The sequence below is a fragment of the Arachis ipaensis genome, chromosome B6 (assembly GCF_059453495.1).
Source record: "Arachis ipaensis isolate K30076 ecotype BB chromosome B6, ASM5945349v1, whole genome shotgun sequence".
In the NCBI taxonomy this organism is placed as follows: domain Eukaryota; kingdom Viridiplantae; phylum Streptophyta; class Magnoliopsida; order Fabales; family Fabaceae; genus Arachis; species Arachis ipaensis.
The window spans coordinates 141,165,911-141,237,999 of NC_142441.1; the positions used below are offsets into that span (position 1 = coordinate 141,165,911).

General features: G+C 34.0%; 6 protein-coding genes across 6 annotated transcripts in view; 3 read left to right on the forward strand and 3 right to left on the reverse strand.

Annotated features, from left to right (window-relative positions):
• Positions 1-9,589: 9,589 nt before the first annotated feature.
• On the forward strand, positions 9,590-10,250 carry LOC110264171 (uncharacterized; the record flags this gene model as incomplete). The annotated part of the gene is made up of 3 exons (XM_088491099.1): positions 9,590-9,778; positions 9,853-10,067; positions 10,160-10,250. Coding segments are annotated over exons 1-3 (495 nt in total), but the record flags the coding sequence as incomplete, so codon positions are not given.
• A 2-nt stretch (positions 10,251-10,252) lies between these two features.
• Positions 10,253-11,321, forward strand: LOC110264172 (uncharacterized). The gene is made up of 3 exons (XM_088489595.1): positions 10,253-10,264; positions 10,365-10,466; positions 10,950-11,321. The coding sequence occupies exons 1-3, from the start codon at positions 10,253-10,255 to the stop codon at positions 11,319-11,321; spliced, it is 486 nt and encodes a 161-aa protein (XP_088345721.1).
• Positions 11,322-29,452: 18,131 nt separating this feature from the next.
• UNE10 (basic helix-loop-helix (bHLH) DNA-binding superfamily protein) lies at positions 29,453-37,947 on the reverse strand. Its single transcript, XM_088491403.1, has 6 exons — positions 37,556-37,947; positions 36,703-37,426; positions 35,681-35,782; positions 35,519-35,584; positions 32,499-32,909; positions 29,453-29,906 (listed from the first exon to the last, which is right to left on the reverse strand). The coding sequence occupies exons 1-6, from the start codon at positions 37,657-37,659 to the stop codon at positions 29,814-29,816; spliced, it is 1,500 nt and encodes a 499-aa protein (XP_088347529.1). The 5' UTR covers positions 37,660-37,947; the 3' UTR covers positions 29,453-29,813.
• A 25,050-nt stretch (positions 37,948-62,997) lies between these two features.
• Positions 62,998-65,538, reverse strand: LOC107605271 (stearoyl-[acyl-carrier-protein] 9-desaturase 6, chloroplastic). The gene is made up of 2 exons (XM_016307094.3): positions 64,607-65,538; positions 62,998-63,713 (listed from the first exon to the last, which is right to left on the reverse strand). The coding sequence occupies exons 1-2, from the start codon at positions 65,312-65,314 to the stop codon at positions 63,144-63,146; spliced, it is 1,278 nt and encodes a 425-aa protein (XP_016162580.3). The 5' UTR covers positions 65,315-65,538; the 3' UTR covers positions 62,998-63,143.
• A 2,998-nt stretch (positions 65,539-68,536) lies between these two features.
• On the reverse strand, positions 68,537-69,517 carry LOC110263566 (uncharacterized). The gene has a single exon (XM_021105029.2). The coding sequence runs from the start codon at positions 69,443-69,445 to the stop codon at positions 68,723-68,725; it is 723 nt and encodes a 240-aa protein (XP_020960688.2). The 5' UTR covers positions 69,446-69,517; the 3' UTR covers positions 68,537-68,722.
• A 1,619-nt stretch (positions 69,518-71,136) lies between these two features.
• Positions 71,137-72,089, forward strand: part of PDV1 (plastid division1) — a 3,809-nt gene continuing 2,856 nt past the window's right edge. The window contains exon 1 of the mRNA XM_016307093.3: positions 71,137-71,651. Coding sequence (XP_016162579.1) covers positions 71,316-71,651 — 336 coding nt within the window. The 5' untranslated portion in view covers positions 71,137-71,315. The remainder of the gene's footprint in view (positions 71,652-72,089) is intronic.

Genomic DNA, 72,089 nt, shown 5'->3' on the forward strand with positions numbered 1-72,089 from the left:
CCAAAGTAAGTTCAAAAGCCCATAAATAAATCAGCCAGACTAACCATTGTTTCCAAGTGCTTAGGGAACAAGCAATTTTCCATATCATTGCAGAGGTCCATACAAGCTTTTGGAAGGATTAAGAATCATCAATCAAAGAAACAAATGATGAACCTAAAGGCCAGCAATGATGATGATGAGAAGAAGGAAAGCAAGCGAACTCCAAAAGGTTGTATTGTTAAGTGATTGTTTTACATCAAATATTGCTGTGATTGAAAGTTGGATTGTATCCTGATCTGCCCTGCCTGCCTGCATAGCATAATCTTTCTTTATAATTCAATAAGCAAGGTGTCTGATCATTCACAACATTCTTATCTTCAAAACTTGTTTGCACTCCATTTTCAAGAAATGCATCACATGAAAGTTCTTTGAAAAGAAGGATTGAGGAATTAAACAATTTTGAGGCAAGCAAAAGATTAGGAAAAGTGGTGGTTCTGGTTATATGATTTTGTATTGAGGTTGCATGCTTGTGAAAACTTGCATGGGAGCTCATAGGCAGGACATGAAGTTCAAAGAAGTATTGTGGAGATTCTCAAAAATCAATTGATCCGAGAAGCAGCAAACAAAACAAAAGAAAGTAAAGAAAGTACAAAAACAAAAAGAACATGGCCCAAGGCTCTGAGCATCAATTACTAGGCAGAAAAAGAAAGAAAGAAACAAAAACTCAAAGAGTTGTTATCCTAGTAAATGCTTGTGGTTGAAGTGTGTCAAAGAAAGAGGCTTGAGCAAGTAAATCCTTAGGGGTGCTTCAACACCTAATACCTTAAAACCAACTGGTTTAGGAGTATTGATTGAAAGCTTATCTAAAGAGCCGCTTTGAGACATGACACTTAGAGTCGAGGCCAAAGCACAGAAACTATAAGCTGCTTCAAGGTGATTACATATAAAGAGATCTCCATGATACCATTTGGATGAAAATCCCAAGACCTAAGACTCCCAATATGTGAGGACTAATAAGCACTGAAACCCTTGCAAGAGCACATGATTTAGAGTTCACCCCACTGTACCTGATCACTTCACTCACTGGACTTTACAAGTTATTCATCAATCCATCTTAATTGAAAGAACCTTGGAGTATAAATTTATTTCTTGCTTGAGGACAAGCAAGCTTTAAGTTTGGTGTTGTGATGACAAGTCATCTTAGCCTATTTTAACTAGTCTTTTTCTTTTGTTTTCATTAGAATTATGCACTTTCTTGAGCTACAAGCAAGCCAATTAGGTAGATTTTCATGTTTCCTTTGATTTAATCAACCATGTATGAATTCATGCTATTTCATGAGGTTTTATACTATAATTGTCACATATTATGAAAGAATGAATATCTCATGATTTCAAGCATAGCTTTGATGTGTTTGGTTGATTAATGATAGGTGAAGAAAGTTTGGAGAAAGGTTGAAGCAAGAAGGAATAGCTAGGAGTAAAGAGAAGACAATGGAATAAGTGAAATTGAACCAGGAAGCAAAAAGCTGGACCTAAAGTTAGCATCAAACTTTTGCACAAACTTTTGGTTGAAAAGTTAGCCCCAACGTTAGCCCCTAACTTTTGGGCTAACGTTGGAACTTGAAAATCACTCCCTGGGTACCAAAAGTTTGCGCCAACGTTAGCCCCTAACTTTGAGGCTAACGTTGGCATGAAGAAAACCTCCCTGGGCACCAAAAGTTTGCGCCAACGTTAGCCCCCTAACTTTGAGGCTAACGTTGGCATGAAGAAAACCTCCCTGGGCACCAAAAGTTTGCGCCAACGTTAGCCCCCTAACTTTGAGGCTAACGTTGGCATGAAGAAAACCTCCCTGGGCACCAAAAGTTTGCGCCAACGTTAGCCCCCTAACTTTGAGGCTAACGTTGGCACATGAAAATCACAAGGGGAGGAGCAAAAGTTTGCGCCAACGTTAGCCCCCTAACTTGGTGGCTAACGTTGGCGCCACAAGTGCACAAGGTAAGGCCAACGTTAGGGCCAAAGTTAGACCCCTAACTTTGGCACCAACGTTGGTATCAGCAGATTATGGTAGCTGATATGAAAAGTTGGAGCAAAAGTTAGACCCCTAACTTTTGCTCAAACTTTTGGTCCAACTTTTGCAAAACTCAAACCCGGTTCAATTGGTTCGTTTTGGTTCCTCTTCAAACTCCAAGAGCAATCAACCAAGGCCTCTTTCAACCCAATTCCACCAAGAGCAAAGGCCCAACTCAAGGCTTGAAGATCATTGGAAGAAAGTGTATAAATAGGATAGAATTCAAGTTTTCGGGGAGCTTTCCCTTTGAATTTTCATAATAGTTTTCGGAGAGCTTTTGATATTGAGTGATCTTTAATTTCTTTGTCTTGGGGAAGGAGAATTCACTTCTCTTCCTCTCAGTTTTATTGCTTTCAATTTCTATTACAATTGTCTTGGATCTTGGGTTGAAGAATTGAAGAAATTCTGTTTCAATCTCATCCTTGGATCTCTCTGTTTATTTACTGCTTAATTGAATTTCAGTTTGGGTTAATTGTTCTTCATCTATTTTCTTTGCAATTTACTTTTCCCTTGTAATTGTTCTTGTTGGATCAAGGAAGGTAGTGAGATCTAGACCTGGTTTTCTAGTCTCTGGACCCCTGAGATCTGAAATCCCAATTTACATTCTGTTTACTGTTTTCATGTTCATTTACTTTTCTGCTTCAAGATCCAATCTAACCCAAACCTTCTTCTACTTCTCTGCTTGATGCAATTTACTTTTCCTTGTTTAAATTCTGCAAATCCAATCCCCAATTCCCTTTACAATTCCAGCCGTTTACATTTCTTGCACTTTAAGATTCCGCAATTTACATTTCTTGCATTCTAAGTTTCTGCTATTTAATTTCTTGTTCTTTAAGATTCAGCACTTTAATTCCCTGTTCTCTTTACTTCCATGCAATTTAATTTCTGCAAATCACAAAACACTCAACCAAATCTTGATTCGCTTGACTAAATTAACCACTAAGCTAAAATTGCTCAATCCTTCAATCCCTGTGGGATTGACCTCACTCCCGTGAGTTTTTATTACTTGATATGACCCGGTACACTTGCCGGTTAGATTTGTGTGTTTTGGGAGAAATTTATTTTTCACCAAAATAACTCATCAATGCCTCCAGACGATTAGCCGTGCCGTGACAGGGCATTTGGATCATTTTCCCGAGAGAAGACCGAAAGTAGCCACTGACAATGGTGATGCATTACATAAAGCTAGCCATGGAAAGGAGTAAGACTGATTGGATGAAGATAGCAGGAAAGCAGAGGTTCAGAGGAACGAAAGCATCTCTATTCGCTTATCTGAAATTCTCACCAGTGATTTACATAAGTATTTCTATCCCTATTTTATTAATTACTTTCGAAAACTCCATTATTATTTTATATCCGCCTGACTGAGATTTACAAGGTGACCATAGCTTGCTTCATACCAACAATCTCCGTGGGATTCGACCCTTACTCACGTAAGGTATTACTTGGACGACCCAGTGCACTTGCTGGTTAGTTGTGCGAAGTTGTGAACCATGGTATTGGCATCATGTTTTTGGCGCCATTACCAGGGAAAGAAAGAGCGATGAATTTTACATAATCAAAGTGTAATCACAATTTCTGCGCACCACTTATGAATTTGAAATATCTGAGATACGAGGTTCCCTGGATTAAGTGTCGTGGCTTGCCACCACGTGTACCAGGTTGAAAACTCGATACTCTGTTGACCCTACGACGTAAGTGTGTGACCGGGCACTATATAAATTTCTGGGAATGTTACCCCCATTGAGTAATATTGATTATTTGAGAAAAAGCTATGCATAGACTCTTGGGGATGCACGTCGGGGGACAGTCTAAGTACAATTCAGACTTGTCGGGTTGGCTGGATAACCGACAGATGAGCCTCATCAGCCATAGGACAGGCATGCATCATATGCATTTGTATGTTTTGCTTGAGTTTGAACTTGTTTTGGTTTGCCTAATTGCTAAACTGTTCGTAACTGCTACTTGAACTATTTGCTGTAACTGCTGCCTACTTGTGCTTTTCTTGTCTGCCTTGCCTGTGTTTGCCCTGGCGTGCTACATTTGAGATTGAACTTTGGTGCTGAATTAATGATTGTGTTGTTTGATTGCGTGGTTGGTTTCTGATTGAGATTTTCTTATAAGAAAGGAAATGTTTTGGATTTCCGAAAGATTAAACATTGTTTCTTTGAAAAGGTTTTGAACGATTACCTATTGGTCTTTTAAAAGATTCATAAGGTAATGATAATCACTGAACTTGAAAATAGTTTTCCTATTAAATATCTTCTTATGACAACTTTGAAACTCCATGGTGAGACCGTGTGGTTAGGTTCTCACCGCCCTACAGCTTTACTTTTCAAGAACCGAATGAAGAAGCACTAAGAAGAGTTATACTGCGTTTGGTTTATATGTTGTTGTATTAATTAGATTATTTTCTTCCATTGTCTTTGTTATTACAAGTTTGTAAGAGGGATAGGAGTTGTATGTTTATATGTTTATTATATTACGAGATAATATAGAAAGAGTCTTGTATATGAATCTATGTCTGCTTGTATTTTTCTTAAGATAAAGTATTTATTTTTTGGTTTTTAAAGGAATCAGCGATACAGTGTCGAGTCACAGGCTCCTATTTTAATATTTAGTATGTAAGGTAGTCGTAATACTTCTTGCTATCAAAGTAGCGCAGTCGGAAGCGTGATTTCTGATAGTAAGGGTGTTATATCTTCTACCACTACTCTCTTCTCTCTATCACTCCTCCCTCTGCCACCGCCGTTATCACCACTCTTTGTCACTCATTTAGATCTGTCGCCCACTACTACAACGGTCGCAGTGCCTTTGCCATACAGCTCTCACGAAAACAACAAAATTACAGCGTCGTTGCCATTTAACCCTCACGAGATAGCAAGTCGTCACGCCATCACAGAGTCGTCGTCGTCAACCCTTCGTGACCCAGCAATTCGCAGTGCTGTCGTCGTCCATCCCTTGCGACCCAGTATCTCGCAGCACCGACCCCTCGCAACATAAGAACACTCGCAGCATCGTACCTACTCGCCTTCTGCCTTTTTACAACTGCCATGACTTTCCAGCAACTCGTAGCCGCCATTACCTTCTTCTGCCTTGCTATTGTCATCACCCCATCTGTCTCATTCTCTTGATTTTTTTTTAATTTTGGTTGATTGTTACTATGATTACTGCTTTTGTCTTTTTCTGTCATTTTTTTAGATAGATAAATAGTTATTGTTAAGAAATTTATCAAGATCTTTATGTTAATTATAGATGATGATGGTGATGATGATGAATTTGATAGTGGTAGTGATGATGGTTGTAGATGATGGTAGTGGTGATTGTGGTGTTACTGATGCGGGTAAATTTAGTATTTTGATATGAATATAAATTTAGTATATTGTCTTTTTTTTTTTTTGAACAAGACAGCTCAACACAATAAAGTGGAGCGACAAAGACAAACAGAATAAAATAGAAAAATAAAAAGAATATAAAAATCACATTGTTATTTCCGACATTATCATCAACAACAAAAGGAATCTACTCCACTCTAAAGGAGTTACTAATAGTTTCTTCAATACTTGTTTCCTTGTTCTGAAAAATTCATATGTTCCTTTTCATCCAAACATTTTAGATAATTACAAAAATACACACCAACTATTTCTTGTGCACCTCCTTCCTATTGTGAACACTTGTCCAACTCTCAAAGTATTTTTTTAATGTATAAGTTTATGTCTATGCATGTATGTATGTGTTGTTATATCTTTATGTTTTTGTCCATTACTTTGTGTCTATTGTTATCAAACAAAGCCTTATGAATGATTTTGTCAACGTTCTAAATATTTATAGGTAGAAATATTTTTTTTTGTTTATAAATGCATTAAAATTAAATATTTTTAAAATTTTATATTGTAAAATCTAAAAGATTTTATTTTGGATTAATTTTGAAAAGACCAAAATACCTTTTTGGAATTAATGTGTTGTTTAACGAAATTAGAATGTGAAAATTTTTAAATTTATTTTTAAAAGACTGAGATGCACTTTTAGGTAATTTTAAATGACTAAAATATTCGCTGTAAGGTTATTTTACTGAATTAGAAAAAAGAAATTTAAATTTGGCTTTAATAAATATAAATACACTATTTAATTTGGTATTAATTTTAAATAGTAAGATCTCGTTTAAGTCTTCAAATTGTTTAAGTGAATTTGGATACAAAATTTTAAATCTCAATTAGCTACCGATTTACGAGTATGAACAACTAATCCAATATAACAGTAAAATTTAATACTTAAAAACAATTTTGTTTATTGTTATAATATACGGACACAACACGAGATACGATACAATATAAGATATATCGACATACGAATTTTAAAATCTTATAAAATATAAGATATGCATATATATAAAATATAAAGTATTTTTTAGAAAATTAATAATGATATTTTAATATTAAAATATAAATTAATCTTTTAATCTTTTTAATATCTTATTTGAATTATATAAAATATGTAAAATATTTTTTGTTTTAATAAATAATAATATATATACTATTTCTAAATTTATTTAAGCAATACATGTTAAGAATAAAGTTAGACACGCTGATACGTGATGGTATGTATGTATGTCCAAGCGTGTTTAGTGAAAAAGTTTTTATTTTTTATTAAGACATGATTGAACACGACAGATATACATCTCAAATTAGTATCAATGAGTGTCGTATTTAAAATGTATCTGATACGTAGACACAATAACTCAATGAAATATTTGTGCTTAGAGTTGTTGTAGTAAACCTAAATACAATAGCTCCTTCAGGTTTCATGTCAAACTTAACTTTATGTCGATTGAAAAAAAAAATCAAAATTGTAGTAATAACTAGCTAGTATGAGTTATTAGAGCTTTACCGAATTCGTCACTCTATCATATTTTTAGTGTTGTATTAAGAACCGTAAATTGATTTACCCCTTTCGGTAATTGTTTTAATTTTTTTGTTTTTCACAATATTTTTTAGTTTGACATGCTAAGGATTAATCTGTTGTAGATCTGGATTTTATTTAAAGATTTGTTATTATTAATGGGTTACTGCATATAGAAAAGATAGAATTTAAATTTTCAATATTTACTTAATTACTACGGCAGAGGCGGAGGGTAACGGCGAGTAAATAGCGGCCTTGGCCATAATCGCCGCTCATTCGAAGGATAGCGGCAGAGGCGAGTGGCGGTCTGGCAGAAGCCGCAAAACACCCTTGGATAGCGGCTGGGCAGTGAAAACCGCTGCTCAATTGGGGTATATATCTTCAAGCCCCCTCGTTTTGGCCTGTCTTCTTGGCGCAAAGAGAAGCAGGAGCAGAGGCGCGAAACATGCCCACCCCTCGTACCGCAATATACCTGGCGACTAATTCAAGAAATGCCGCTACGTAAGTTTTAATTCATTGTTTCAATTCCCCCTATTTCGTACTTCCAGCAATTGATTCCCCTTAATTGTGAAGAAACCCGCGAGTTGTTTTTGGTAGCGCGCTAAACGAGCAGGAGCAGAGCCCTGATTCATCAGCGGAAGGACCCACCCAGGTGAGGATTTGATCATAATTCAATTTGTCCATTCCCCCTTGTCATGTTACAACCATTAATCGACTCCCCACCACGATGACTCTCAAATTCTCCCGGACAGTGGTGATAGTGTCCCTCCAACTTCACGCCCTTTCCTTCCGCCGCGCAGTGTACCAAGGTCTGCTCCACAAATGAGCACAAATAACATTCAGGACTCAGAGCCAGGCCACGTAAACTTGCCAGCTGATGCACATGATGTAGATTCTTGATGCATGAGCATCTTTCCTATCTTTTCCTAGTGAATTTGCATTTAATTTGTTGAGTTTAATCAAGAATTAATTATATTTTAGCCACTATGGATGTTACTTTGAGTCGTGTGCAATTCTATTTATTTTAGGTAGCATTCGGATGGATTTGATGGAGTTTCCGTAGAAAAAGAGAAGAAGGCGAATGATGCTGTCAACCCTGACCTCTCTGCACTCAAACCTAAATAACTCGAGCTACAAACGTCCAATGGATGTGATTCTAGTGGCGTTGGAAAGCTAACTTCTAGATCTTTCCAACGATGTATAATAGTCCATACTTCTTCTCCATCAACACTGCCAAGGCTGCGCCTAACTTGAGATTTCTCAAGTTAGGCGCGAAGCATCATAACAACACGCACGTAGCACTCCATTCTTCAAGTTAGGCGCATAATCCCCTCAAGTAAGGTGCCAATGTTCAAGCATTCCATGCCATTCTTTGCTGCCCACCTCAAGTAAGGCGCAGCTCCATGCCAAGTTAGGCGTGGGATTTGCTTCTGAGTTAATGAATCAAGTGGTCCCCACGCCTATGCACAAACTATGCGAGATCTTCTATTTATTCTGATTAGACTTTAATTTTTATTTAAAAATAGGAAAAGATATTATTTAATTTTAGGAAATATAATTTACATTAATTAGGATTAGACATAAAAGGAAAAAAGAATCAGCCCTTCGGGCTCTCTCTTCTCACCTACCTCATTCCACAATTTACAGTTTTCAGAATCCTAGTTTTCTCTCTGAACCATGAGCAACTAAACCTCCACTGTTAAGGTTAGGAGCTCTGTCTATTGTATGGATTGATACTATTATTTTTCTATTTTAATTCATGTACTGATTTATATTTCAAGAATTGTTTTCGTTCTTTATTTTATGAATTTGGGTGGAATAGAAGTATGACCATTTTTCTAATTGAGTTCTTGTATAACTTGTAAAAGCTCTTTACTTGAAAACAAATTCTCCTAAATTTCTAATTATCTGGACTTAATGGGATACGTGACATATAATCCTCTTATATTTGGGTAATTAGGATTTTTGTGGCATATAAACTAGAATTGAACTTCACCCTCTAATTAGAATTAAGTGACCAAGGAATTGGCGGTTGATGAAAGTTAGAGGAGACTAAAAAGGTCTAAGGAATTAGGGTTTAGTCACATATAGTTTTCCATGAATTAAATCTTGCATGATTAAAATAGTTAGTAAGAAAAGTCAATCCGAAAAATAGATAACTCTGAAGCCTTAACTGTTTCTCCATGTATTATTCACAACTTGTTTACTGCTTGCTTTTCGATATTCTGAATTTACTGTTAATGCTTTTGAACCTTCAAACACCATTTTCTGTTTTTCTAACTAAGTAAATCATTTAACCATTATTGCTTAATCCATCAATCCTCATGGGATCGACCCGGTGCATTTGCCAGTTATTTTGTGGTTATAAATTCCGCACCAATTCTCTTGATCAAGAAGCTGAGGACCCCTTTGTTAATCCTAGATCTCAGAGTCACAAAGGACGCAAGACTACAGATTTTTGGGAAGTTAAGATAATCGGTAACGTATTTAATAATTTTTATTTGTTCAACATGATTTAGAATCTATATTATATATTAATTTTCTCGCATTCTGTTCACAATGGATACACATATAAAGTATTATATTTGGCTTATAGATTCCGGCAGCACAATCAAGCCGGCAAGAATAAGCGTGAGGGAGGCTATGAAACGGCCTAACGGAAGAAAGGTCGTGCTCAGGTTCAACAGCGCAAAGCAAGCAATTGGAGATGAAGTTGGAATGTTGAGTGGCGTGCTTGGTCTGTTAGGATCTGACTTTGAAAAATTTTCTATTTGTAAGAAAAGTTGGCATAAGATTACCACTAAAGACAAGGTTTATAACGAATGTGTCAAGGTAAAAGTATATATTCATGTTGAATCAAATCTACTTATCTTTTTAATTATTGACAAACTGTATTATTTGTATAGCAAATTTTCTACTTTGATAAAGATAGTGAAGGAACTATCAAGAAAAATATTTTGAAAAGTATGGGGAAGTCTTGGAAGGAAGCAAGGCTAAGGTTGTATGGTGATTTTTATGAGCCAACATTCATGATGGAACAAAATATTGAGCAGCATCCGCCGGGAATTGATCGAGAGCATTGGAGATGGTTCCTTGAGTATCACGCCAAAGCTGAGATGAAGGTACTCTAATATATCACTGGTACACCACAACACAATTTATTTAGCATTGAGTCTTTTTAAATCATTTTCTAATCGCCCTTTGTCTCTGATGGACCAATAGGAGAAGTGTAGAAAAAAAAACGCGATTAATCGATCAAAATAACTATATACCCACACTGGCGGATCGAAAAGCTTTGCACGGCGGATGGAAGAAGAGGTACTTTACTTTTTTATTCACTCTTTACTGGACTATTTCTATGACTTAAGATACCTTGGTTGTATGGAATACGGTGATGGCTTCAACTTTTTTGATACAGTCGGAACAACAAGGAAGAAGAGTCGGTAGAGGAGAGTTATGGATCACAGTGCACAAAAAAAAGGATGGCTCCTATATATATGAGGAAGCAAGAGCAATTGGTGTAAGTACTACTTATTATAATTGATCAATAAAGTTATGATCTCAAATAGGGTTATAGTCGACTTCTCTATTTTATTTTGTTTTTCATTTCTTTACTGAATGGTTTACTCCCCTATGTCAAGATGGACCAAAAGAACTTTACTATTTCCAATTCACCTTACTTTTAATTATTGTTACAAATTTACCTTGCTATGTTTCTAGACATTTTCAACTTCGATGTAACTTAGAGACAGTTGGGGTAGAATTTAAATGATTCAGTTTCACTTATCCTTTATTTCTTTTTATAGTGGTTGGCATCCTATGAAACAAATGCTCTATTTTAGTTGTTTTACGTTGTTATCTTTTGAGCCCCAATTTTTATCGTAACATTTGTGTGTGTTTTACTGTGATGAAAGTGATATAATTAATGTTCCTATTTGGCGTGTTCTTGACATGAGATGGACCTATCCACAAAATGATTGTATGTGCTAATTTGTGACTGTAGGAAAGAATTGAGGAGATTGAGGAAGAGGATACGTCTGCTAGAGTGTTACCTCAAAATGATTCCATTGCTTTCGGAAAAGAGAAACCGGAAAGAGTGCGTGGTGTGGGTTTCGGACCGACTCCTAGTCAACTTTTCGGTTCGAACTCACATGCGCTAGGTAACGGAGTCCAGCTAGAGGAGACCCAGAGGAAGCTGCTTGAACTGCAGGCAGAGCTGGAAGGCGAGAAGTTGAAGAGGAAGGCGATGGAGGATGAGGCAGCAGCAGATAAAAAAAAGATGCAGGTCATGGAGAGTGCTCTGATTTATCTATTTCAATGGCAAGGTGAGGAGTTGCCACCAGACATCGCTGCAGGGATGAGTTCCGTGGAATGATAGAGTGAAAAATAATTTATTAGGATTTGAGATATTTTAGATTGAAACAAACATTTTGTTGAATTAGACTATGCAATTCTTTGCAAGAGATTTGTTTTTCTTCGTATTTTTATGAATATACTATTTTGTTTTGCAGATAAGTTTTTTGTTTTTGCTGCAAGTTTAGATTCTAAGGTTGAAAATATTAACTCTTAAAATAATAAAAAATTCAAAAAAAAAATAGTTCTATAATATCCAAATAAATTACAGGCTTTTTTTTATAGAATCCTAGATTTTTTTTATATATTTTTATTTGGCGGCGGTTTTAAACCACCGAAAAATGATTTAAAGTTTAAAAAATCTGTTACATAATACGGCGGTTTACAACCGCCGGTAACTGTTATTGAAATCACAGAACCATTTAGCGGCGGTTTTAAAACCACTGCTAAACGTGTGCTAACTTGAAAACATCTTCATAAATAGCGGCGGTTTTGAAGCCGCCGGTAAACATGAAGCAAATGTTATAACTCACATTTGGCAGCGGTTTTCTAATCGTGTGCCGCGAAATATTCATTTAGTACCGGTTATACCAGCGGCTTTCTAAAACCGCCGCCGAATCCAATTCCAACTCCAATAACCATGGTGGTCCGGTGAACCGCCGGCCTTTGATTTTGCGGCGGTTTAAAACCGCCGCCAATCATAAAAAAATCCGCCGCCATGTAACGCCTCCCTTGTATTATAAGTAGAGTAATGAAGTGAGCTAACTATTAGACCAATCTAAATTAGTTCGATAAACTTCAATTAAGTACTAACATTTTGTAATGTATATCGTTGGTACCTCTAATAGACAAACAGTTATATTATTTTCCGATCATCTATCATTAAATTAAACAACAGTTATAATTTTTCGGCTGTTATTATTGCATTGGATTTTCCTAATATAAATTATGGTATTATGATTGTATTAATATTATTCCAATATTTTATTTCTCTTTTGATCTAAACATAATCCTCAAAAATTAAAATGAATGGATGCTGTAGCCTGTATGTGCATATGAACATTCCAAAATTATCACCAAATTGCAGGATTCTTTATTGGCTTGGAATTGAACTTCGATGTTGCGTATATGTGGAACCATCACTTTGGCTGAATTGTGTGGCGAACTCTCTATATCCAAGTATTCACATAACAGTTCAATCATTCGTATGTCGATCTAACCAAAAATTGCATACAGGGCGGAGCTTAGTTAAGACAAGGGGAGCCATGGTTCTCAAATTTTTGGTAAAAAAATTAGTAATACTTCTTTAAAAAATAAAAAAATTAGTTTAATTGGCTTAAATACTTTGCTATGACTTAAAATACCAAAGTTTAATCTTTATCTTTTGTTTTTATTGCACAATAATTTTTAGTTTTAAATATTCAAAACATGTTAGATTTGGACTTAACTAAGTGTATTCGTATTTCGCAGCTCTTCTCTATTCAATAAGCAACACTTTCTCTACCTTTGAGTTTAAATATAAAAAATTAGGTATTTTTTATTTATGTAATTTAGTATTATTTTACATTTTATATTTTACTGTTTATCTAATTTAATTTTTTATATCATAAAAATATTAGAATATTCAATAAGTATTGATATTATCGTATTTGTATAAATTGATAGAAAAAAATTCAATAAATATTATAAATTTTAATATTTATCATTCTAACTTCTTTTTTACATATTTTACAGGATATATATTCAAATTTTTATATAAAATAATCATGAAAAATTAAAGAATTGATGCATTTTTTAAGAGGAAGGCTAATATTTAAGAAGGAGAACATATAACTTTTACAATATTAACACCTGTAGATAGTTTTTCTACTTTAATGAATCACGAAAAAAGTGAAATACAACCTCTAAAAGTTCAAAGAGTTGCATCTGATGAGTTTGACCTTAATTCTTTGGAACAAAACCCTGGAAAACGGCTTTAAATTTGGCAATATCACCCAAATCAGAGAGATGAGGTTAGATGAGCTTATTTTAAATGGAGTCCATATCAAAAGCATCTTGACAATTATCTTCTATCCGGGCCCCCAAAATTTTGTTTCAAACTCCGCCACTGATTGCATGCTTGGTGTCTGTAAATAACAATTTTGTAGTAACATGTCGAGTATTTTATTTGGACAACGTCAATATATCCGAAGGAATAAGTATATGAAATTAATTTTTAATTAGTTAGTAGTAGTCAAAATTTTTTTACTGTAAAAACTTTTATTTTTTTAAAGAAGATTTAGATTTATGATTGAGAATTTAGAATTTAAAGTTAAGAATTTAAAATTTAAAATTTAAAAAAATAAAAAAATAAATTTAAAAAAATAAATAGTATTGAATAAAAAAAATTGACTCCTTATCTAAATTTATAGTGCAACTAAATATCTTTTAAATATTATCTTTTATTCAGTTTTTAGAGGAGAGAAAAAATGAAAAATAAATAATTTTTTTAATTTTTTGAATAATTAATACGTAAAAATAGATATTTAAATTAATTCAATAATAATAAATTTTTAAAAAAATTGATTAAAAACTGAAAATTAAAGGATAAGTAATATTTTTGTTAAATTTATTATAAGTATTGAGGCATTCAATCCAAACTTAATAAATGGACAAACTCATCTCGCCCCATCCGGAGCCTACTTTAGACGGGTTGGGCCGCTCAACCATGTCTAATTAAACAGTCATAGAACACAAGTTCATTTTGTCTAATGTTGACAAGTTGGTGGCTTATATATTTTTTATTTTTATTAAAAAAAAAAACAGTTCACAAGTCTAATTATTTAAAAAAATTTATAATTTTACAAGTCTTGGCAAGTATTTAAAATTCTATCACACAAACATTTTCATAAACTAAGTTGATAATTTTTTTTAAATAGGAATTGAGTTGGAATTTGAAAAAAAAAAAAAACAAGCGCCCAGTGTGCTTATCCACTTTGCCCCGCCAATGCCTGCGACTGTGAGTTAAGCGAAGTGGGTTAGTCGGACTTTTACTCAATTTTCTAGTCGTATCTTTTTTACGGTTAAATGTATTGGTTAACCAAGTTTCGACCTATTTTCCACCCCCTAGTTAATAGATTATAGTTATTTGACAAATTCTTGTAGGCTTTGTCAACATAACCCCATGATAATCACCAATTTATTTCCACTATCTGTTTATACCCTGGGTCGAGCTAGGAGAGCCGGGTTGGATAAAGACAAAAACTACCGACCTCTTATAAACGTTGGTCGACACCGACCTCTTTCCAAAAAGCTCGGCCAAATTGCTATAAGGGCCCAAGTAGGCCCAAAGCAGAAGAAACACAGCCCACCTAAAGGCGGCTGGCCAAAGATAAGGGGACTCACCCACAAAAAGATAAGATAAGATAACTAACTTATCTCAAGGGAGGTCACTCCACACTACTATAAATACACTGGAGCACCCAGGTATAACTCATACTCTGATTCTACACAAAAAACCTGCTCAAAGCCCGTGCTAACTTAAGCATCGAAGTCTCTTGCAGGTACCACCCCCTCCGGTGATCAAGGATTAGCAATATCTCAAGGTTCAGCAAGTCAGACACGACAGCTCCGGCCACAACAGCAGATCTCCTCCGAGATCGACCTTCAGTTTCAAGTAACCCTCGGAACATTGGCGTCGTTGCCGGGAAACCTGGAAGTCATCCCATCATCATGGGGTCAACATTGACAACGATCACAACTCTGGCTTGGAGGACAGAACGCCGAACAAGAACACGAACAATGCATCCAAGGAAACGCCTCAATCCAAGGGAGACAAGCAAACCCCAAACACAGAGATCTTAGATGCAATCCGTGAACAACAGGATCGCCTTAAACAGCTCGAACGGGAAGCTGAACGGCAACGAGTGGTCGAGAGAGACCTCCGGAGAGAAACAAGGCGGTGTCGAGAGCTGAAGGACAAGCTATTAAAGATCGAAACCGATCTTAAAACTAAGACCATACAACCTAGCCACGAAGATAGCCCCCACAAGGACCAAGACCCGTTCACAAAGGAGATCATGAGGGCTAAAGTTCCAAAGGACTTCAAAGCCCCCGACATGACCCTGTACAATGGTGCGTCTGATCCAAGCCACCATCTCAGCAATTTCAGAAGTCGAATGTATCTTACGGATGCCTCAGATGCAATCCGTTGTAAAGCCTTCCCGACCACTTTGACCAAAACGGCAATAAAGTGGTTCGACAGTTTGCTACCAAGATCAATAGCAAACTTTGATGACCTCGCCAATAAATTCTTAGCAAGATTCTCCATTCAGAAAGACAAAGCCAAGCATGCTCCAAGCCTGCTAGGGATTAAGCAAGGAGATCGAAAAAGCCTCCGCAACTACATGGAAAGATTCAACAAAGCATGTATGGACATACAAAGTCTTCCAACAGAAGCAGCCATCATGGGTCTCATCAATGACCTGCGAGAAGGACCCTTTAGCCACTCTATATCCAAAAAGCACCCAACATCTCTGAACGAGGTACAAGAGCGGGCAGAAAAGTACATTAATATGGAGGAGAACTCTCGATTAGGAAAAAACTCAAAATCCGAATTCTCCTACCCACCTCGGGATAAGGATAAAGAGTCCAGGAAAAAAGAAGACCAACCTACTAAAAAACCTAGAAAATACCACAACTACACCCCTCAGGGTATCCCTTGTGGATGTCTATAGAGAGATATGCAACACTGAGAAGATCCCGCCCCCTCGTTCGATTAAGCATAAAAGAGGAGGAAGTCGGACAGAGTACTGCAAATACCATCGGGTCTACGGGCACCCTACTAACAAGTGCTACGACCTAAAAAACGTCATAGAAAAGCTAGTCCTGGAAGGAAGACTAGACATGTTCCTGGCCAACAAAACAGATGAACCAAAGAAGAGAAGAAGGGATGCAGAGGTCGGACGAGCTGAACGTCTCCCTCACACCCCTGAAAGACATGTTCACATGATAAACAGAGGATTCGCAGGAGGAGGAATCTTTAAATCATCCCGCAAAAGACACCTCAAGGATGTGTATCATGTCGGAGAGGGGGACAGGACACCCGACCTCCCCACTATTACCTTTACTCAAGAAGACGCCGCAGGCATCATCCCAGGCCATGATGACCCTGTGGTCATTACCATCATACTCGCCAACACCAATCTCCACCGAACGTTGGTAGACCAAGGAAGCTCTGCAGATATCCTATTCAAATTTGCTTTCGACAAGCTCGGCCTACAAGAGAAAGAGCTCAGAGCTTATCCAAATAGCCTATTCGGGCTAGGAGACGCCCCAATACAGCCATTAGGGTACATCCCACTACACACAACCTTTGGAAAAGGAACTCGGTCTAGGATAATAAGCATCGACTACATCGTAGTCAACGTGAGCTCAGCCTACAACGCTCTGATAGGTCGGACAACGCATGAACCAGCTCGCCGCGGTGGTCTCCACTCCACACCTATGCATGAAGCTCCCAACCACAGAAGGGATAGCTACCATAAAGGGAGACCAAAAACTCGCGCGACGTTATTATAACGAGAGTCTGAACCTTAAAGGTGACCTCAGAGGAAAGGAAACCAATACTATAGAACTCGGGGGGAATTCGAGCTCGCAAAGAACTCCGCCCTCAGCCAGAAGGTGAAACCAAAGAAGTTCAAATTGGAGACACTCAAGACAAAACAACAAGTATAGGGGCGAATCTGAAAGAAGACCTAAAGGAACTGTTAATAAAGCTCCTAAAGGATAACTCCGACCTCTTTGCATGGAAGGCCGCCGACATGCTTGGTATTGATCCCGGACTAATGTGCCATAAATTAGCCGTATATCCAGGGACTCGGCCAGTACAGCAGAAACGTAGAAAACTTGGCCCAGAAAGGTTGCAAGCTGTAGAGGAGCAGGTACAGGCCTTGCTGGAGGCAGGATTCATAAGGGAGGTAAAATATCCATTGTTGCTAGCCAATGTAGTATTGGTCAAAAAGTAAAATGGGAAATGGCAGATGTGCACTGATTACACCGACCTCAACAAAGTCTGCCCAAAAGATCCTTATCCACTCCCGAATATAGACACACTAGTCGATGCTTCGTCAGGCTATCAGTACCTCACCTTCATGGACGTTTACTCGGGATATAATCAAATCCCAATGTATCAACCCGACCAGGATAAAACATCATTCTTAACCCCAAAAGCAAACTATTGCTATATAATTATGCCCATCGGACTTAAGAACGCAGGGGATACCTACCAAAGACTGATGAACAAAGTCTACGCCAATCACATTGGGAAGCTAATGGAAGTTTATGTCGATGACATGTTGGTAAAGACACAAAGCGAGGGAACGTTGCTATCCGACCTTACCGAAGTGTTCGACACCATAAGAAAGCATGGGATGAGACTTAATCCCACAAAATGCACTTTTGCAGTAGAAGCTGGCAAATTCTTGGGCTTCATGCTCACCCAAAGAGGAATTGAAGCAGACCTAGATAAGTGCCAGGCCATACTTCGCATGAAAAGCCCGACCTGTGTCAAAGAGGTCCAGCAGCTCAATGGAAGACTAGCGGCTCTGTTTAGGTTCTTAGCTGGATCAGCCTTAATATCTTTCCCCTTCTATGCAACATTAAGGAAAGGAAAGAGGTTTGAGCGGACTCCAGAATGCGAACAAGCCTTACAAGATTTTAAAAAATTTCTGGGGCAACCACCCATAAGGCGAAGAACTCATACTATACCTCGCCGTAGGAAGTTGGGCAATAGCTTCAGCACTAGTCAGAGAAGACGAAAGTGGGCAACAACTCATCTACTTCCTCAGTAAGGCTCTACAAGGGGCTGAACTAAACTATCAAAAGATAGAAAAGTTTGCCTATGCCCTCATACTCACTTCTCAACGACTTCGCCTATACTTCCATGCTCACACCATCAGAGTACGGACTAACCAGCCCATAAAAGGTATTTTATAGAAAACAGACTTAGCTGGAAGAATCCTACAATGGGCAGTCGAGTTATCCGAATTCGACCTCAAGTATGAAGCTCGGACAGCTATCAAATCTCAGTACCTGGCCGACTTCATCGCAGAATACACTGACACTCCGGGGACCCCACAGAGTGGAGTCTTTATGTGGATGGCTCCTCGAACAAAACCAGGAGTGGCGCAGGCGTCATTTTAGAGAGTGATCAGGGAACCCAAATCGAGCTCTCATTAAAGTTCGAGTTTCCCGCTTCAAATAACCAAGCTGAATACGAAGCACTACTGGCTGCTTTGAAGCTGGCTAGGGAGGTAGGAGCTCAGAAGCTTACCATTTTCAGCGATTCACAGGTAGTCACATCACAAATAGAAGGGAGCTACCAGGCCAAGGATCCCACTATGAAGAAGTACTTCAACAGGACCAGAGAACAGCTCAGATAATTCATGGGATATGAGATCCGGCATATACCCAGAGAACAAAATTCCCGAGCTGATGCACTTTCGAAACTAGCCAGCACCAAACCAGGGGGCAATAATAGAAGTCTCATCCAAGAAATACTGCAAAATCCGTCAACCACGGAAGAGAAAAAGATCCTAAGCATATCAGACCAGGACCAAGGGTGGATGACTCCTATAATCAGCTATCTCAAGTCAGAAATACTTTCCGTAGACAAAAAAGAGGCAAAAAGGCTAGTACGAGAAGCACAGTACTACACCATAGTACACGACGTCCTATATAGGAGAGGAATCTCTACACCCCTCCTAAAATGCGTCCCGATCTCAGCTACAAGGGAAGTTCTCGAAGAAGTCCACAGTGGCATGTGCGGCAACTACCTCGGGGCGCGAGCTCTTCTGAAAAAGGTACTCCGAGCTGGATTCTACTGGCCGACCTTGCAAAAGGAAGCAACAGAGTTTGTCAAAACATGCCCTCCATGTCAGAAGCACGCGAACTTTCACATCGAACCACCCGAAGAACTCATTTGTGTCACTTCACCCTGGCCATTCACAAAATGAGGGCTCGACCTCCTCGGACCTTTCCCTCATGGATTAGGGCAAGTTAAGTTCCTCATTGTAGGAATAGACTATTTCACAAAATGGATTGAGGCAGAACCTTTGGCCACTGTCACCGCCCAAAGAAGTCGGAAGTTCTTATACAGAAACATTGTCACAAGGTTTGGGGTCCCATACTCCATTACCACAAACAAGGGCACTCAATTCACCGACACGGGCTTCAGAAATCTGGTGGCCGATTTGAAAATCAAGCACCAGTTCACCTCTGTAGAGCACCCACAAGCCAATGGACAGGTGGAAGCCGCAAACAAAGTCATACTGGCCGGGTTAAAACGGAGACTACAGGACGCCAATAGAGCTTGGGCTGAAGATCTCCCGCAAGTCCTATCGGCATATCGAACGACACCACACTCAACCACTGGAAAATCACCATTCCGACTTGCTTACGGAATGGAGGCAATGATTCCCGTGGAAGTAGAAGAAGAATCTCCCAGAATGATCCTCTACAATGAAGATACCAACTCCCTAACTCAAAGGGAAGAACTCGACCTACTTTCAGAAATCCGATAAAGAGTTCGGATTAGAGAAGAAGCCCTAAAGCGCCGAATGGCTCTAAGGAATAATCAGAAGGTAATCCGGCGAAGCTTTACCACCAATGATCTCATCTTAATCGAAAATGATATCGGAGCAGGTAGGTCAGGAGAAGGGAAGCTAGCAGCCAACTAGAAAGGACCATACCGAATCACAGAAGTACTGGAGAAAGGTTACTACAAGGTGTCCGACCTCGAAGGGCGAGAGCTACCAAGGTCATGGCATGCCTGTAACCTAAGAAGGTACTATAGCTAGAAAATAGTAAAGATCTCAAGGTGCACTCTTTTTCCTAAAAAGGTCTTTTAATGAGGCGCCAGGCCGAGATCTAAGAAGCTGCCTGACCTAGAAGGGTAAGCACTCTCATGAACATTCTTATTTATGTTTTTATCTCATTATTATTTGAAAAGAAAGTTGTCAATTTCCTAAAAAGTTTCCTACCAAGACGCATTAATTTAAGCTCATAAAATGCAAAATTCATCGCCCGATTACAAAGAGGTCGGCAAGGTGAAGCGATAGAAGCAAGTTAATGCAAGAAGTTATAAAAAGTAACCCATGGAAAGCAACCTGACGAGGTCTGACTAAAAATGAATTACTAAAAATAACTTAAGAAGGCCCGACAGAGAAGTCGGACCAATGAAAGGATCACTAAAAAGGGAGGAAGACATCTCGCAAAGGCCAAAGAAAGGCTAAAAAGCCAAGACAGAAGTGCCTAGCTATAAAAGTACAAGTCTTGCAAAAAAGACACTACTTAAAAAGCAAAAGCACAAGTCGAAACGGCACTAAAAAGTCATCCAAACAAACTATAAAGAAAAGGTTCCTTATCGGAACACTACCTAAAAAGTTGTTGGAATGTGACTAAAAAGTTCGGGTAGCAAAGTCGTACAGGTCGACGCCAAGCTAAAGAGAGGCGCAAGAACGATCTCGAAAAAGAACAAGCCTAAAGGTTGAGAAACAACTTAAGGCTCAAAAGTGCTTAGCCAAAAGGGATAGAACTCCGCTCAAAGAAGGATGGATCTCAAAATAGGGCTACAAAAGTCATCCGAGACTAAAAAGGTTCTATATAAAGAACACTAAAAAGTTATCGGACAAGTCACTAAAAGCCCGTATACCAAGCCGCAAGGATAATTTTGCTAAAAAGCAAAGGGTTGACAAGTACTAACTCAAAGCAAGGCATGATCCTAAAGGCAAGGGTAGAAAACCCACTCAAAGGAGGTCAGACTGGGAAATACCTAATTCGCAAAGGGTTGCAAAAAGTATACCTCCAAACATTCAGCAAAATGCGTCCATTAAAGTAAAACATTAAAAACTCAAAGGCCACCTAAAAGGCAGCCCAAGTGTTTAAAGTGTTTGTTTTTCAAAACAAAGGTTGCTAAGAAGCAACCAAATGTCAGAAGAATCAACTACAAGAAACTTACAAAAACATAAACAAGTTCAAAGTCCACAAGTCGGACTATAACAGTACACAAGCATAAAAGTCATAGGGGATCCAAATTTTCTCCAGTGGCAACATCCTTGGCAGGAGGAGAAGGAGGCATGGTCGAGATCGGAGTAGCATTAACAACTCCATCAGGCCCATTCAAAATCTCCACGCCCGGCTAGACCCCAGGAGGGTTGACCTCTGAAGGAATGGAAGAAGGTGAAGCTGCCGAAGCTTTAGCTGGTGGCACAAGAGGAGGACCCTCATCATCATCATCGGGAGTGGGTATAATTTTACCATCTTCTACCACATTATCCATACTAAACAAGGAGAGATCAGTCTCGGGAGCAGGAACTCGGACCTTAGCCTTCAGGATCTCATACATATCGGTCATACTACTCACCATGTGTCCCTGAAGCTCCGCATAATCATCTTTGGGTAGATTAAAGCCTCTCCTTAGTCTCTAGCAACTCGCCGTAGGTCCGAGTATAGCTCTCCTTATACTTTTCTGCAGCCTCCTCAGCCAAGTTAGCAGCTGCCTCTGCCCTAGTAGCATGCTCCTTCTCCTTCTCCATATCAATTTCCAACTTGGCAACCCTGGCATCGAGCTCATCCTTCAAACCTTTCACCCTATCAAATTCAGCCCGGGCATCCTCTAGAAAGGCCTTGGTAGCATGGACAGGGGACTCCCTAACAACCCGAGATAAGGCCACGCCAACATTGGCCATCCAAATACTATTGCTCGTTATAAAGTCAAGGTGATGAAGGATCGAGATGTCGTCTAGAGGGACTTTACCATGTGGAGCAATCAATTCTGTGGCAAAGGCCACACCATCAAATTCTTTGTCATCGAGATTATACGTCCCAACAGTCTTTTGGCGCTTGGGAGGCGGGCTAGCAGCATTAGGAGAGGAGGCAGGACCAGAAGTCACCTGAGATGGATCAGATAGAATTGTTCGAACTCTAGGAGTCGGGATGATCTTTCCCGGGCCCTGAGAGTCAAAAGTCAGCTTCTTCGGGGGCACTTGAGAAGACCCTTCCTCCGAGGTCTTCGCCGTCAAGTTTTGGGCAGCTGTCGCTTTTTTGGCCCACCGGGAAAGCCTTCATAGAGTCTGAAGATTTCACCATCTCTGAAAAGGAAGCCAGAAAACAAGTTACAATAACAGAAAGGGATAAACTCACAAACAAATAGAAGAAAACTATCTAAAAGAAGTCGGACGCTACCTAGCTTGGCACGGAGGAGGGAAGGATCTCCCAGTGCTCCTCTAGAACACTCACAAAGGCTTGTTCTACTTCATCTAGACTCTCCCAAGAATATTTGGGAGTTACTATATCTTTTTGCCACCATAAAGGGAAGGTGGGCTCATTATTCTCATCCAAAAAGAAAGGACGAGCATCCTCAACAGCTCGGACCTTGAAGTAGTAGTTCTTAAAATCCCGAAAGAACTCGTCAAACATCGAAAATACTTTCTTTCCCTAGGTAGCTCGGAAGAAAATCCAAGAAGCTTTCTTCTTGGCCACTCCAGGTTTTGTCAACACAAAAAGGTAAAGAAAAAGGGATGTAGTAGGTCGGAGACCTAATTCTTGACATAACAGCTGAAAAATCTTAATAAAGGCCCAAGAGTTCGGATGAAGCTGGGAAGGGGCCACATTACAAGTCCATAAGAGCTCGGTCTCAAAAACAGTAAAAGGGATGGTGATATTCAGCTGATTAAAGAAATAGTCATAAGCATAGAAGAAAGGGCGTTCTCCCTAAGTTAAGGGAGGGAAACTAACCCTCTCCTTAGGATCGGGCGACAACGACTCATAGTTCTTTTCATCATCCCTATTGCTACAAATCCTATGGAATCACCTAAGCCTCACACAGTACTCTGGATCGGCCACAATAACACACATCAGGACTATAGAGTCTAGCCAGTTAGCCATGCTAGCAGGGATTTTGGTAGACATCTCGACAATATTCCTACGGGTAGACATATAGCAACTACACCTACAGTAAAAAAAAGGAAAGAGGTCACTACCAAATAACTCGGACAGTAAGAGAATAATAAAGAAACAATCAACAAGTGTCAGATATGGTAGCAAAAGAGAACCCCAGGACTCGCAAAGAACAGAGGATCAACACCAAAAGTTCAGGGGCACCCTTTGGAGGCAACAACAGAGCAAAACTCGAAAAAGAAAACGACGCAAAAGACAGAGCCCTAACCCTCTCAAACAAAAGAAAATACAAGGAGTTTTAACCTAAGTACCAGCATTTCTTCATACAAACAACAAAGATAAAAAGACTATAAAGCAAGAGCACACGAGAATCGCCTTTGCAAGTTTTCAACCTTTTTTCAAGAGAAGTTCAACAAAGATCAAAACTTTGTACGAAGGAAAAGCATGCAAGGGTAAAAGCGATGAGAACGACGACAAATAAAGCATGTAAGAAGAAAAAGTATACAGTAAAATACCAACCTGAGGAAGAAGGTAAAACAAGCAGTAAGCCACGAGCAGTCTTCACCAACAAAGCTTCAAAAATCCAAGAAAGGAGCAACCTTGAGGAAGAAAAGCTCTTCTTTTCTGAACAAAAGAAATGCACGAGAAAAGCAGGTTGGGAGGCAAGGGCGAAGAACAAAGCAAAACAGAAGGGAGTAGGAGAAAAGGGCTAAGTTCAAATTCTTCTCTTTTCAAAGCAAAGAGGGAAAACAAAACGGTAAAAGGGTTAAAAACCTAATCAATGAGCTTTAAAAACAATCGCGCGTTCCCAAGGAAAATTAAAACGCACGCCAAAGGCACGCTGCAAATAAAGGAAGCTGAAAACGCCTCGTATTCAAAAAAGGTGATACCGAACTCGCACAAGGAGAAACTACTCAAGACCGACCAAAGTCAAAGATGCTCGAGCACGACTTCCTCAAAGGGGTCGAAGTTCAGAAAACACGACCTCAAAGGAAGATCGAGGCTCAAGTAGGGGCCCTGTTCATATACCCTGGGTTGAGATAGGAGAGCCGGATTGGATAAAGACAAAAACGACCGACCTCTTATAAAGGTTGGTCGACACCGACCTCTTCCCAAAGAGCTCGACCAAATTGCTATAAGGGCCTAAGTAGGCCCAAAGCAGAAGAAACACAGCCCACCTAAAGGCGGCTGGCCAAAGATAAGGGGACTCACCCACAAAAAGATAAGATAAGATAACTAACTTATCTCAAGGGAGGTCACTCCACACTACTATAAATACACTGGAGCATCCACATATAACTCATACTCTGATTCTACACAAAAAACCTACTCAAAACCCGTGCTAACTTAAACATCGGAATCTTTTGCAGGTACCACCCCCTCCGGTGATCAAGGATCAGCAATATCTCAAGGTTCAGCAAGTCAGACACGACAGCTCCGACCACAACAGCAAATCTCCTCCGAGATCGACCTTCAATTTCAGGTAACTCTCAGAGCACTATCCCTCCCCACAACATCAACAGCAGCTCCACTGCTATCTCGGCCAAATACCATTGGTACCACCGCCACCACAATGACAATAATAGAATTAACAAGAAGCAGTGCAACAATCATACGCACTAGCCATTGAAACCAGTACAACTACCAAGCCCATCACATTATCACTAACATCACCAACAATAACAACAATAAATAATTATAGGACTACGTACCAACAACGACCCTACCACCAACACCATTAATAAAATTCAAATTGTTGAATTATAATTACTTATATTGATTTGCTTCATAGGTGATTCAGACGAAAGGTGAGATGTGTGTGGAATTAATTAAAGAGGTGTTCTTTTGGGAGGGGGAGGGTTGTAACTAAAAAGAGAGGTGCAATTTTGTAAAATTATATTTGAAGTAACAGTTTCAGTCAACAATATTTAAATTGTTTATAAACATATTAGGAATGATTTTGATATAAAATGTTTTAAGAATTATTTTGATTATAAATACCAAATTAGAATATGCTATTAAAGCCAACTAGCTTGCAAGATGTTACTTGGAAGATTTGTATATGTGTGGTGAGTAGTATGAAGAGAAATAAGGAAGACTATTATAAGAAAATGTGGCCTAGCCTACTTGTTTACTCCTGATCTTACTGGCCTGACGTATTTAATAAATAAAAATTTGTATAAATACTAAAAATAGTAAAGTATCGTTTTTATTTTTAATGTTTGGAGTAAGTTCTAAAGTTGTCCCTAAAATTGTTTCTAATGTTTAAATCGTCATATTTAAGTTTCTAATATTTTAAAATTGACTTAATATTGTCTTGTCATTAGGGATCTGTTAACAGTATTGACGGCAGGACAAAATTGAGACAATTTTAAAACGTTAGGGATTTAAATAGGATGAAAACGTTGGAGACAAAAACGATATGTATAAATAAATTTTAATTTTATCCTTCAATAATATCAATTTTTTACGGTACATAGTTATTCAATTATTTTTTAATCATATCTAAATAAATTACACTTAATCACATTACTTAATTTATTCTTTAATAATATTTTCTTCAATAATTTTAATTTTTTTACGACAAATAATTAATTGATTTATTTTTTAATTTTGCTCTTAATCAACAATAAATTCACTTAGAAATAAATAATGTGATTAAGAATAAAATTAAAAATATAATTAAATAATTATCTACCGTAAAAATTTGATATTATTAAAGAATAAAATTAAAAAAAAAGTTTAACTAAATTAAACATTAAAAAATTTCGATACATTAAAGACAAAAGGTAAAAATTTATACTTTATTATATATGTATCATTTTTTTTCACAAGTTTATGTACTAGTCATTCTACAAACATTTCATCATGAGTAAAAATCTCTAAGAGTAAAATTATAAAAAAATAAATTTATTTAAAATGAAAGTAATGTGACTAAGTGTAATTTACTTAGATGTGATTAAAAAAATAATTGAATAACTATGTACCGGAAAAAATTGATATTATTGAAGAATAAAATTAAAATTTATTTCTATGTATCATTTTTGTTCTCAACGTTTTTGTCCTACTTAAATCCCTAACGTTTTAAAATCGTCTCAATTTTGTCCTGCCGTCAGTTCTGTCAACAGATCCCTAACGGTAGGATAACTTTAAATCAATTTTGAAACATTTGTAACTTAAATAAAACAATTTAAACGTTAAAAAAAATTTTAAAACTTACCCCAAACATTGAAGATAAAAACAATACTTTACTCATACTAAAAATTAATATATTTTATTTTTATATAAATATATATGTTATTTAATTTATTTTTAATATATATTTTATATTTTAATATATATTCTACACTAATACACAAACAAATAACTGATTTATGGATGAGCGATTATTTTTAATATATATCTAATATGATTGTTAATAAATAAGTTTCATCTGACTATTTTTAAATTAGCTATAAATACCGAATCACTAAACTTACTTGAATATTGGAGTTCATACATTATATTTTTTTATTGTCCAACGAGATATCTCATTCATCTAATAAGATAAATTTAAGTTTTTATAAAAAAGTTATTTACTTAGAGAGGTCAAACTTAAGTTCTTTACAAAGTTTGTGAAGCTAGGTAAACTCGTTTGATAGATTATGTATATATTGTTAAAAATTATATGACTAATTTATTAAGATTCGAATAAAAATGTATAGAATTTATCATTACATTTATCTCTTATCTTTTAATCACCATAACAAACAAGTCATTTGCACCTATATTATTAAATAAGTATATTTATAAAAATTGTGACATAATAATATAATTTTTTCTTTTACTAAAGATAAGAAAACTCAAACATGCTGTTATCTCTCAAATGAGTATAGAAAAATTATGCCATTTGATGAGTTATAACTCATTGGCAATATAATAATATAATTAACATATAATGATATAATAATTTATATAATATTTTATCTTGATGATAACTTTATGCATAATTTTAGGCCCGAGTATTTTTAAGAGTTTGACCATGTTTTTCTCTACATAAAATTAAAGCTAAGCACAAGCTTAATAGCCTGCTAAGAAATTTTGTTAGATTTTTAAACCAGCTTCATTTATACTATACTAGGCCAAACTTTTTCAATCAAGAAGAAAAGCAAGAATGAGAATAGAGAAAGAAGAAAGGTTCCTTGATGAAGAAGAGATGAAATCTGAGTTTGTTATAACTGATGCTGTACACACAAAATGTATATATATATATATATATATAATTTTAACAATATTTCATAATTACTTACGAACTCTACTAGGGAGACAATCAAAAATCTTGATAATGTGTAGACTGGATTTTAAATTTAGCCCAATACAAAGAAAAAAAAACCTAAACAGTTATTTCAAAAAATTAACCATTCCAACCCTAATTTACCAATAGAATTTATCCAAACACCCTCTTTCCCATGTATCCTCATCAATCATCCGGCCAACCTCTCCGGCGTTAGAAGCTCTGATCCTCACCGGCCATCAAACAACCATCCACGTAGTTATTAAAATAATCATCCGACTACCTAGTAAAATGATCATCCAGCATTTGTTAATGGTATATACTTAAATTGAATCAAACAAAATAACCATCCAATTAAAAATTAAAATAACCATCTACATACCTAATGAATTGAACACCCAGCATCTAAATTCGTTCGTTGATGTATATACCTTGAAGACGTAAGGGAAGCGAAATCTAAGAAAGTCAAGTTGGCCGTGCAAGACAGGGCATTTTTTAAGTGGGCTACGTTTGCATGTACAAAAACGGAAACATCATGGACTAAACTAATTGCTTGCACAATTATTGTTGTGCTATCCTACGTTGATCTTGGACTTATACCTATATAGATGGAGGCGACGTTGTTGAAGGCAGCGACGGCCATGGCGGTCTTGGGCTGCGCGACGGACGCAACATGCACAAAGGGAGTGTCTCTATTTACGATCTTGTGAGGCGTGATGGACGTATGAAAACAACACACTTGTGTGTCCCCTATACGTCGCAAATGATGACGTTGAGAGGGAGAAACCGCTGACGCGGGGAGGGGGCCGTACGACTGACGCAATGCGGGACTACAGGAACAACGCAAGCTGCGCAACGGTACTGCTGGACGTTCGTGGTGCGCACGTCGGCGTGAGCTATGGGCGGCACCAGTGAGAAAGGAAGAGACTGTGCGAAAAGGTAGTCACATCAGATGGGAAAAAGGGGGCCGTTGTTGGAGTTTACGTAACTGTTACAAATCCTTATTTATTTTGAATTTTAAATTGGTAATTATTAAAAACTAATTATTTATTTATCATTTGATATTAATTTTTATTTTATCTCTATTATACACGTTATACATTAAATTTATTGGCTCTCCATACTTTTTCATTACTAAATCATTATAAATACAGAGATAAATCATTCTAGTATATTTATACTAAAGTAGCTATAATATTTTAAAAAATATTACTAAAATTAAAATAATATCTTATTAGTTAGTATACTTTTAAAAAATATTATTAAAATGTAAAAAAAATGTGACTTCAACATTTTAGCTTTAATAATAGCCATTATAAACATAAACATAGATATACTGGAATCCACATATTTCTATTATGTTTATTGTTATAGGATAATATTAGAGAAATAAAAAATAATCAGAACTTTTTTTATTTAACATTCATTAATAATTACAATAATTAATAAATGTTAAAATAAGAAAATTTTAGCTGATTTTAGTTCATAATTCTTTGTTACCAAATATTTTCCATTGTTATATATATAAACACACCAGATAAACCACAAAAGCATCTAATTACCCCAACCATTTCTAACTACCGGGGTCTGATATTATAAACGATACAATAGAAGAGCAAGATCAAGAATTAGCTCAATAGAGCTAGTAACAGATTTTCTATAATTAGTTACCCTAACTGATAGGTAGTTATATCTGTTATGTTCACTGTTATATATAGTCTAACTACTCTATCAGCTTGTATTCTATTCCCTTCTTTCATTCTCTCTACTCTGAAGTCTATCTTTTCCCTACTTCAATTTTCTTGAGTTCTCTCATCACTGCTCATTAGAAACCTTCACAGATATACTACCAATACGCTAAACAAAGCTGAACGTTTCTTTCTTCATCATGTCGTTGCCAAATAATAATAAGTTATAATGATGGTCAAGTGTCCTAATTATCTCACAAAAAGAAGTAATTAATAATAACAATAACAATAACAAGCACACAAGCTCTGAGTTGCATGAACTTCTATATATGAAGGTTAAATAGAGCCAAGAGAACCCACTAAACCTTAACAAGCCAAAAAGAAAATTGAAGGAAGGAAGGAAGGGAAGGCGTTTCCAGCTAATATACAAATACATTACCAAATGCGCTCGTTCAGTTCTCGTTGATGCTTATCATTTTTCACAATACTCATCGTCACTTCCTTCATTAGGTATATATATATCACAAAGAATAAAAGTATGCACAATTTCTTGTAGTAGTAGTAGTAGTAGTTCGTCACTGCCACAAAGGCTGAATACAAAGCATGAGGTGGAGGATCAGGTCTTATTGGAACCTGAAGGTGGAGGTTGTTGGTGCTGAAGCTGCTGGTACATGGCAGCAATCCTACTGTACGCATCCATGCTCATGGGCTGCAACCAATTTAACACTTTTGTTAATTATTATAATTAAATATGTGAAAGTAAAGAGCGTGTACACCAAAATCAGTTATCAGTATAAAATATATGCTAAAATACAAATACACATTGAAAATAAATTAAATTACACATATATTTATACATAAAAATATTAGTGGCTGATTTTAGTGATTAATTTTAGTTAAAAATAGCATTTTTGAAAAGAAAAATATCTTTATTCCTATCGCATCAGGAAGCCAATGATGTCAATCTTGATATCACATTAGACACATGCAACAATAATTAATTAATTATATCTGTGTATATCAATTGGGTCTGTTGCTTAAAAAAAATATTTATTTTTTTATTAAAAATATAATTATTTATGTGTGTTTTTTATTAGTTTAATTTTTTTGATAAAAATTAATTTTTTAGTCATCATATTAAAATTATTATGAAAAAAATCTAAAATTTGATTTTTGTTAACAAAGAAAATAATACAAATCAAATATAAAGAGAAAGAAAATTTATATAAAATTTAAAGAAACTCAAAAAGATATCCTTGTATAATAATCATAATATAATAAAAAATATACCTTTAATTTTAACAACACTTACATAATTACTATAACTATCATAATATAGTGATACTAAAATTTATCATTTAGGTATCATCTTTTATTAATTTAAATTTTTAGGAAGAATAGATTTATGTCATCTTCCAAGATAACTAGATAAGTTAGTTATAGATACGAATAACTTTGAAAAAATGTCATCGAATGTCGGTATCAATAATGTATCTGATACTAGCTAGCTAGTTATATCAACTTAACAGAATATATGTACTCTTATTCTATGAGTTGCAATGAGAAAACCCCCTTAATAGTAGTAGTCTATATGTGATTCCTTTCAAAAGAGTGAAAAGGTGTATGTTTTCTAACTTTAGTGTCGAGTTGTTTGGGATTTGAAATCAAGGAAAGCTACTTCTAACTCTAGGGATCAATAATTGTCTTAACTACTTTAGTGAGTGAAACTGATTTGTTTTAGGTTTAATAGGATTTAAGAGTATTTTCTAGCTCTAGTAAGTCTTCTGGGGTTGAGATCACTTAAAATATTCTCCACCAAAAAGGCAAATTAAAAGATTTGCCTTTGAAATAAAAGTTCACCACAAAAATTGATGGTACAATTTTTAAAATATAAACGTTTTATGTATTATTTATTTGTATATATATCTTTTTATATTTTTTATATAAAAAATAATTGATAAAAATGAAAAAATAAAAATTCTATACATAAAAAATGATACAAATATTATTTATTTTTATAAAATTTACAAATTAAAACTGCTGATGTTAAAAAATTTTATTCCACAGAGAAATAATTTTTGTAACATTTTGTGTGCATTTTTTTGTTTATATTTTTATTATATAAAAGCAAATTTGTTATATTCTTTTATTTTTCATACTAAAATATAAAAGATTTAAAAATAAATATATAAAAATACTCATGTAACTTTTTTTTATACGCAAGAATGCTAGAAAAATGGTCCTTAATTAATTAACTTTGTCGCTGTCCTAAAATCTCAAAACAGAATAGTAATAACGCCATGAATTTGATTTGACTTGTATGCATAACTTTATCACTAGTGTCTCTCAAGTTTCAGTGTCCAGTCAGTTCGCAAACAGCAATGAACCACCATGTTATTTTCAATCATTATTCGAATTTTGAACTTTCTACCCTTATCCCCGAAATAAGTCCTAAATTTGACTACTATAGCAAAAATCAGAGTTGATTATTCTAATAGAAGCATAGGCCAAATAATGAAAAAACACACACATACACATATGATGTTATCATCATTAATTAGTTATCATGCATATCACATTTTTTTTAACAAAATTAACTAACAAATTTAAAAATACTCTAAAAATAGAAGCATATCTAATAAGAAATTAACTAACAAATACTCTAAAAATACTTATCATAATACCAAATATAAGAAGTTTGTATTAAGATAATTTAATAATTTTGTTAATAATTATGTACAGCTAAAAAAATTAACTAAAAGAAAAAGAGTAAATCTTAACTAATGTTCTAAGCAAAGTCCTTTTGATAATAAACATTACTCTATTTTTAATAAAATTACGGATAAAAATTAAGGATTAGAAATATAATTATCCGTGTGTCTTTTTTTGTCGGTTCAAGATTTTGAAAAAAGTAATTTTACAATATAATATCAAAGTTTTTATCATAAAAAAAATTTAGAGTTCGATTTTATTATTCTTATGTGTACACTAAAATTAACCATTAAAATCAATCATCAATATAAAGTACATATTAAAATATAAATATATATTATAAAAAAATTAAACTATACATGTATTTATACACAAATATATTAATGACTAATTTTAATAACTAATTTTAATGTACGAATATATTTTTAAAAGAAAACTTATACGAAAATATCTAAAAATTTAAAAGAGACTTTTATATGAAATGACTTGTTAGAATATAACAATTTATGTGATTCATTCCATCAATTTAAACTTCAAGAGAAATAATTTTACACAATAAGTATAAAATAATTTTGGAGCATTTGCTCACCTGTGATGGACATCCGAAAAATGAGGATAAATGGTCAGGCATGGCGGAGGGTGTAGGTCCTTGAAGTCGGTCGGCAGCTCCAGTTGCGGCGGCAGCAGTGGCGGTAGCAGCAGCATCCCAAGAAGGCATAGGCATGAAGGGAGAAGGGTGGAGGACTGGAGGGATTCCAGGAGGGATATTAGTGCGACTAAGGGTGTTCATATCCATGCCCATGCCCATCCCCGCCATGCCCATGCCCATCCCCATCCCCATTCCCATGCCCATGGGAGCCATCATTGACATTTGAAGCTGTTGTTGCATGGTCATGGGAAGCATCATGGATGACATGTTGATCCTGTTCACCATCTGCACTTGTGCTTGCAACTGTTTAAGATATTCTATCACTTCATCCAACATTGAAGCTTTGTCCGTCTGTTACAAAATAGTATCAAGTATTCCAATAAAGCTAATTTTGTCGTGTTTTCATGTCTAATCATAATTAAATAGGTCAATTATATGCACATATATACATACACATGAAGAAATTCCATATAGTAATTATTGCATATAAAAAGTTTTAGAATGTGTGCTACTTGCAACTTGCTAGTTGATATTACGTCTTTTGACTTGTTGATAATTGATTTATTGATGATATATGTTCGATTAAATAAGTAGCATCGAAATAGGTTTATGAGTTTGAATCTTTTTAAGTAATATTACTGTAGAAAAATTGTTTGTTTAAATTTAACTAGCTTAACGAGTATAGTTAGGAAATTAATTTTTTATATTTTCTTATATATATATATATGTCTGTGTATGGATGTGTACGTACTTTTGCTAATGCTACTATTGCCATAATTGTATTCACATTCTAGAAATTATAATATCTTTCAGTTTGGTGGTTTAATTCATGGATGAGCTGTATCGAATCTGCAGGAGGCAGCTGTTGAAATGTTGACTTGAAAACTGAAGTCTTTTTCCTTTTACATGCTTCTTTTGGAGTTCTTATCCAGATTGTGAATATCACTTTCTTGAATATAATTTTTTATTTATATCCAAATGATTTGGAATTTTGGCAATTAATTTTGCTGCCTGATGAGTTGAGGCATTAAATAACATAAGGCCCTACCATCACTGGAAAGGTTTTTCTCTTGGAGCAGTTGTGTGTCTCCTCACTAAACAGGCTTGTGATATGAGAAATAAAAGTGTCACAATAATTGTGTAAACTTGTGTGGATACAGATACATATGGTTGCAAGCACACACTCTGGAATTCCTATAGCCATATATATATATATATGATTGGAAAATGCTCCTTAAGCTTCAATTATTCCTTTATGAAGGATCATTTTCAAAAATAGAACTTGAATTATTTAGTTCAGGCTAATAGCTATAAGGTAATCTAATAATAATAATAATCAAAAGTGTCTTAAACACTTTAAACCTTATAAATAGAATTTATATAAAACAATATAATGCTACATGATTAATAAAATTTTTTTTTTGTTAATATATAAAAGTATTTTTATACTAAATTTTAAATTTTAAATTCTAATAATATAAAAATGAGATATTAATTTAAAATATTAACTAATATTAATAAAATGTGTTTTTTATATTTTTTTTAATATTAGAATATTTTTCAAAAATGAATTTGTTGTATTGGCAGACAAAAGTTTTGGTAAATTCTTACTTATAACCCAATGAGTTATAGTTCAAATGGCATAATCTTTTCATATTTATCTAAGAGATAGTGGATTCAATCTCCCTATTTTTGATAAAAAAAAAATTCTCACATATAGAATAAATATATACATAAAATACAAAATACAGAATGCGAATATATTTGATAGTAAAATCATATTTTATTTAAAAAAATGATAAAACTTACTTGATTTATTATTAATTTTTATTCTCTCTATACTTTTTACACAGTTTTATTTGGCTAAATTTTTTTGATATAAAGAGAATTAGTGTATAATGCATAGTTATTAAAAATATTGGTGTTTTTTTTAATATAGAGTTTATTTTTTAAAAATTATTATTGAACAAATCAGACGATTAAATTTGTTGAGAAAACAAAATCTGAGGATCTAATTTAAATAAAGTATACAAATCTAAAAGTCATCTGATGGTCTAATTTATATTTTTTATATTCAAATTAAACACACCATACTTCAACAATTTTGTAAAATATTATATTCTTTTCAATATAAAAATAAAAAGTGATTTTATTTTGTACGAGTGAATACCAAAAATTTTAGCGAATACAGCTTGGATATCAGTTATATTTATGATTTCATCAGCATTTTTTTTTTGGTGACTATGATTTCATCAGCATGATGGAATGATATACCATTATTATTTGTTTTATTTTTGTCAGAAATGATCAGAGATATTTTACGGACCACGTATATCTCATCACATATGAATATAAGCCCCATAAGGTTGAAAAGTCAAAGTAAAGAATAATGGCATTTAAGTATTTAACTTAATAAGTTTTGTTTTAAAAAAAGAAAAGAAATGATTTGAAAATCATTTTATCGTTACTGGAAGGTCCAAAGAACTCGATAACAAATACATCAACTCAGAGAGACCCTATCTGAACTGGGTTTTGTAGGGTGGAATTTCATGGGACCGCTCTATGAACTACAGTAAAATAAATGAAAAAAAAATTGGAAAAAATTCTGTTATATCAAGTGCCACTTGCATTGCCATGCATATCTTTAAAATCTTTTAACTAAAAAAGTAATATCTTATATTCTTAAAAAACAAATGTTCTAAAAAACCCTTATGTCATAATACTATATATAGTTTAACGACTATGTTAAGATACACTTAATTATTAAAATCAATCATGAGTATAAAATAAAAAATATATTAATAATTAATTTTAATATATAAATAATATTTTTGATAATTTAATTATTTATTGGTATTATTGGAACCATTAAATAGATACTAAAGAACTGGCTCACAAATTATTAGGTCAGCAAGAAAAGCCACTAGCTATAGTTGCAACTACTGTTGTATATGACATACCTTGCTAGAATTTGGGACCAGCTTTTGCAATGTCTTCATCCTTTGGTTTATCTTATCCCTCCTTTTCTGAAAAGCAGATACACAAGGAACCAATGAACATTAAAATCTTGATTTTGTTGATAGAAATGGCATCGTAGACAAGTTGTTGCAATAATGTCTTACCCTTTCAGATTGGTTGTGTATAGCTGCGGCTCTACTCCTTTTAGTGGACACAGAAGATTTTCCAGTTTCTTTCTTCTTCTCCTCCTCATCTCCATCCTCTCTCTTCACTCAATTTCCATAACATAATTACAAATCATAAAGTTGAAATATATATATATATATATATATATATATATATATATATATATAATATGAAAAAAATTTAACTAAAAATATAGGTACAAAAATGTATAATTTTTTAGCTAAAAAGTACCTCTCACACATTTAGATACATTATAGAGTGAATACCCTATCCGGCCCCTGACAATTATCTTGAAAGGACAACGAGGCTCCCAAGAAAAAAAAAACACCCAATCCGGCCCTGATAATTTTTTTTTGGGACTGATTAGCCCCTGTACCAAAAAAAATAACATTAATTTTTTTTTGGCACAGGGGCCTCGTTGTCCTTTCGAAGTAATTGTCAGGAACCGGGTTGAGTTTTTTTTTTGTCAGGGGTCGAATTGGGATTTTTTTGTCAGGGGCCTCGTTGTCTTTCGAGGTAATTGTCAGGGCTGATTTGAGTTTTTCTCTACATTTTATAAAATAATTAATTAGATATCAAAAAGAAATATAAAGATTTCTGTTTTTAATTTCTTTTAACCATATAATCAATTTTTTTAGAGATATATTATTTATATATTTTTTATCAGTTTAATTTTTTTAAAAAAAAATTTATAATATAATATTAAAATTTTTATGATTCAAAAATTTAGAATTTAATTCTTATTAAACTAAAAATAATAATTTTAATGCAACACTAATAAAAAAAAAAGAGAGAAAGAGTAATTAGTTTTTCTTTTCAAGTTAAAACTACAAGATTTTAATCAACTCCTTGCAAGGATTAAGCTCATTTTAACTTTTGTGTATAGCTTAATAAATTCAATTTGTATTGATTTATATGCTATAAAATAAGTGAAAATGATAATTATTATAAATAATGGGACATATTAATGTTAATTTTTACAAGTGAAAGGCGTACGTACCATTGATCTACTGTGGCAAACGGAATCATGGTCGTCAATGGTGTTGGTCTTGGTGCACTGCTTTGCAGAGCTTGTATTTTCCGGCGACCCCATCGACGTCGAGGTAGTGAAACCCACTCCGAACTCCCTCTCGCACGTGTCAAGTGTCACGTGCCGGCTTTCCCTCCCAAAGGTGGCGCTGCCACTCACACTCTGATCCCTGCTACTCATCTCATGTGCCGACACCGTCGGTGCCGGGACACGTCTCACCATGGCGGCGCGTTTTTCAAGGGCGCCTCCATCTTTGGCATCACCGGCGCCCATACGTGTGGTGCGACCCGCCATGCACGCTCCAAGCCCTCCGGAGATGGAGTCCATAACTTGAGGCGTTCTTTGCTCCTCTACCCGGTTTGAGCACGGTACCAGCGCGTCCATGGTCACCGTGTTTGAAGTTCCCGGAGAAATAACGGTGGCCGGGACACGGTGGGGATCAACCCATGGGACTAACAGATTTTCATAGACACCGCCGAAACCGTGGACGGCTGTTGATTTGGCGTTTTGGGGTGTGGTAGTTGCTTGGTTGACTATGGATTCCAATGTGCCACTTGCACGAGGCTTTTCCCATGTGTACTTATTGGCGGTTGTTGTAACCGCCGAGGACTTGGTCGGCACTCGCGGGAACCCTAAGCCATGCATTGATAGCTGTCCATTTTCCCATGTTAGTTCTGCGACTTCATAGTCTAACCTGTGCGATTAAAAATCATTAGATAACAATTTAGTCAAAACAGTTATTTTTATTGATGCTATTTATGAAGAAAAAGTAATTGGTTTTATGTGTATGTATGTGTGTATTAGTGAAAGAAAAGGAAGATACATGGGAACGTCAGGGATGGTTGAGTTGGAGTTGGAACGTAGAGAGGGTCTTGGGGGCGGTGGATTGGTATCCTCCACCTCCCAGCTGGGAACACACTGGCTCATCTCTTGAAGAAAGAATAAGAATTGATGAACACAACTGTGTGTGCTTTCTCTTACATGATGGAGGGGGAATAGTAAGTAGTATGTAGTGGTGGGTGTGGGAGAAAGAAAGAAGGAAAATATTGATTGGTAAATGATGGGATACGATGTGATATAGTGGCGAGTAAGTGAGCCCCCCTTAGATTATTAATAATAAGGGAAGGGAATGAATATAATGCAGTTTGTGGATTTTATTTCACAATGGGAAAAGAGTGAATCTAGTCCATATGTATTGGAGTGAGAAGGGGCGCTAAATTTTCTAGGCATAGTCACTTTTGTTTTGTCGTTTCAATGATTCACAATTTGTCCGATCCCTTGCACTGTCAGAGACTCGTATATAAGGATATACTACTCTATCGTATGCCAAATTTAATTTCATCAACTTTTTTAAGTCACTAGCTATGTGTATTATTACCTGTTAACAAAATTTTCTATTTCTATAATAAAATCAGCCAAAAAATTAATTATTAATATAAAATATATATTAAATAATATATATTTATACATAAATATATAATTAATTTTAATATACATTTAATATAGTTATAAAAAAATAATAATTTAATTTTAATGTGTAGAAAGTATAAAACTTTGTTACTACACATTTTAATAATGGCATATTTTGACATTCCTGCAATATATTTGATTACATAATATTTAAAGTTACTTTCTTTAATTAACAACTCTTTTATTATTCAATAATAATAAATAAATAACACACAATTAAAAATATTTTAGTTAAATGTAGATTTTTGCTAAAATTTTGTCAAAAAATTTGGCAAATAATTATGATTTTCTATAGATTCTGTTAAAAAATTTAAATCAACAAGATATGTTTTGTAGATAATATATAATACTTGCCACATTTTTTTAAATTCAAAAACAACTTACCAAAACAACAACAAAGCCTAATGATCTTATTAGGTAATATCGATCATATGAATTAAACAATATCATTAAATTCTATTATATATTATGTCTACAGTAAAATTATTTACTCATAGATCAAATTCAAAGACAATTTACTGTAGATTTTTCCAAAAATATCCCAAAAAAATGGCATGTACTTTTGTAGAAGACGGGAAAATTTTTTGCATGTACAAAATTTGCAACAAAATTTACAAATACACTTCGTAACAAATTCCTCATATTATATATTCAAAGATAAAGTTGCAAGTCCTCTTTGCAACAAAAATTGTCGTTAAACATTGTAACAAGATTCACAAGTAACAAATTCGTAGTAAATTTTGCAAATAAAATGTAACACATTCGTAGTAGAATCTATGAAACAAAATTTGCAACTATTTTAGGGACAAAAGAGTCTTAACTATTTGCCTGGTTGATATTTCTTCCCTCACAAGGAAACTTTTCTTGGTGTCTATTCGTTGAAGCTGTAGATGCTTTTTTTCTCTTCAAAATAGATACCTAGTTTGCTTCTTTTGAACATGAAATCATGAAGCATGTTATGGTTGGAATAGATGTTTCTAAATCACTCTCACAACTTCCATGCAACGTTTGACTTACTTTCAGTCCAATTCAGATGCAGTCCATTACAATTCTAAATAATGTTTTTAGCTTTCTTACAAGTCAAACAGAACATGATTCAGAGCACTAAAACTCAAGCTATATGATCCAAACATGAAAGCATAGTAAATTGTACAATTTTGAAGATATTTCCACCAAAACTCAAATTGAAGTCCAAACTCAGTTGTCATGTAATAAATAACATATAGTTAAGCATAACAAAGGATTAGGAAACTAATTATGAAGGATATTGCTGGTATATAATTTCAATACACGCTTGACTTATTCCTATAAAGCCTAAAATACTGTTAAATACTTATTACTCACCCAGTTAGTGTTTGTTTGGGCGGTATTTTTAAAAAAGATTTTTTTAAATGATATTTTTTAAAAAATATTTTACAAAAGTAAAAGTAATTTTATGTTTGGATATCTTATATAAAAAGGTCTTTTTATTTATTAAGTATATTTAGGTAAAATAAAATAAAAATAATTTTTTGTTCATTTATTATGTAAAAAATATCTTTTTTTTAAATTTTTTTTTTAAAAAAAAAGATGTAAATTGTAGTTTCCAAAAAAATATTTTTTTTATATTTTTAGTGCTTTTACTTTTACTATTAAAAATTTGTCAAATATACTAAAAAAAAAATTTATTAATTTAATGACACCTAAATAAAGACTTAGGGCTTGTTTGTTTGGGTGAGCTTTTATGAAAAGATCTTTTTTTGAGTTATTTTTTTTTAAAAGATCTTATAGAGAAGTAAAAGTAATTTTATGTTTGGATATCTCATGTAAAAAGGTCTTTTTATCAATCAATTATGTTTGGGTATAACAATATAAAAGTATTTTTTTGTTTATTTATTACATGAAAAACATATTTTTTTAAGGAAAAAAGATCTTTTAAAAAAAGATGTAAATTACAACTTTTCAAAAAATATCTTTTTTTTATTTTACTAATGTTTTTACTTTTACTACTAGAAATTTACTAAATATGTTAAAAGATAAAAAAGATCTTTTTTCATTGAAAAAAGATCTTTTTTTTAACTAAATAACGGGGCCAAAACATCCACTTAGTACACAAAAGAAGAATATGGTCATTCGGAGGACTTATTCACTTTCTCTGCACTAATTGAGATGTTGGAATTTGAAATAATTTTATATAATATATGTAAATCAATGGCCAACAACTTGGTTGGTTGAGTGTTTCCCATTTTATGGATAAACAATTGTCTTAAAAGCAAATGTTTGTCAAGTCCTATTAATAACACTATTTGACAAATCTACCAAATCTTTCAAGTAAAAAGGTGATGAGCAGAAAGAATATCATTTCTACCAAGGATAATTTTATCAAACATTATTTACTATGTAATTTTTCTTTAGAATATCGATTTGGATTAAAAGAAGGAAAACAAAATTCTAGAACAAAATATATCAATTAAAGGAAAGTTACCAAGTACCAGAATATGCCAAGAGGCTAGTTTGGTTTAGATCTTAGATTAGTTAATTTAACATTTCCACTTCAATTGAAATTAGAGATCAATGGAAACATTCAATTTGTTGCAAATCAATCCTTCCTTTGTTAGATCATGTTAATTTCTTAAGAATGTTCACATAAGAGTTATTTTATTTAAATTAGAGATAAATGTGTACTATTTCAAAAAAAAAAAAAAAGTTTTTCTTGTTGGCGTCAAAGAAGAAGGTATACCAAAAGGTACCATAGAGATCATTTCTCTTCAAACAAGTAGAATGTTTAAGAACAAGTTCTAATTTAAAAATTCCACACAGTAACAATAATTGTCTATAAATCTTGAATATCATGACATGTGCCTTAGAGCAAGCACTTACACAAATGTGCCCATTCATATATGAACACTACAGAATGCCTATCATAGGCCAATTCACAACTAGCTCTTAGACTTAGAAAATTGTAGATACTGGAAGCCAAAGAGCAAAATTAAATCACTGTTAAGACGGTAAGTATTCTGTGAAAGTTCGAGGTTTTTAAACTCTTCAACTTCTATATTTATATATACTAACTACTTATTACACATAATTATAATATCTATTATTTACTAAAGATAAATACAATTAAACTTAATTGATTCTAATTTAACTAATTGATAAGACACTTTACTGAATATAATATCAACATTCTATCTCAAGTTAGAATATTACATCATATACACCAAATTTGTTATAAATATAATTTTTACAAAGACTTCTGAAAGACTTTATAAAAATATCAGTGAATTGATCATTAGAATTAATAAATTGTGACCATTTCTTTAAATATAATTTTTCGCCTTATGAAATGACAATTCACATCTATGTCTGTAGTTTTTTTATGGAATACTGAACTAAAGTTAATATGAAGTGCTGCTTGTTCTAAAAGGAATTGTTTAACAGAAGCCACTAATGCGATGGCACGATGCTCAACCTCTACACTTGATCGGGCAATAACACTTTATTTTTACTTTTTCAACAAAAAAAAAAAATACAATATCCAAAAGTAAATCGTCTATCAATAAAAGTACTTTCATAATCTGCATCACAATATTTAATTACTTGAGTTTTTTTTTTTTTTTTTTTTTATCTTTGTATAATAGTTTTTGGTATGGAACTTTCTTGATATATTTAACAATTCATATTATAGTATCTCAATTATCAGGATAGGAAAACTGCATAAATTAACTCACTACACTAACTGGATATAAAATATCTGATCTAGTAATAAGGTAGCTAAAACAATTTGATAAGTCTTTGATATTTTCCAGGATTAGAAAAAAGTTTCCCTTGATCAGATAACAATTTGATACTAGGATTCATTAGACTACCAACATGTTTGCAATTCAACAAACCTGTTTCTTCCAATATATCAAGGGCATATTTCCACTCTGAGGTAACACCATCTTTAGATTCAGCAACTTCAATACCAAAGAAGTACTTGAATTTACTTAAACTCTTAGTTTGAAAGTGATGAAATACATATTTCTTTAATATTGTTATTCCCTCCTGATTATTACCATTAATAACTATATCATCTACATAAAAAATCAGATAGATGCATTATCCAAATGAGTTATATTAATAGAATACTTAGTTTTAATGTGTATTTTATATTTCAATATGTATTCTATATTGATAATTAATTTTAATAGCTAATTTTGATACATACTTAATTAACATAATTATTTTTCCTTTTGGTCAATTGAGCTTAGCTTATTTTGTTTGCCTTACATAACACACATACCAACTCGCACACAACATTACTACTTATTCAATGAAATAAGTAAGTCTGCCATTTGTCCAAGCCTCAGTTGCAAGTGTTTTTTGTTTTTGGTCATACATCTTAACACACACTAGCACACACTCCTTCTCTCTCCATGTCCCTTTAGGTAGCGTTTGTTTTGAGGTACTAAGACAGAGACTGAGAGATTGAGACTCAGTATTGTGTTTATTAGTTTAGAGACTGGTACTAAAATTTCTGTCTCTGTCTCTAAAATTTCAGTATTTCAGTATCTCCAAAAAGTAGGGACACAGGGGACTGAAATTTTTAGAGATGGAGACTGAAACTTTAATAACATTTTATACCTAAAATACTTTTATTTCAATTAATTAATTCCAATTTTACTTTTTGTGCAAATTAAATTAGAGTTTCATTCTTGTTTCAATTTCTGTCTCTCATTTTGCATCAAACAGAATACTGATATTTATTTTAATCCTGTCTCTTAGTCTCTGTCAGTCTCTATCTCTCCACCAAACGCTACTTAATAACTACTTTGTAGACGTAGTTAAGATTAGAATCCTATGTACTCTCTAGCAAGACATACATAAATGTCACTAGACCAAGTCTTAGAGTGCTCATTTAAGATCATGTGTGTCTCATTTACTAATACAATATCTTAGCTATATATATTGTTTAAATACCAATATTATGAGCATTAATTAAAATTTAACTAACCCAATGCCAAAAGAAAAAAAATTAAATTAAATTAAAGTGAGTTACAAGTGTTTACAAATGAATAGTACTGCGACATATCAAGCATGGTCCCTGCAAGCCAAACCATTATAGAGCAGACAGTAGAAACATAAATAGATAAAGTTTATGTCCTTTCAGTTTTAGAATGTTTACATATTTATGAGAGAATAGAACTCATACAGTTTTGTTAATTATTAGCTTAAAGCTCTTCTTATTTTTATCAGTTTAGGTAGAGGAGTTTTATTTCAGCAAGCATTTTAGTAGGGGTGCACAGACCCGGCCCGGCCCGAAGGCCCGGCCCGGTCCCGAACACTTTTGGGGCTAATTTGGTGTGATTTCATCGGGTTTAGGGTCGGGTAAGGGTCTCAAAAATAGACCCGGTCATTATTTCGGGTCGGGTCCGGGTCATATCTCGGGTCACCCGAAGTCGGCCCGATGACCCGGTCATCATACACAATTAATATTTTGTGTTATTAGTGATGGATCATGACTATTCTTATGTGGAATTTAAGTATTGTAAATCTTAATATTTTGTGTTATTAGTCATTATAAAACTATAAGTTAATGTTTTATGTTTATAATGCATAAGACTTTAGACTAATGCATAATATTGTGTTATTTGTATTGATTTAAATATTTGGTATTATTAGACAATATTAGTATTGATTGTGGTTATACTTTAGTATTGATTGTGGTTATGCTCTAATTTTGAAGAAGGGTTGGTTCTTGTTATATTTTTCTAAGTGAATTTTACCATGTTAAATAATGGTTGGAGTCTTGGAAATTTGGATATTTTTACATGCTAGCTTACAAGAAGGTATCAACGTAATGTAATGTTAACGGCCCGGTTTTCACCCGGTTTTCATCCGGTTTTTACCCGGTATAATTGTGGCCCGAAAGTGTATTGGTTTCATCGGGTCTAGGGCCGGGTTCGGGTCTAATAAATAGACCCAGTGTATATTTCGGGTCGGGTCTGGATCACATCAAATCCGGCTTCACCCGGCCCATGTGCACCCCTACATTTTAGTATCAAATAAAGTAAACATCTTATCCTGATGTTGATGAGTTTAGGGAGAAAGAGTAATTAGAATAATAATTTTTGTTTTTTAAGTTATGTTAAGTACACAAACAAACGGAATGATGAGCAATTACTGATGATTATTCAAAAATGACAAAATAAGATAACCAATGATCTAGTTCTGTTTAATTTATTAATTACTTTACGACTTTATTAAAGTGTGATTTAAACAGATGATACATACACAGACATCCTTAAATAAAATTGGATTAATATTTATTACTAGATGAATGATATTTTGTCTACTTTTATGCACAGCTTTTTTTTTTATCCGACAAAGTAGAAAAAGACAAACTTCACATGTATTTCCTCTTCTTAATTATTATGGTTTAGGGTCATATATATACACTGATACACAAAAGTAAACAAAACATCATTTCTCTATCTTATGTTTCTTTTGGCAAAGAAAAGCATCCCAGGAAAGAAATAGAGCGGGAAGAAGTAAAAATAAAAAAGGATTTTGATTGGAAATTTAATTTTCATAAGCCTGTTTGGTTGAAAAGAAATCAAAAGAAAAGAAAGTACAAAATTGATAAACTTTTTTTTTTTTGAGAAAACAGTGTAAAAAAGTTATTTTATCTATAAAAAGTTATTATTTAATATTAATTAAATTAAATATATCCAATACAGTTGACATTCTATATTTATATAAATTTTAATAATGCAATTATACAATGGAACTATTATATATTTATTTAAATTTATTAGAAATAAAATATTATTTTTATTAATAAAATATTCATAACATATTTTCTTAGAACAGAAATACATAAAAATGATATTAATATTTTTGTTACAAAATAAATAAAAATAAAATAAAATAATATGAAAGTAAAAATAAAAAACTTCCTTCCTTCATCGATTTATGCCCTATATATATACGATTTTTTAATTAATTAAATCCTCTATATATACACTATCAGGTAGTATTTAATTTTAGAAATTAAAATTAAAATTTTATTTTTAAAATATAAAATTTTAATTTTTTTAATATTTTAAATTAAAAAATTAGAGATAAAAAAAACTAAAATTTTTTAAAATAAAAATTAAAATTTTAATAAAATTTATTTTTAAAAATATTTTTGTTTAATTTTTTAAATTTTAAATTTATCCTACGATCTTTATATTTATCTACTTTCTAAATCTACTTTTTAATCTTTATATTTATCTATATATCCTCTAAAACGCGGCCGCAATATCTCTCCACATTTCTGTCTCTTTTTCCTGCACAGTATCCACACAATATAACTTAATGATTAATTAACCCGAACAACTCCAACCACAAATTGCACTACTTAAGTAGTAAGCACCAATAAATAATACCCTTCCAAGTAAATCCCTGGTTCTGGAAAGGGCAAAACTGTCAAATAATTCTTGTAAAAGACCTTCAACCCCCCTCCCCACCCCTTTAATTCCCTCTCATTCATACGGAAACATATTATATTATATAATAGTAAAACAATAATAAAATGAGTTCTGTTAGAAAGCTAATGGAATACCTATACTGTTATACAATAAGAAAACTTTCACATGTGTCAGGTAATTTTATTGGTATATTGCTATGCCATAATGCAGAGCCGCTGAGATATATATTAAAAAATTATAAGGATGGAGATGAATTGATAGAGTTATGCAGTAGAGTAAGGAGATAGAGGGTGTTGGCTGGTCTTCTAACAGGTTGAAGGGGGAACCAAATTAGAGTTGGTAAAAATTACATGGTGGGCAGTTAAATGCATTTTTTTGTCTTTTTGTGAAGCCATTGTTTGGAACCAAGCCGCAGGAGTGTTATGGAGCCGATGCAAAGATTGGGTCAATGAATAACACTGTATAACAGCAAGAATGTGAGATGGACCATTAAATATATATGGCAACAATAATATAATGTGACTATTTTAACAAATAAAATTTATATTCCAGCCAAAAAACAAATAAAATTTACATTAGGATATTTTTTTTATTGCAACAAATAAAATATAAAATAAATAAATTTTATATTAATTCGCGATATATGATAGATTATTTCATATAACTATTAAAAATATGTTAAATAACTATATTTGTTAAAAATATTATTAAAATAGATTTTTATTTAAAATATTACATGTATAATTATATACAAAAATTGATCCTTTTTATGAAAAAAAAAAACAGTAAAACTTTTTAGTTGTTTCATTTATACCTAAGATTAGTAATAGAAATAAAAAATAAATAATATTATTATTTTTTTAAAATTTTTAAATATCTAAAAAAATTAGGTACGTCAAAATTATATGTATCTAACGGTATATACATATATATCTCATGATGAATTTATGATTATGTTATTTTTTATTTGTTTATAAGACCAGGTAAAAAAAATGAATTTGACTTCATGAATACGAATTATTTTTAATATATATAAATAAAATAATTATTTTTTACCATTATTTTATATGTTACTTATTTATTTATATTTTAATATATTCTATTATTAAGAACTTGAATAATTTTTTAAAAAAAATTATTTATATTTATTAAAATTCAACGATTTATAAAATGTGCTACTTTTAATGTGCACAAGTTATTTTGATTCATTTAGACACTCGTTGCTTGTAATTTGTCTTAATCGAATCAATTGATTATCAACTTAATTTTTTTAAGTATTTAAATTTGGTAGAAATTATACACTCTAAGTTTAACTTATTCAAAAGAATTGTTCATAAGATTAAATGCTAAGTCGATGCTAAAATGAATCGAATTTGAAAACCTTTGTTTACGTTAACAATGACTTGCAAAAACATGTCTGCCACAGGAAGTTAATATGTTTCTTGTTGCTCATAAGTGAGTATTCAAGTCGAAATAAATGTGATGTTAATTGCATAATATTATTGTAAAATTCAATTTATTTGAATTTGTAGAAGTTTATAATTTGATAAGAAACAATATTAGAATAGTTCTTATTCATACCCTAACCCAAAACATAAGTCAGACCCAATAAAGTTAAAAGCGCCAATCAAGAAGAGTGGCCTTATCCACTTATCCACTTATCCGACCTCTTCTAAGAGGTCGGAACAAACTGAAGCAGGCAGTTCATACTTATCTAAGTGAGTAACTGCCTCTGTAAATCTCTCCCCCACTTCTAGAAGGGAGACCTCAACAACCCCTAGATAAAATGGACGGTTATCCACTAATAGTGGATCCACTTCAACGGTGGTTATTGGCACATCACCTATAAATACACTGACACCCTTTAGGTATCTCTAAGTTCCAATACTCTAAAAACATGTTTACCCCCTTGCTAACTTAGGCATCAAAGTATCTTTGCAGGTACTACCCCATTCTTTCACATACATAACTCGGACGGAGGCTCCCAAACGTAAAACAAGTCGGAGGCCACCATTCTTTAGCGCTTGAGCCTTACAAACAAACCCAACCACCATCCAGTTCTAGGTAAGCCCCGGAACAGTTCTCCATCTGATGATGAACATACAGATTTTTATATATTCTTAATTCAAAAATGTTATTTATACATTTACATGAGCTATTATGTATTTTTTTAATATTTTTATATACATATAAAGATCGAATACAAATCAACCTCTCTTATTCGGATTTGGATCTTCTAAATTTTGAATTTTACTTTAGAGAATAAAATATGATCTATCACCATTTATTTCATAGGTGGGACCAAGAAAAAACATAAAAGGAAAAACATCCAATAATAAAAGATTTCACTTTATTTTTGAGAATCCAAATTCTTCTTATTCGATCTCTCTCTTCATCGAACACCAATGGCGGAACCAAGGAGCCTAGCGTAGACCATGGTCTCCCTTCAAAAAAAAACTTTTAATTACATATGTGTGTTAAATTATTAATTATTTGCTTCTAAATTTTTTTAATTTATTAAACAGTTTTAGTACAAATGTATATTGTAATTTTATCGATTATACTAATTTTTTAATGAGTGATTGAATAATTATTATATAAAATATAAGGTAAAGTATCGATTTTTTTCTCAATGTTTGGGGTAAATTCTAAAGTTGTTCCTAACGTTTCAATCGTGTCCTATTTAAGTCCCTAACGTTTTAAAATTGACTCAATATTATTCTGCTGTTAGGGATCCGTTAACAGAATTGACGGCGGGACAAAATTGAGACGATTTTGAAACATTAGTAGAATAGTATTCAATTATTTTTTAATCACATCTAAGTAAATTACACTTAATCATATTATTTTCATTCTAAATAAATTTATTTTTTTTAATTTTACATTTAAAGTTATAAGTTAATATAAAAATATAAAAAAATTTATTTGAAATGAAAGTAGTGTGATTAAGTGTAATTTACTTAGATGTGATTAAAAATAATTAAATATTATATACAGTAAAAAATTAAAATTATTAAAAAATAAAATTAAAATTTATTTCTATCTATCGTTTTTGTTCCCAACATTTTCGTTCTATTTAAGTATCTAACGTTTCAAAATCGTCTCAATTTGTCCCGCCGTCAATTCTGTTAATGGATCTGTAACGGCAGAATAATATTGAGACAATTTTGAAACGTTAGGAACTTAAATACGACGATTGCAAACAACTTTAGGACTTACCCTAAACGTTGGAAACAAAAACAATACTTTACTCTAAAATATATTATTTTATTTTTGTCAATTTTTAAAATAAGATTAAGTACTCTTCTTTGTTTTATGTATGCAAATAATATTTTAATTAAAATTGGACAAAAAAATATATTTCATTAAAAGTTATCGAAAATATAATTTATTTTATATTTTTAATGTGTTAAATACATAAAAAAATTTAATATTTTTATTATTATACGAATATAAAGTGCTCTTAGAATAAGTTCATTATAATAAAAAAATTAAAACTAAAAATATTGTAGATTTAATATTAATTATAAGTAGTACCAAAATTTTAACTTTTTGTCATTTACTGCACCCTGGCTCTATGAAGGCGCAGTCCAGTAGCTTCGATCCTCCCCACCTTAGCTATCTATCCAAGCGGCTACTATTTCTGAGTATTTTCGTCTTTTCATCCACCGGTTCAAGGGTTCTTTTGTAATTCTCATGCTTACTATAAGACAAATTATAAACTTGCTACTTAGCCGTACATGGCATAGCAATGTGACAGTAAAGTTGCTTGGCATATGTGAAAGTCTTCCTATACAATAACTATAATGAGCTATTTTTAAAGCCTAATATGAATTAAAAGTAATTATTAACGAGTTAATAGTCAATTTCGTCCTCGAAAGTGTCTTCGATCTCCATTTTCGTCTCCGAAAGTCAAAATTAATCAAAAACGTCCTCGAAAGATACATGTGTTGATCACGTTCATCCTTCCGTCTTCTCGGTTGATGAGATGGCAAACGGCCGCTTACGTGGCCCTTAACTGCCAAGGTGACAGTGAAGCAGGACGACATCGTTTTAGTTGAGTGAGCCAGTAGCGTTGAAACGTCGCCATTTTGTCTTCTGAAGAGGTATTCAAACGTTGCGATGCCTTACCCCTGTCTCATATCAACCATCGCTCTGTCTTTCGCTCCAAAACGTGTCGTCTCCCACAAGGTATGCCCTAATCGTTTGACTGAAGCTCTGCACCACCCCGACAAGGATCGTTAGTGCTGCTAGACGATTACAGTGGAAAGGCTTTGGCCGTTGAATGCAGAGTTGATGTTATACTGGAGCAGCATTGCTAGTAAAAGAAGGCATTGAGACGTTGAGAGGTAAGGATTGAACTCATAATATGATTTCTGACTTATTCTATGATGTGGTGTATTGTTACTGTGGTGGTGTTAATGTTCGTCTGATTTAGGGTTTGGGGTGACGAAGGGTGTATTAGTGTTGTTTTAGTATTTTCGTGTATGAGATTGTGTTACTTTGTATGGCTACGTGATAGTAGTCAGTGATGTTTGAATTTAGTGATGATTCTGTTGCATGTTTTTTTTCGGGTTAAAGGTTGATTGGTACCAACTGGGTGTACTAGGTGGTGATTGATACAGAGTAGTTGTTGCTGGTCATGTTTGTTTATGATGTTTTCGTGTTTGTCATTGTAGATGGAGGGTCCTCCCATGACGTTTGTTTTTCACCATGGTGGGTTGTTTAGGACGGGTGAGGATGGAGACATGGTTTATGAACCTGATAATACAGAGGTATTGATGGGTGTTGAAGGAGACATACTTGATGTGTTTTTTGTAAGGGGTTACTATAAGGAGCTGGGATACATTGAGGCTGGCAATTGTTGGTGGAAAGTTCCTGGAGTTCCGATTGCATCTGGGTTGAAGAAGTTGGTGACAGATGCTGACTTGATTGCAATGTGCAAGGATTTTGTAAGAGGAACCAACATTTGATCAACCTATACTTTGAGGATTGCATCTCACAGCCCTGTGTAGTGGACAACATAGGAGAAGGTGTAGCTCTTCTGGAAGCAGGAAGTAGTAAGAAGAAGAAGTTCAGTTCCCAGGCCAACATGCACCACTCCCAACCTGTGAAGACTCCCACAGTGAAGCGCCCTCAGCCCAAAAAACCAACCTCTGAGCCCACTAAGGCAACCTCACAGCCCAGTAAGCCCAAAGCTCAGCCTAGTAAGCCTAATTCCAGCCCACGAAGCCAGCCTCACAGCCCAGTAAGCCCAATAAGCCTTATTCTCAGCCCACCAAACCAACACATCAGGCCTCAAAGACCACCTCTCAGCCCATAAAGACTCCCTTGCAGTCAACAAAACTCCACCCTCAACAAACCAAAACCAACAATCAGGGGAAGACAGCCCCACATCATTCCAAAACATCCTCTCAACCAGCCAAGAACCCAGAAAGTAATAACAAGAAAGGAAATACCAGTGCATGCAGAGTAACAAGATTCGGAAGAACTGTAAGAGAAGGTCCCATCCAGGATGAAGATTCTGACTCTCATGACTCGTATGAGAGTACTGAAGATGAGTTGTACAAGCCTCCAAAAGTTCTAGGAGACAATTTATACAGCTGTGACAGTGATAGTGACAGTGGAAAATGTTCACAAAGAAAGCAAAAGAAAGCTGAAGCGAAGGAGAAGCATAGGCCTCCTAAGTCTAGACTTGCGGATAAAGAAATTGACACTGATGACTCAAGTTATGAGGGTTTCGAAGATGAAGAAAGCTCTGAATCTGGATTGCTACTGTTTTAATATTTCATTTGGCCAAATTTTAATGTCTTCCATGTTATGATTTGGTAGATGCAGACGAAGATGATGATGATCTTGGAAGTTTCTCAGATCCTGACTCATGGCATTCAGAGGATTCTGGCAAGGAGTTAGACTCTGATGAGGAGACACCTACTGTTTATCCCCAATATAATGAAAAGACCAAATTTGGAAACCTGAAGTTTGAGGTTAGTATGACATTCAAATCAAAAGCTGAATTTATACAAGCCACTAGGGATTATACTATCCAGTGGGGCAGAAATATATTATTTACCAAGAATGATAGAGTTAGGGTTAGAGCTGTTTGTAAGTTAGACGATTGTCCATGGGTGGTTTATTGTGCTTGTAACAGTAAAGACTTGTCTTGGCAAATTAAAACACTAGTTGATAATCACACATGCCCTAGAAAGAGAAAAACAGGGCTGCAACCCAAACCTGGACACTTAGCAAGCTAGTACCCAAGCTTAGAAAGCACCCAACTATGAAGCATCGAGAGGTGTATGATTGGTTTGTCCGAAAGTGTAATGTGTACCTCAATAGCACATGCATCACCAGGGCACTAAAAGCTGCTAGAAAAATTGTAGAGGGTGATGAGATATCCCAGTATGGTTTGGTGTGGGATTATGCAAACGAGTTACTTACTAGCAATCCAGGATCCAGAGTGCAAGTTGGTGTGATCCCTGTGCCTGAGAGTCCTCCACTATTTGATCGGTTCTATGTGTGTCTTGATGCTTGCAAGCGAGGGTTTAAGGCGGGTTGTAGACCTCTAATTGGACTAGATGGAGCGTTTCTGAAGACACTACACGGAGGACAAATTCTTACTGCTTGCGGACAAGATGCTAACAATCACATCTTTGTGATTGCCTATGCAATTGTCAGTGTGAAAAACAAGGATAATTGGCAATGGTTTCTTGAACTGCTTCACAGTGATCTAGGTGACTAGAGAGAGCACAAATGGTGCTTCATCTCAGATATGCAGAAGGTAATGAATTCTGTAAGGACTAATTTGATTTACTAAATATTCTTTGAAGGACTAGTTTGATTTAATGATTTCTATGTTGAGCACTGAAATGATTTAATATCTTTTCGTGTTTGGTCTTTTGGTGCAGGGTTTAATCCCTGCTGTTCAGGAAGTTTTTCCAAGAGTTCACCACCGCTTCTGCGTGTGGCATTTGTGGCGTAATTTCTCGAAACAGTGGGGTAGTTGTGAGTTAAAAGACCTTGTGTGGGAATGTGCAAGGTCAAGGACAACAGCTGAATTTGATAGAAACATGAGGAGAGTTAAGTTGATCAACGAGAAAGCTTGGCAGTATCTTGATAAATGGCCAAAAGAGGCATGGACGAAGGCGCATTTCAGTGAGGTTCCGAAAGTGGATAACATATGCAACAATGCCTATGAGTCATTCAATGCAAAGATTAAACACGAAAGGAGTAAGCCTATCTTGAACCTAGCTGAGGAAGTTAGGAGAATCATCATGAAGAGTATGGTTGATAACAGAAAGAAGTTACAGAACTACCAAGGAATTCTCCCTCCTGTTCAGCAAAGTAGGTTGGAAGCTATGACAGTGCTGTCCCGCCATTGGGCTCCTCAGTGGTCTGGTGATGAAAAAGAGGAGTTGTACGAAGTGCATGGCTGGCCGACCAATATGGTGGTTGACCTGGGCAAGCACACATGCACCTGCAGGTTTTGACAACTTACAGATAACAACTTTCTTCTCTTACTTAATTAACAATGTCTTCATTCATGATAGTATGTTTACTATATCAATTTGTTTGGCTTGAAAGGAATGTCGTGTATGCATGCAATATCGGCCATACAAGATAAGAATGACAAGAGACCTGAAGAATATTGCCATGAGTGGTTAAAGATGGAAGCTTATAAGCGTACTTACTGTTATAATGTCAATCCGGTTAAGGGGCAGGATCTATGGAAAAAAATGCCACATCCAGCACCAGTCCCACCCCCAGTGAAGCCTAAACCTGGGAGGCCAAAAAAGAAGCGAAGAAGGGACAAAGAAGAACAACCGAGTGGGTCAAAGACAAAAATGAAAAGAAAATACAACCCAATCCGGTGCATGTACTATGGTGAGGTTGGACACAACAAAAGAGGGTGCGCAAAGAAAAAGGCTGTGGATGCTGAGGAACATGCCAAGCAGATGCAGCTACAATTGGCAGTTGTTACCCCTGCTACAGAAGGTGTTGAACCCGAAGTAAATGCTGCCCCTACTGATACTGATATTGGTACAAAAGCTGAGGCACCTATGCCTTCACTTCCATCACCCACTCAGGCTGACTCAGAGAGTGACAGCAGTGACTCGGAATGCATCCCACCAACCCAAGAGCCCCTACAGGTAGTATCATCACTCCTAACTCCTAAAAAAATTTGAATGTAGCCTAATCATGTAACAAACTCATTTGGTACTGGATCATACAGGATAAATTGATAGGTAGGCCACCTAAGTTGCAAGTGATCAAAAGAAAAGCAAGGTTAACGTCCTCCCCTACGCATATTGCAACTGGATCTATGGCTATTTCTGCTGAGACCGTTAAGGGGACAAGTTCTGGAACTACTAATTGGTTGGAAAAATTCATGACCTTTGTGCCTACTCCATGCTTCAAGGCTCCAAGGAAGACTGATGACAAAGTTTGATTTGTTAGGAATGTGTAGTTGTTTACTCATTTTGTGTATGACACAACATTCTGTTTGTTCCTTTGTGTGTGGTAATTTAGTCTATGGACAATGTATTTGTCAGTTAAGAACCTTATGACTTTGTTCTGCTATTTCTCTATTAAGACAATGTGATAATTAGCCGTCAATGACAAGTTACTATTAAGATTACTTACTATCTTCATTTTGTTTATGCCTCAACATAATTCATGCAAACACAGAATTAATTGCCAAATTTTATAAAATTATCCACATTTGACAGGGAATTGCTTCCAACTTCAAATAACTACTCCCATTCAAATCAACAACTTCAATACATCATTACATGTTCATAGAGGATAACTGGTTTCATTTAGAAGTACATAAGAAACAACAAAGTATCACAACTACTACAAACAGCAAAATCATTAGCAGTTTCAAAGCTCTAACTTCAGCTTCCAAAGTGCCCAACTTCCACGCTACCTTCACCCTCCATTCATCATACTCACCTTCAACCTCCATATCAGCTCCTGCATCTTTCTTTGTACCACACACACCCACTACTTCAAATTCATCATCATCAACCCACTTAAAATAATTGCAGTGACTGCCCTTCTGCAATTTCAGATGGGAGTAAACAAAAAAATCAGAGAACATCCAACAGCATATAACAACATGAAAAAGCTTTAACTTCCTTTACCATCACTCACCCGGTACCTTGGACATGCATGGAACAATCTATTCGGATTCTCCGCTGTCCCAGATTTCTTAATCACAGTCTTCAGCCCACAGAAACATGATCCATCATGAGCATTCACCCTCCTCCTTCGCATCGAAACACTGGATCCATGACTGTCGTACGATGCATGTGACAAACCGCCACCACAACCACCATCTCCTCTCTCCATCCACGCAGACAGCCAGGGATTACACCTCCTACTTACCTCTACTGCCCCCGAAAGTGATCACCTCGATGTATTTATCGTTCGAATTGGGATTAGGGTTTATAAACTTGAAGGACTAATTTGATGTCTTAAACAAAACTTATCTTGTCAGCAACAACATGCTACAGCCTGGCGTTGGCCAACTTGGCAGTTAACGGGCCACGTAAGCAGCCGTTTGCCATCTCATCAACTGAGAAGATGGAAGGACGAACGTGATCAACACAAGTATCTTTCGAGAACATTTTTGATTAATTTTGACTTTCGGGGATGAAAATGGAGATCGAGGACACTTTCGGAGACGAAATTGACTATTAACTCAATTATTAACACCCTTTTACCCTAATTAAACTAAATCGCTGTTCAGTTTTTTTTAACAATTTTTTTTCAAAATTCCCCCAATTGTTGTATTCAGAAAGATAGGCTACGGTTCTCCTAAAACCCCCCATTGTTAAAGCTGAACATCCCCTCCCAAGCAGCTGCCGCATGACCGTCGACCTACGTCACTGCCGCAGACGAGCTCTGGAGCCAACCTCACTCGCACACGCCCTCCGTTGCTGCCAGCAATTCCTGGACCTGTGACGGCGAAGCGTTCCCCTCCGACGTGTCGCAGGACACCGACTTTCCGCCGCGCACTGCCATCCTAGCATTTGCAACTTGTCCTATCATTCGCGGCTGAATTCGCTGGCGCTACGTCTCCGCGCAATCCAGAGCCCTAATCTCAGTCTACGCGCCCTGCACCCCGACCGTCATTTGCCCTCGCCGTTCTGCGTTAGCCGGAGACCTTGGACCTCCTCCTGCATCACCATTGCATGGTTGAAACCCATCATCATCAACGATTAGCGGTTAGTGGCTTCATGTCTTTTTATGATGATTCATACTTCTGTTGCTCCTCATGCTGAATACTGTGTATATTGATGAGTTGTTGAATTTCTGAAAGTGAAAACCTCACTTTGCTGCATGATTATTGTGTCTAAACTTATTGATTACCATTGTGCTGCGGATGGTTGCTTTCGATGTATTTTTTCGCGGGAAAAATTACAAAATCTTGGTTCAAATATGCGATTTTTACTTTCCCGCGCTGTGTCGACCGTTGTTGATATTTAGTTGACTCTGTATGGATGGTTACTTCAGCAGGTTTTTGGATGGTCATTTTCCATCAAGAAGTACCTATCTGGTTAACGAGTTATTAGTTTTATGCAGGCATTGCATTTTGTTCTTTATTTTCTATTGCTGTTTAGCAATTAATCTTAGTATATCTGAAAACTATTGTATATTTTCTAAGAAAGTGTACTTGTATATTTGCGTAAGACACAAAAAAAGAGAGTACATGCTTATTGTGACATGAATGTCATTAAAGAGCATTCAAATGGTCTGTAGCTAGTTCTTTCAACATCAATACAACATCCCAAGTAGGGTGGACCACCACATATTTCACAAAATTTTTAAAATATATTTTTCTTTTTAATAGTGTGGCACCCTAAACACAGCTATTAAAATTTGAATGATACAAGAACATTTAACATCAATTGTTCTTGATTTTCCTATCAAGAAAATAATACAATATAATTTTTTTTAAGTGGCGGGGTGAGTTGAGGTGGAAGGGTTAACTCAAATTCCTCTTAACATCACAAAATTATAAATTAAGAAAACAAATGAATAATAATACTATGTTATTCGTACTTATTTTTTCTTATAGTCGAAGCAAAAATATATCTCTGCCTATTGGATAACATGTCTTAATTTCTTATAGTATAACCTTGTTTCCGTGAGTTATTAACTGTGATTTGTTTTTATTTTGGTTTTTTCTTCGTGAGCACATGATAAGTTAAGACTTGAATCTGTTAGTTAGTTTACCAAACATTTGGATGGTCGAGTTCAAAGATGGTAAATGCTATTTTGATCCAAGTACACTAGCAGCTTCTTTGCACGATTTGCTGTTTGACCGGACTCTTGTTTTAGTTAGTATGACAATGCATACAAGAGAAAGGAAGTTAGATCACCATTCACTGCACTTAGCACGAGGACATTGATATAACAGGCGGAAGGATTACCAAAGGGGAGGATAATCAAAGGGAGGAAGAAGTAGCTTTCTTGGGTTTAACTACTATGAATTTATTTACCATATGAAACTTAGCTTACTTTATGCTTAGATTAATCGTGATTTATTTATGATACATTTCAATGACTTGTTTCCAGTAAATTTTTTATTTTTAAAACAAACTTCTATGAATCTTTTCGTTTAAAGTTGTTCAGTCATGACACACTTACTATTGTGGCAAACTGAGCATCCCTTTTGATTAGGAAATTAACCATCTAATTGCCTATTGAACCGAACATCTGGTTTGTTATGTCTTATCACAGGTGTGTCTCTTTTTATTTCAAATTTGACTTCAATACGTTAAGTTATGACATCATTATCACTGGTGTTGATATAAGATCCATCTATTCCTTTGGGATGCATGATGCATATATTCGTTGAAATACCCGAAGAACAACCATCCACACCTACTGAGAAACTGAACATCCAAAATCATACAATAACGAACATCCAACGTAACGCGGTAAAATTAACAACGTCATTACCTTGTAAAACGACCAGCTACTTCACAAGTGACCGTGTAAAATAGGAAAAATAACATTCAAAAACTGTGATAGTCAGATAAAACTTAACCAGCAATCATTGTACACAAGTAGTTACCCAAGAACCCAAGAATAACCATCTATGTTCACAGTAAAATCGAACATCCGAATACGTACATAAATAAACATCCCAAGTATTATAAAAATAAAAAAACATGTAGTCACTATCTAAAACGCAAAGCTACGTACCGAATGACTATATAGTATAGGATGAAGCGAATTAGTACAAATGTAATAATCTAACTCGTAAGTTAAAGAATAAACATCATCTGTAATCATTATGCATTCAGTTCATTTAAATTCATAACGTAAAGTGGTTCATGCTGGCCAAAAAAAATTGGTTTACGTAAATTACGCAAGTATATACTCTTGCAACAGCTGCCTACAAATCTTAAAACTATATATTAATAACATAAGACCACCATCTTCATCTAATATTGATAATAAATGGATACCAATATGAATCCTATAAACATGGAGATTAAAAATAAACACAACCACAGCCATGTCCAACTTACTCTAAATTTTGTTGAAGAAGCTTAACAAATTCATGAAACCACCAGCTTGTTGGGATCATTCCGGCCAATAACAACACCGAAATTTATATCTTGAGATGCCTCCGGACGAACCACCTACTAAACACAACCAAAATGACTACAATTAACTTTTTGCACAGTACTATACTAAATAAACATGCAAAGTGAAGATTGATACGATCATGTATCGGGGAGGCATTCTTGTTTTTCCTCCGAGCATATTTCTTGAGGGACTTCTCCATACATATAAGCATATAACCATGAAAAATCAGCATATAATATGCTTATATGCTTATATACTTACTAATTAATTTAAAGTTAGAACAAAAAAATAAAGGAACTAAACGGTAGTGCACATTTACTTACTAAAATCCAACAACTAAACTATGAAAAAAAAAAGAGTACATGCTTATTGTGACATGAATGTCATTAAAGAGCATTCAAATGATCTGTAGTTAGTTCTTTCAACATCAATACAACATTCCAAGTGAGGTGGACCACTACATATTTCACAAAATTTTTAAAATATCTTTTTCTTTTTAATATTGTGACACCCTAAACACAGCTATTAAAATTTGAATGATACAAGAACATTTAACATCAATTGTTCTTCACTTTCCTATCAAGAAAATAATACAATATAATTTTTTTTAAGTGGCAGGGTGAGTTGAGGTATAAGGGTTAACTCAAATTCCTCTTAACGTCACAAAATTATAAATTAAGAAAATAAATAAATAATAATACTATGTTATTTGTACTCATTTTTTCTTATAGTCGAAGCGAAAATATATCTCTGCCTATTAGATATTATGTGAACATCCAAGAACAGAAAAATATATATCGATTCTGTGTACAAGACAGAATGAATACACAAAATATTTTCCTTTCTCACACAACATTTCTCTAAGGCACAATAAAATTGAATAGAAGAATTGAATCCCAAACCATTTGGTCACATTTCAAGATTTTGTAACAAATTTACCTCAACCACCTTCTAAGATCACTAGTTGAAGAAGGAGAAACTTCACCACCAAGAGTTGGTGGTGCAAATAAAAAGCTCTCTATTTCTGTTCCTCCTAATCCATATAATGTAGGAATAAGGTATGGAAATTATGGCCGTAGTTTGAGGAGTCCAAGTTTCAAAAGTGTGAGTGCTTCACATTTTGGGTTAGAGCAACAATCCAATTACTCTTCTTACGACGGCCTCTGTCTTGGTACACTCTTGTTAGGCAATGTACCGTTACTTCCACTACTTGTTCCAGCTCGTTCGCCATTTCGATATAAGCTACCGGTGTAATGATAATTTATAATTTTACTATCTATCTTTGCTAATAAAACAAAATGACATACTTACTAAATGTTTATTATGCCATAGAGAGTATTTTTTTTCTAAAAATTGGTTGGAATTCTTTAAAAATATTTAATTGTTAGAAGGGTACTATACTATATACCATATAATCCTCAAATTGACCATTCGTTTTTTTATTAGGCCACAGAACTAATTTACGTTTTTTACGATTGACCTTATTTTAGATATGACATATAGGTTTTCAACCCAATATTATGCTTTTGTCCTAGATAACCTCTTAATGTAAACCAAGTTCACACTTATATTTATTTTTAAAGAGTTTAACAAAAGTTAACACTTATATTTATTTTTTGTTCTTTTTATTTAAAATTTGTTTGGTTCAAGATTATTATTTCAATTTGGGCCATTTTAAAAGCCCATTATATTTTTGGATTAATATTACTCATATTAAACTATTATAATATTTAAAAAAAACAATTATAACATTATTATAAAAGGTTTAAAAAATTGAAAAGTCAAACATATTTTTGGTATTAATTTTAAAAGACTAAAATATTTTTTAAGATTAAAATTATTTAATTTGAATTAGAAATTTAATTTAAATTTAAAAAGAGTAAAACTAAAAAGGCAAAAATACCTTAATGTCTAAGGTTGGCAAGACAACACTAGATTATGTGTATGTATTTTGTTGATCCCCCTATTGGTTTGATTTTGAGGTTCAAACATAATCTAATTATACACAAAACTCCATGATTGCTCAAAGTTCCCACATGCTTAGTAATTGTGGATTTGAATTTATAAAAAAAGAAACACATGATACAAAACCTCTTGGTTTTTAAAACTGAATGGATAATTGAACTGATAGAATTAGAGGTTTAATAGTTTAAAGTTTGATCGAATATAAACCAAACATAATACAATAATGTATTTTAAACTGATTAATTGTTGAAAAATTGCACAAGTTAAATTTAATAACTAATGAATCAGATTACAACGATAATATGTATAAAATACAAATACAAGATCTAAGATCCTCGTATTAAGATTTTATCGAAAGTAAAAACTAATCAGATTAAAGTGTTTGATCACCTAGTGTACGTATGATATAAAAGAATAAACTTATATTACAATTTACAAAGAATTGTATAATTATTCAGAAGTTATAGTTATACAATAAATAAAAAAAAAAATCTGAGAACCTGAATGAATGAAAAATAATAAACTTTTTCAGCACTTCCTTCTTCTAAGATTTTATTGACTCGTATATATAACACGAGAGAGTCAAAGATTTATTTAAAACTTTTTTTTTGTTATCACAGTAGACATAAACTATTTGTCAAAAGTTAAAATAAAAAAAATTTACATATTAAAAAAACACTCAAGTTTTACTAGCATTGTCTACAGTATTTCTCCACTCGACAGGATAAGGACTAATTCGTTATGAATCTGAACTCCATTTAACGGTCAGTCATTGGCCAATGAGTTGCTGCATACACAAGACGGAATTTGAACTCCTGTCACTTACTTAAGTGAATAAGTGAACTGACAATTCGACCAACCCAAATTAGTTAACTTTTATATATTATTATTAGAAATAACTATTTCTAACCATGAAAGATTCAAACTCTGACAAAACTGACCATAAAAAATTGAAACTAAAGTTATATCCATATATGATAGATTTTGTTTGTAAAAAATGACCAATGATTAAATTTTTATTCATAATTCCGTAAATACTCGTCTCATTTCCTTATCATTCTTTCTTTTTCTTCCATAACCACCACCTCGCTTTTCTCCTCCGTGTAAAGAAGCTTTTATGCCATTTTTCTCTCTAGGGCTTCTCTTCTCTCCACCGGTTATGATTTCTCCAAGTACCTCTTCCTCTCAAGACAGTAGAGATGCTCGAGAAAGAAAAGCCTGGAGCAACACATGTAGTGTAATGCCGTTCTCCTTAGCAACATCCTACTCTGATCATCATCGCTTCTAGAGTCGCATCTGTGCCCCAGTCGCATACACCGCACATTTTGCAGCAAAGAGAAGCCACAGTTACCAACGCTGGCCACATCAACTAATCTAATCCCTAGTCTCATCGAGCGTTCAAAACCTAATCTCTCATCATCCCACAATCGCAACAACCAAAAACACCATCAGAGGAGCTTCATCCCCAACGTATTCGAGCAGATGCATCCGTCTCGCCGCAAAGCTTCAACCAGAGCAAGAACCGATTAGAGCTCCGACTGAGGTTCTCTTCGGTGGCCATCGTCGTCAACCCCATCGGATCGACGTCAGCAAGTAATGCGATAAAGAGTGAACTCATCCTCATCGAAGAAGAGGTTCTAATTCCCAAAGATTAGGATTAATGTGGTAGAGTGAACTTGTCCTCGTCTTTGTTTTTGTTTGGATTATGGTTTCAAATTTGTTTTTGGTGCTAATTTTGGGGGGGGGGGGGGGGGTTTGTTTCTCTATAGCTCTCCAATTGGGACTTGCATTGAAGCATTCGATTGACGTTGGTGTAAGGGTGATTGACGCTGATTATAGAAAGACCAATTGGGGTGATACTATTCAACTATTTGGATGTTGATTTTGTGGCTTGGTTTATGTAAATGGAAATAGCTCTTCTGAGAAGAAGGCATGTATGTGGCTTAGAACCTTTGATTTCATCTAGGAGGTGTGGGAGCAGCGATAGACGGCGAAAGTGACAGCAACGGAGATGAAAACGAGGGAGAGAAGAGAAATGAAAACGAGGGAGAGAAGAGAAAGGGAGATGCAAGCAAAGTGCAAGAGGGTGGCGGTGGTTACAGAAGAAATATGAAAAAAAATAAGAAAAAAGTTAAAGATATTTACAAAATTATAAACAAAAATTTAATTATTGGTCATTTTTACAAACAAAATCTATTATTATTATTATTATTATTATTATTATTATTATTATTATTATTATTATTATTCCCAATTTAATTCCTATCAATGCAATGCACACCCAAAGTCTCATTTAATTTTATCCATTATGAGCTGAGTTATTGTGTTTGCATATTGAATACAATATTCATTCAACATGTGTGTCTGATTTCAACCGTGTATTAATAAAAAATAAAAAAATTTTTTAAACACACTTAAATACACCTAAATAAAAAATAAAAAAATTTTTTAAACACACTTAAATACACCTAAATACCATCACGTATCAACATATTTAATTTTATTCTTAATATATAATTTTAAAATAAATTTAAAAATAATATATATTATTATTTATTAAAATAAAAATATTTAAATATTTTATATAATTAAAATAAAATTAAAAAATTTATTTATGTATTAATATCAATAAATATTAAAATATTATTAAAAAATACTTTTTATATATATATATATGTATTTTTGTATCTTATAAAATTTTAAAATTCGTTTGTGATATCGTAATCGTGTTATGTGTAGATGTCCGTACATTGTAAATTACGAGAAATAACTTTGTTGAAAACAATTTTGCAAACAAAGCTATGTTCATTCTTATTAGCATGCATAAGTGCCACCTACCAACACCACCATATCACATATTTCTCTACCAACCAAGGTTTCTTGTGATGCAAGCAAAGCCTAGTACATAATTTTCATGTCTAAACTCCCAACTCACAAAAGCACTTCCTTGTTAAAGATCCAGCTGAACTTCACGCTATGTGACTTCTTCATGTTGCGTGCTCGCTCATCAGCGCGCTCTTGCAGCCTCCTGATCCTCTGAGATAACCCACACACATAATCTTGTGCTCGTTTTCCCTCAGCCGTCAATCCTTCTAGCTTCTCCAATCTCCACCGTCCAACAAGGAACTCCAAGATATCAGCATAATCATTGGCCGTGTACACGCCCAATCGCTGCGCCACGGCGGAGAAGTGCTCGAACAACTTAGGGTCACTCCCATCGTACATCAAGTGTGCTGGCATTGTGATCTTTTTCTGCATCATGTCTCCTATTGCAACAACTGCATCACTGGGATCCACTTCTAGAAGCTTCTCAACAATCTTTTGATATGCGTTTTCGTGGCGCTTTTCATCTGCAGCTATGGTCCCACATATGCGAGCCAGCACAGGATCACCACCCTCCTTTGCTAGCCGGGCTGTGTTTCCATGTGACACGAAGGTGGCTCGTTCTTGAAATGAGGTGTACACAAACCCCAAATAGGGATTGTTTTCGGTTCCTGGATCCTGTCAAATTCAAACATAATCAAATTTTGAATAATATCAATAAATAATTTTAATTTTTGATAAAATTAAATAAAAAATATTGAATTTTAACTATATTTAATCTATTTTTTTAGTTTAATAATCTAATAATATACATTTAACTCATTTTTTAAACATTAATGGTGAACTACAATAAATTTTGCTTACCTCTAGCATCCATTTTGAATAAATTACAACCCATAAGACTTTATCTTTTCATGTAATTATTTTGATGAAAATTCAGATTCAATCAAATTAACTTCACGTAAAATTAAATTAGAACGGTAAAATAAATATACTGATTTAACTAAATTTTTATCTATAAGATGTAAGAGCTCCTAAAATTAACCGTACATGATTTCCACAATTATTTGTCTTGACAAGTGTTTAAGTACAACACTAAAATTGTAATTTTGATTTTGCCATTGTAAAAATCGTATATATTTTTTTTGCAAAGTGAGCTAAAATTCTAAAAACGCTCTAGTTGATTAAAAAAAATTGATAAGATATGCATATTGAATACTAGAGCTTCAATTTTGAATAAAACATTAATTTATTAATTTTTTATCCGTTTAAACAATTTCATTTGTTTAAATTTTTTTTATATCTTTCAATAAAATATACACTAAAATAGACAATAAAAGCACTATGTTATTAATAAAGTTCAAAATGAAACTAGTCACACAATTTTAAATATATTAGCAACTTATATTTATGGAAAATAATACTTATTAAAATTAGAACTTAACATGAATTTTGTACCGTAAATTAAACACTATTAAATGAAAGTTACTGAGATTTTATAGTAATATCACATCTCAGAACCTCAAATATCAGATAATAATAAAATTTAATTGAAATTAGAAGACTTATACCATGCCAGCTCCAATGAGGTATTGCACTGTTTTTTCGATCATCAACATATCAACCCGACCCGAAAGATACAAATAAGTTCTGAGCAAATCCCCATGTCTATTCTCTTCAGCCGTCCAAGCTCGAGTCCACACGGCCCACGGGTTTGGGCTTGACCCGATCTCGTCCCCAACCCCATCTAGGTTGTTAATCATGCTCTGATAAGTAGGTAGAGCCTCCTCCGTGATCATATCACCCACCAACACAACAAAGTAATCATCCGGAATCTCCGCAGTGCGCTGCCGGAGATTCTTCACCTCATCGGTGAATTCATCAAAGGGTTGCGATGAGTCTGGCACCAAATTCTGTGGCTGCCAACATTGTTCTACTGGCTTCAGCATCGGTAGCACACATTCTGAGGCCCAGTTTTCCAGTGACTTGAAAATCTCGATCTTTTCTGGTGCCATGGAGTGGGTTTTCTGGGATTTCAAGGGAGGCGGTGCCGCAATGGCGGCAGCTCTTGGCAATGGCATGATGTGGCGGCCATACTTTTGAGCGGGTGAAAAATGCAAGAAAGTTTGAGTGCGCAAGGAACTTATTTGCATTTGCATGTTTTTTTTTCTCTTGCTTGAGGATGGAAATGGTGTTAGAGTGAGCAAGGTCATAAATATTTGTAGGAGAAATGTGCAGTAATGAGTGATATTTCTGTGGGTAAATGAATCCTTGCACATTGGAAAAATAAATTGTGATTAGATTTGGTTGGTTATTTTTGGTTTAGAAAATGTTGTCCATAATTAGAGGAAGTGATGGTCCCACAAGGGAGGGTATTATCGACATTGAAGACAAACTATTTGTTTAGTAAGTTTGCATTCAAAGTGCCAATAGAAATTGGTGGGGTTTGTAAAACAGGGGGTGCTGTGGTTTTGGTAGAATAGTTGGAGAGAAAGGATTGATTAATGATTCCTGTGGATTTTTAGGGGCCTTGTAAATCTCCTTGTATTGTTAATTACTAAGTTTTTTTAATTAAATTTAAATTTTGTTTTTTATTAGCTTACCTTGAGACATTAATAAAGACCTTTTTTCTAGATTTTTTTTTTCAAATCAATTACAATACACCTAAATACTTTAATCTTAATGAAATTTAGTTTATATTTTTAATTTAGTATCTAATGACTTGGTTTTTTTCACTTGTTGAGTACTAGGTTGAAATGATTTTCTATTTAATAAAAAAAAATCATTATTCCAATGTGTGACACATGTTTAAAGAAACCATCAAAATAAGATGAGTTGGGATTCTAAGGACACTCCGACAAAGTTTGTATGATGACATTTAATAAACTTCATCACACATTTACACTTGGATATTTGATATGCTGAGTTGTTGACATTGAGCCTAATAATGTCTTGTCCACCAGAATCACTACTATAAATTTTTAATTTTTTTTTTTAGCCTTTTACATTATAGTTCTCCTTGAAAGTTCCATAAAATCATACTTAGTGATAATTAAATGAAATAGATTATTTTTATTTTACTATAATTTTAATTACATTGATGGAGTATAAAGATGACCCCTCCATCAACACACTGGAGGAAATTGTATTACATGCAAATATGCGATTATTTAGCTTTCTCCAATGACCAAGGCTTTGGATGCTGCCAAGTTGCAAAAACATTAGCTTTGGAAATATCCTAATTCATATTTGATTTTTTAAATTAAGAGAAATGTTATTTGTACACCAAAATCTGTTATTAAAATTAGCCATCAATCTAGTTTTATATAAATATATGTGTGGTTTAATTTATTTTCAATGTGTATTTTGTATTCTAACATGTATTTTATACTAGTGACTAATTTTGGTGACTAATTTTGGTGTACACGTAGCATAACTCTTTAATTAATGGTTCCATGTTAGATTAAGTTTATTTAGATCTTTAAACTTGAAGGACTTGATTTATTGCATGAATTTGTGATAGTAATGTGCCTATAAGATGGCTAGATAAATGAATTTAGATCTCTCCTTGATAAGTTTGAACCCTAAAATTAAGTTTCATTTGTCTAAATTAAATAAAGTTTACAGAATGTCTCTTACAGATAAATTGTGTTGTTAATAGATATCTCATTGCAACAATGTCATTTAGTTATTGATGATATCTTTTTGTTTTAATGTATGAGATGCAATTAATTAGTTTAATCAATTATGCTTTTATTTTTTCTTGTTACATGATTCAACTTGGCACCTTGTTCTTCGCCCTTTATTTTTTAATTAATTTTGTCAATAGATTGGGATTGTAATTTGTAACTTTGTAAGTAAACCTTTGCAATTTTTTTTCTTGAAAAAAATTTCAAAAAGCTACAATTTTTTCTTAACAATTTTATGCTTTTTTACGGACGATTTTGAAAATTATTTTCCACATAAGTAACAGTTTATGGATGCTACTTTTAAGTGGGATGAAGATATATTTTTTAAATCGGCTTTGTTGCATACGCAATAAATGAAACAACTTCTATATACTTTGAACAAAATCATTTACAATAAATTGTTTAGAACAAAATCATTTAATAAACTTTTTATCCAAAATATACTTTTATTGAAAATAATAATTAAAAAAAATTAACAATCCTCTACAATTAGAGCCGGAAATGAGCCGAGTTGAGTCAAGCTAGCTCAAACTCAAATTCGGCTCATAAAAATTAAGCTCAACTCACGACTCGTTTCATTAGCAATCGAGTCTATTTCGTAAGTTCAAACTCGGCTCAACGAAAGTTCACCAACTAGCTCAAATAATAAAAATATAATTTATAATTCTATATCAATAAATTATAACTTATATATATATTAAAAAATATTAAAATAAGATCAATTTTATAAAAATGACTATAAAATTTTAAATAATTAAAAATATTAATATATATAATTATATATATATATATATAATCAAGTTAGCTCACAAACTAATGAGTTGAACTTATCCAAATTCAAACTCGACTCATTTAATTTATAAATTCAATTTCAAACTCAAATTCGATTACCAGCTCAAAAGGTCAGCTTATCGAGTTATTAACTCATAAATGGACTTGATTCACTTCCAATCATATCTACAATACATCGGCCAATTTCTAGTTTTAGTATTACTTTCTCTTATTTTAAGTAAGTGTTTTGTTTTAATTATGCATATAGATTTAAAAATGACTAAAAATATTTTGAGTTTAGATAAAGTAAATTGATTGCATAAAATTTTCTTTACCAACTCTTCACTTATTAAACTTTTTTTTTTTGTTAAAAAAAAACAAAAAAATTCTACAATCAAATAAAATATTTAACCAAATTGAACCAAGTTATTATAGAGAATTTCACATTTAGATTTAGGCTAGTTTGGGTAATCAACTTAATTAAGCTCCTTTTGATAAAATAACTTAAACAATTAAATGACTCTGTTAAAAGTAACTTATAAATAAGTTATTTTGTGTTTGAATTTTTAACTCTAAAAGTGCTTATTTTATAGAAATGTAATAAAAAGTAGAAGTATTATGAGAGAAGTCATTTTTTTTAACTTCTCTATAAGCTCCAAAATAGCTTTTTAGAAAGTTACAATTTGGTTTTAAAAATTGCACCAAACATTAATAATACTACTTTTCATAAGTCAAAAGTAAAAAAAAGCTATTTCTAGAGTTTTCAAACGGGCGCTTATTGTCTTCTTCTTTTTACTTATTTAGTTACTTATACTCCTCTTACACTCCTAATGTTTGGGTTTTTGGTCATCGTCCTCTTCTTACTTATTTACTTACTTTCCTATCCTCCTCTTACACTCCTACTGTTTGGGTTTTTGGTTTTATTTGTTTCTTTGTAACATATACTCTCTGTGTTCTTTTTGTTTATTTATTTTGAGATTGACAATTATTTACCCAGCAACAAAAAAAGAGGAATTTAACAAAAGAAGGGTGCATACTATATAACGCCATAAGTTAAAAGAAACATGATTCAAATTAAAATATTTATTCGTTGAAGTAATTTTGGTGAATTAATAAGATATTAGAGGAATTATTGTTTGGACGAAGACAATTCAATAATGGGGGCCGGGGGAATATACACGTACGCATGCATATAAATATTTCAATCACGGCTTGTTCCTGTTCTCATCATGCATTATCATTATCGTGCTTTTGTTGATGGTGATGAAGTAGTTTAGATATTCCCACCTCATCATCAGCGCTTCTTGAATTTCCTTGATCAGTTGATGACGAAGATGGTTCAACATGCAAACCGTGATGATGATGACCACCTTCCTCTGTTTTCTTCTTGATTTCTTCGTCGATATGAACATCATCTTCAACTGATATCACTACTGTCTGCGTTCCAAAAGGGCCAGGAACAATGGTTTCCTTGATCTTTTTATGCTCATCGATGTGAATGATGTCGGTTTCTTCAGTTTTCTTCTTCCGCTTCTGAACCCAGCAAAACAGCGCGAATGCGAGCATTGAAAGACACAAAAGGCCGCCCATGGAGACAATCACGACGATAATGACGGTTGGGTGGTTGGGAGTAGGCGGTGGCGGGACCGGGGATGGGGGCGGGCGAACATGAGGGGGTGGTGGAACAATTGGATGATGTGGCGGCGGTGGTGGGAGCAAATGTGGTGGTGGAGGACTAAATGGATGAGATGGCGGAGGTGGTAGTGGTGGATGTCCACGTGGAGGAGGAGGAGGAGGAGAAAACAGATGAGAGGGTGGTGGTGGAGGGGTGAAGGAGTGGGAAGGAGGTGGTGGAGGCTTAAAGGATGGTGGTGGTGGGTTGAAAGGGTGAGAAGGTGGTGGAGAAGGGTAGAATGGGAAATTGAAGTTGTTGGGATTCGAAGAGGCCATAATGGATCTTATTCTATATATGTGATATGTGATTACTGATTATGATTGGAAAAATGTGTGTGGAGTGTGATCCGGCTTGGGTGGCCTTTTGTAGTGTTGATTTATTGAGTGAGAAATTATGCAAGTTTTAGTAACTTGACTCGCGTGCTAAGTTTCTGAATGGTTGTTTGAAGTGGAAAACACTTCTCATTGGACCTCATTTCCTTGCTTATTTTGGTTTTGTAGCTTCTTCTACCTTGTTTCTTCATTTACATTGCATTGTATGATGAAAAACTTCAAAGACCCGTAGTGCGCGAGAAGGAGAACTTGTTGTATGACAAGGCCATGTTTGGCTCTGTTGGGCCGCCGTGGAAACTCTCTACTACCGAAGAGATTTCGGGGAGAAATCAAACGAGAGAACATAAGATAAGATAATATCACATCTAACTCAAAACCTTAAGATAGTAAGTTTAATAGGTTTTTCATATTATAAACTACTCATTCTTTCTTGTTTTTTTTATGTGGGACTAACTTCATACACTCCTCACACTTGTAATATTAACAATCAGAAAAAATTATTTGGTTATAATTATTGTTGCTCCTCTAAGTTTAGAATTATTTGCTTCCATCTTTCAAGCAAATTATTATCAAATATCCAAAAACTGAACTTTGATGTCAATTGATAAGAATAAAACACAATTTTCTATTTGCAAGAATTAGAGGAGCAACAATATCAACTCACAACAAGTATTAACACCAACACAATAATACCTAATAGCAGCAGAAAAATCACATAAACAAAAAATTAGAGACAAGCTAACACACCAAGATTTTTAACGTAGAAATCTCTTTAATGAGAGAAGTAAAAACCACAGGTCACCAAGACTAGAAAATAGCTTCACTATGATGAAAAACAGGGTATAAGAGAGTCACAAATTACTGCACAAAACGTGCATACAACAATCCAAACAACACAAACTTCAAAGCTTACAAAACAAGAACAAGAAGATGAAAATACCACAAAAATAGAGCTGCTGTGCGTTACAATATCTCCAGCTACAGACATTGAATCGAAGATCCGATCGGTGAAAATAAAGAACCAGGTGTGTGGAATACACTGTCCAAATTTGAGCTCAATCCAATGGTTAACGAATCTGCAGTGACCAATTTACAGAGACAGCTTTGTATATGTGCAAAAATGACTTTCTCTTTTCTCTTCTCTTTAGTGCTTTAGTGTTCTCCTTGCAAATGAGACATCTCTCTCTCAACCCTAACTCATCTCAACCACTTTAACTATTCATGGGATTAGATACTAATATTTAAGTTTTTTCTCTATATAAAAAAAAAAATCCAAAAACCCAACAAGCTCTTCAAAAGAGTTTATTTATTAGCTCACTTAGAATTCTAGTTCTACTAATTAAACTAACTTTCTTAATATCACTTTCTCATTAGTTTTTTATGGAGAGGAAATGACAAAATGTAAAACGGAAACTAGGAGATTTTTTAAATAAAAAACATTTAGAATATAATAAAATTAATTTAAAATAATTTAAAATTATTTTATTTTGTATTCTTTAATTATAATTTAGTATATTTTGTATTTATTAATCACTGTTAGAATAAATAAATAATATTAAATATAATAAATGTGTAATTATAATTATTGAAATTATTAAATTCCGTTTTATAACTATGCCCCTAAATTATTACCAGAGACCGGGCGAAGGCTAAATTTTAGCAAACGGTCCATCAATAATACCAAAACTTTAGAGTTTAGACAGAAATTCTTTTCGTTGTCGCGAAGTATTCTAGTATTCTAGTTATTACACTTTTTTTTTCCTTCTTTTTAAATTTTCTGCTACTGACAATTGCTTGTGGCTCCACCGATGAAATGAAATGGAACATGGAGATCGAGGAAATCGAAGCGATTCTAGAGAAAATCTGGGACCTTCACGACAAGCTCAGCGACGCTATTCACTCCATTTCCAGGTCTCACTTTCTTAGCTCCGTCAAATCCCTTAAGAACTCTCACAACATTCGCACCGGTAACCTCTCCGCCTCCGCCGCCGCTGCCGATGATTCCGTCACGGCCGAAGACCGCGTCGGTTTCGTCTTCGTCAAGGACTTCCGTCCCGAAGACGATGATTCCGCCCTTCACGAAGCCAAGAGCCTTAACGCTATAAGGACTGCGCTCGAGAACCTCGAAGACCAACTCGAGTTCCTTCATGTGAGTTCGCTTTTCTCTTTGCCTTCCTTTTATTTTTGTTTATTTTGATTTTAATTTCTTCTTTGAGCAATTTCGTTTTGTTTTTCGTGATTCGGCAAAATTTGACATGAATTAATGTGTTACAATGCGGTCATGTTCTTTTGTGGTTGTGTTTTGCTGCACTTCTAGGGTTTTGGTTCACTCCTAATTAGGCTAGAATAACTTATGACAAATTGGAAGCTAAACCACAGTTTCTCTTGGAATTTTGTCTCAATTTCCTTACAATGCATTTGGAAAGAGGGACAAGGTGATAGGACACTGAGTCATGGACACTGAAATTCACACTGAGATAGTGTATTCCATTCTTATCGTGTGCGTCTATCTCTGTTGCATTGCGACCAAATATATTTGTGTTCTTCTGTGTCTCTGTATTTGTGTTTCTGAGACACCAATCAAATG

What these genes read in the sequence shown, in the direction of transcription:
- LOC110264172 (XM_088489595.1), top strand. An exon ending in AGGAAGCAAGAGCAATTGGT is followed by an intron (nt 10,467 to 10,949) that starts GTAAGTACTACT and finishes TTGTGACTGTAG; the next exon opens with GAAAGAATTGAGGAGATTGA.
- UNE10 (XM_088491403.1), bottom strand. Translation starts at nt 37,659, where the DNA reads ATGAGCCAGTGTGTTCCCAGCTGGGAGGTGGAGGATACCAATCCACCG. An exon ending in TTTGCCACAGTAGATCAATG is followed by an intron (nt 35,783 to 36,702) that starts GTACGTACGCCT and finishes AATTGAGTGAAG; the next exon opens with AGAGAGGATGGAGATGAGGA. An exon ending in TGGTCCCAAATTCTAGCAAG is followed by an intron (nt 32,910 to 35,518) that starts GTATGTCATATA and finishes ATTTTGTAACAG; the next exon opens with ACGGACAAAGCTTCAATGTT.
- LOC107605271 (XM_016307094.3), bottom strand. Translation starts at nt 65,314, where the DNA reads ATGTGCAAGGATTCATTTACCCACAGAAATATCACTCATTACTGCACA. An exon ending in ACCTCATTGGAGCTGGCATG is followed by an intron (nt 63,714 to 64,606) that starts GTATAAGTCTTC and finishes TGAATTTGACAG; the next exon opens with GATCCAGGAACCGAAAACAA.
- LOC110263566 (XM_021105029.2), bottom strand. Translation starts at nt 69,445, where the DNA reads ATGGCCTCTTCGAATCCCAACAACTTCAATTTCCCATTCTACCCTTCT.